The sequence below is a fragment of the Equus asinus genome, chromosome 11, assembly GCF_041296235.1.
Source record: "Equus asinus isolate D_3611 breed Donkey chromosome 11, EquAss-T2T_v2, whole genome shotgun sequence".
In the NCBI taxonomy this organism is placed as follows: domain Eukaryota; kingdom Metazoa; phylum Chordata; class Mammalia; order Perissodactyla; family Equidae; genus Equus; species Equus asinus.
Genome location: NC_091800.1, coordinates 9,539,270 through 9,600,217, shown reverse-complemented (window position 1 = coordinate 9,600,217; position 60,948 = coordinate 9,539,270). Strand labels below are relative to the sequence as shown.

At 45.5% G+C, this 60,948-nt stretch overlaps 2 protein-coding genes and 1 long non-coding RNA gene across 7 annotated transcripts; 1 reads left to right on the top strand and 2 right to left on the bottom strand.

Annotated features, from left to right (window-relative positions):
- Positions 1-11,341: 11,341 nt before the first annotated feature.
- Positions 11,342-14,412, bottom strand: LOC106832901 (uncharacterized). Its single transcript, XR_001398511.3, has 3 exons — positions 14,274-14,412; positions 13,764-13,921; positions 11,342-13,524 (listed from the first exon to the last, which is right to left on the bottom strand). It is a non-coding gene; the product is annotated as an uncharacterized lncRNA (long non-coding RNA).
- Positions 13,838-29,018, top strand: MTIF3 (mitochondrial translational initiation factor 3). 5 transcript variants are annotated; one of them, XM_014843819.3, is made up of 7 exons: positions 14,387-14,807; positions 18,336-18,626; positions 18,800-18,901; positions 20,344-20,411; positions 24,360-24,823; positions 27,333-27,490; positions 28,762-29,018. In XM_014843819.3, exons 5-7 carry the CDS (start codon positions 24,361-24,363, stop codon positions 28,957-28,959), a joined length of 819 nt encoding a protein of 272 aa, XP_014699305.1. In that variant the 5' UTR covers positions 14,387-14,807; positions 18,336-18,626; positions 18,800-18,901; positions 20,344-20,411; position 24,360; the 3' UTR covers positions 28,960-29,018. The 5 variants fall into 5 exon arrangements, with proteins under 5 accessions (XP_014699304.1, XP_014699306.1, XP_014699305.1 ...); XM_044777384.2 differs by lacking the exon at positions 14,387-14,807 and adding an exon at positions 15,174-15,594; XM_014843818.3 differs by lacking the exon at positions 18,336-18,626 and having other exon boundaries at positions 13,838-14,807.
- Positions 28,963-44,229, bottom strand: GTF3A (general transcription factor IIIA). The gene is made up of 10 exons (XM_014843809.3): positions 44,131-44,229; positions 41,031-41,456; positions 38,716-38,816; positions 34,547-34,643; positions 34,112-34,200; positions 32,980-33,053; positions 31,432-31,512; positions 30,620-30,849; positions 29,478-29,537; positions 28,963-29,229 (listed from the first exon to the last, which is right to left on the bottom strand). The coding sequence occupies exons 1-10, from the start codon at positions 44,227-44,229 to the stop codon at positions 29,044-29,046; spliced, it is 1,443 nt and encodes a 480-aa protein (XP_014699295.3). The 3' UTR covers positions 28,963-29,043.
- Positions 44,230-60,948: the final 16,719 nt, after the last annotated feature.

Genomic DNA, 60,948 nt, shown 5'->3' with positions numbered 1-60,948 from the left:
ACAGCCCTTTCTGCCGAGGCGCAGACAGGGACCACTGGATGTGAAGGCACCTCCTCTCAGCCTCGGCCTCCCCCTCCTTGGCTGCGGCTTTTTTTTTCGGGGGGGCAATGGGGAAGACTGTCCTTGAGCTAACATCTGTGCCAATCTTCCTCTATTTTTTGCACGTGGGACATAGCCATAGCATGGCTTGATGAGCTACACGTGGGTCCCCAACCACAATCTGAACCAGCGAACCCCAGGCCACCCAAGCAGAGGGCACAAACTCTTAGAGGTTACCTGCCCCAATGGGCTATCCCCTGAAGGCTTTCTTATTGGGCAGACCCAAGGTTAATGGTTCTTTAGGAGTGATTATGTCATTGCCAGTTTATGGAAACCCTGAACCTGCCCATCCCATAGCACTTCATCTAATATTTGATCATAAAACAATAATAGCAATAATATTGTTGTATCTAATATTTATGAGACACTCCAACTACATATTAAAATTATCCTCATTCAACAGTAGAGTAAGCAAAGACAGAGAAGTTCAACGATCTGCCCAAGGTCACAGCTAACAAATGGCAAGGTCAGGGCCTAGGCCACATTTCCCCCAATAGCAAAGCCCACAGTCTGTTGCTCGCTGCCAGGCGGCCTCTGGTTGGGAAGCATGCCAATCCACGGGAGGCCAATCAAGGAGAACTGCTCGATGTGCCCCTTCTGAGACAGCCACAGTCGTACCCTCTTGTTTGAGTGTGTCCATGTTCCCAGGGGACAGCACAGACACTGCAGCCACTTGGTAGTGCAATAGGTGTCGCACTGAGCCCATGGTCAACACTGAGCTCTCCTGGAGCAATACTCTGAAAGGAATGCAGTTTACCTCATTCTCCTGACTCTGCGCCCCAGATTCTGGACTGCAGCCACCAGAGTCGGGACATCAGTTCAGCTAATGCCCACTGCCAACGCTCAGCAGGGCCCTTAGCCCTGGCCCTCACTAGGACAACAGTGGAAGCGCTGGTCGGAGCACTCGTGAATCTGCAGGAGACTCGGACGTTTACACCGTCCACTTCACAGTCTGCTCAGACAACTGTGGGCAGCAAACAACAGGGCTGGGAGCTTTGACATTCATTTTTATTTCTCTTCCCAGGAGGGCTGGGTAGAAACCCTCCACAGCCTGAACTTGGGGAGCGGCCCCTCTTTGGGGCTCTCCCTTTCCTTCACCACCCAAGTTCTGGGCCACTGCTCTCCCTGCCCCTGCCCATCTGTTGCGCTGTGTCCTTTTGGAATCTTGCCACCTTGGTAAAGCAACAGTCACCATGGCGCAGTCAGAGTGGCTGGGAGCTCATCTCTCTGTAGATCAGGAGTTGCCCAAAGGTGGGACGGAGTCGCATTGGGTCCTCGAGGAGGCATTGGAACAGAATCTTGAAGACTGAAAAGGAGCTCATTAAGAAGGATATACTCTCCTTGAGGATGGCAGCTGTGTCTTATCCTCCCAGCACAGCGCCTGGCCCCTTCTAGAGACATTCCATAAATATTTATTGAATGAATGAATGAAGAAACCGTCCACATGAGTGCTTCTCAACCTTCAGCATGCATCAAAATCCCCTGGAGAGCTTGTTGGGCTCCATGCCCACACTTTTCGAATCTGCTGAGATCTGAGAATGGACCCATGAAACTACATTTCTAAGAAGCTTCCAGATGCTGCTGATGCTGCTGGCCCACAGACCATACATGGAGTACTACTGGTTTACATAGCATATCTCCTCTTTAGTTTATGCATAGAAGTCAGAAAATTACTCAGAGATAAGTATTTCAGGGGACCTGTGATTAGGAGATTAATAACATCTTACATTTGTTTTATAGTTTCCAAAATATTTTAATTTATCTTATTTGATCCATGCCATTCCGTGGCACTCTCACCCCGTTTTACAGATAAAGAGGCAAGGGTCCAGAGAATCAAAATTCATTGCTCAAAGAACCATAGGAGGGAAACTACGGAGTTAGGAAATAAATCCAGGCCCTCCAACTCTCACTACGGAGCTCTGTCCTCCACACTGAACAGAAAGAATTTTGAGGATAAAGTATATTCTAATACAAATATTCCTTCATAGTAGGTGATTTTCAGTATCGCCTTCCTAGCAGTGCTTTTGAGAAGTGAAGGAATTTCTGGGGTTATAATTCACTTTAAGTAAGACCTAGCTATATGTTAGGTTTGATAATAACAATATATCACTATTATTGTTATTATAGAAATAACAAACCACAATATTATTGTAACTCTCATTTATAGAACAGTAGCTAAAAACATGAACTCTAGAGACGGATGTCCTAGGTTCTAATCCCAGCTCTGCCATCTAGTAGCTGTGTGACCTTGGACAACTCTCTTGCCTCAGTTTCCTTATCTATGCAAGGATATATAAGAAGAACAATTAACAGTACTTGATCATTGAGTTTTTACAAGAACTGAATGAGTCAATATATGTAAAGTACTTAGAAGAGTGCTTGACACACATAGTAAACGGTATAGGTATATACGCGTGTGTAGCATATCATTATTATTAATATGTACCCTGAAGCCATTTAGCCTTCATGCTGGGGCCACGTGGGATCTGTAGGAGCCTTAATTCAGACCAGGACTCATGGGGGTTGAGGCTCAGTTTTCTGACCCAGAATTCTCTTTCTCAAAAACAAGATAGAACCCTTCATAAATAAGACCAGAGAGGAGGCATCCTCAGAAAGGAACATCAGGGAAGAATTCGCAGAGATCTCACACCCAGTCCTTATCTTGGAGGCAGGAAAAGCCCCAGGGCGCCTGGGGGAAGCAGACCTGGGACAGACAGAAGGAACGGGATGGGAAATGCCAGGCACTTCTTGCTGGCTGAGCACCACAATTTGCTGCCACTCACACTACTTCCCTATATGGACACGTGGCTGGGTCGTCCAGGTTCGTGGCTAAGCTACAGTATCAGTTCCAAGAAGGAACTGATGCTGAAAATTAGACTGCTGGCAACTACAGCACAGAGTCCAGCGCTGCCGCCAAGGGCATCCACTGTCTGAGCTGGGCTGCGGCACTAATTCTAGGGCGCTGGGCGCTGGGCTCTGGGAAGTGACTTCCCGGGGTTATTTGACCCCCATGTACTCACTTTGTCCTGGAGCCTTTTCTAACTGTTGGTGCCTGGCTGACAAATCCTTTCCGTTGTCAATGCCCTTCCTACACAGACTTCTGTGTAGCTTTCCTAACGGTTGTGTGTGCTGCCCCCCTCAGGAAAGCCAAGGGTCACCAGCCGTGGAATCAGAGACAAAATTCACCAAATCATCGGGTTCCTTTCCTTGCAAGCCTGACTCCCGCACAAAACAGTATCTTCAGGGCATGTAAGAATTATTCCACAGTCAGACTGCGACAGAAACCCTTAAACCAGCAGGCCAAGGCTTTCACGGAAGGGTCTAAGGACAGGATAGAAATTCTTGTGGGATCCGTGGGACTAATTTCTAGATCCAGCTTCCACAGCACACCGTGGACACTCCGACACTTTGAATAGGAAAGGTCAGCTCTCGTGCAGCCTCCTCTCATGAGAAAGTTTTAGACAATTGTGGGTAAAAACAAGATATCTGTATTCTTGTGGAATAATAAGCTTTACTGTTTATACAGGTTAATTTATAAAAGAAATTCCATCTATACAGGCTGAATTTATAAAATCTCTCTCCCTAAAACTGACTCATATATAACCTAATCGAATTTTACCTGCGTTTTAATTTTCATTTTACATAATATTCTATCGACAGTAACCAAAATATTTTAAAGTTATGACACTTTTTAAACAAACTTCATGAAAATACTGCTATATTTTTAAGTTGCTAAGCCAAAAGTATAAAATCTGAGTGCCCTCAATTCCATGAAATACCAGCTCACTGGGGAAAATAAATATATTCCTAACACCTCATAAATTGAAATAAATACAAACTGCTTTTTTACATAATAATTTTAGGAAAATAAAAATGCTGTTCATATTTGACATCCCAATGAGCATTTTACAGGTCATTAAGATAAAACAGATGCAACGCTAAGAACAGAAATTTGGTAAAATGGCAATCTTGTTATATAATAGCATTTTCCTAGAAGTGTTTTAATTATGTTATTATTAAAATAATGTTTCCTTTGGTTTTTTATTTATTTTTTAAATAGCCGTATTGATATATAACATCAATACACACCATAAAATTTACATACCATAAAATCAATCCATTTTAAGTGTACAATTCAATGAATTCAGTAAACTTATAAAGCTAAGCCACCATCACCACAATCTAATTTTAGAACACTTCCATCACTCTAAAAAAAGAGTCTTTTCTATTCATAATCATTTTCCATTTCCACCCCCTGCTCTAGGCAACCATTATTCTATTTTGTCTCTCTATATTTGCCATTTTGGGATATTTCACATAACTGGAAAAACAGTGTGTTCTTCTGTGACTGGCTTCTTTCACTGACCACAATGTTTCTGAGGTTCATCCATGTTGCAGCACGTGTTAGTATTTTCATTCCTCCAAACGGCCAAAGAGTATTCTATTGTATGGACATGCCACATTTTGTTTATCCATTCATCAGCTGATGGACATCTGGGTTATTTCGACTTCTGGCTATTGTGAATAATGCTGCTATGAACATTCATGTACAAGTTTTTGTGTGGACATGTGTTTTCATTTCTCTTGGCTAGATACCTAGGAATACAATTTTGGGGTCATATCGTAAGTCTATGTTTAACTTTTTAAAGAAAGTTCCAGAGTGTTTTCCAAAATAGTTGCACCATTTTACATTTCCACCAGCAATTTATGAGGGTACAATTTCTCCACATCCTTGGCAACACTTGGCATTGTTTTTCTTTTTGATTCTAGCCATTCCAGTAGATGTGAAGTGGTATCTCATTGTGGTTTTGATTTGAATTTCTCCTTCAATTTTTAAATCCTTAAATTCATTCACTGTCAAGATTTAAAACTCTTTTTTTAAATAAATATGTTTTTTTTTAAAGATTTTTTTTCTTTTTCTCCCCAAAGTCCCCCGGTACATAATTGTGTATTTTTAATTGTGGGTCCCTCTAGTTGTGGCATGTGGGACGCCGCCTCAGCATGGCTTGTTGAGCGGTGCCATGTCCGCACCCAGGATCTGAACTGGTGAAGTCCTGGGCCGCCAAAGTGGAGCATACAAACTTCACCACGCGGCCATGGGGCCGGCCCCTTAAAACGTTATTTTAATGCTTTTTTTTTTGTCATCACCATTCCATTTTAAATTCAACTATTCAGTTTCCTTGAAAAGGCAGTAACTAAAAAATGTACACAAATTCATAGGCTCCTTGTAAACAAAAGATTCACTCAATCAAAGAAGCCTAGGAAAGTTAAGCCATGCTATAACATGCTTACCAGGTATTACAATAACAGGGCATTAAGAAAAATGAATTAAAACAAGAGAAAATGAGGAAGATTGCTTTTATAACCCAGCTTTAAACCAGATTACAAATAAGGAAATTAAAAGGTGATAGAAAAAGATTGGTTTGGGATCAGGGAAAATTCAGCCAACACAATTGAATCTGCTGTTGTTCCTAAAAGGCTTATCCAAGTCTCTTCTTTGAATGACACACTTTTACTTTTCATGAGCATGTTTTCTGTTGGTTACTTTAATAGCTAACATTTGTTGAACACCCGCATGCGCCAGGGACTGCATGTGTTTGTATGAGTGTCTGTGTGTGTTTTTTAAATGGAAGATAATTTTGTCATCCCCGTGTAACAGATGATGACACAGGTTTACAGAGAGTGAGTAACTGGACCAGAGACACACAGCCACAGAATCAGCTGACCTAAAGCCCCTGGCTCCTGGTCTGCACTCCCAGTTGCTCAGCCTTATTGGCAACCAGCAGTTGGCCACGTGACTCTCCAGACCTCTCTACACTGGGAGAATTCTTCCTTGTCCTGTGTTTTCTTCTCTGACTTTGTTACGTTGTTACATTAACATTAAGGTGTTTCTCAGCGTGGTTTTGACCTTTCATCCATGCTGTCACCTCTGCCTGGGAAAGCAATTATCTCCCTTTGGGGCAGCCCCACACGGGTGTGACGGAGCTCCCATGCAAGCCTTCTGGCCACCCTCTGGGTGTCCAGGAAGCATGTGCCAGCCTGGTCTAACCAGGTTTGGGATAAGACGCAGCTCCTCCTGTAACTCAGCGGCTCTCTCTCCCCCATTCAAGGAGGCAAGTGAGCTAGAGGCCAAGTGTAGAGAGAATAACTTCAAATCCATTCTAATTTGTAAAAAATAAAACTAAATAACTAAAATCCGTGGCAACTTTTATGACTTAAATGATTATTAATATTAAAAACTTAGGCACACCAGTGAGTCATGACACGATGGTTGAGTGTGAAGGGGCTGCTATAAATTGTCTAAGGCTGTCCACTACAGCCTATAAATGATGCATCGTAGATGTGAGCCACCCACACCTTTTCCTTCACTAGTCCCCATTATTGTCACATGCTCTTACAGTAATAAAGTTGCAATTATACTTACACATGGATCCATTTTAGGATGTGTTTTTTACTGTGAACGTTAAAACCAAAACATTTGACCAAATCAGTCATAAAAATCCATCAATTATGTACAGAAAATTAATGAAGTAGTTAGACTGAATTTTCTACTGCTTTGTGAACTTCCTGTCTTAGAGGCAGCAAGGTCAGCCCAAGGTTACACATGCGATCATTTAATAATCTTGTTGACAATGATGATGATGATTACATGGAGTGTAGGTTGCAATTACAGAGTCTATAATGTAATAACTCATACAGGGAAATCCAAAGACCCAGTTACTCCTTTATGAGACACAGACTTTCTCTGGGATTTTTTTCAATTGTTTAGACTTTCTAATTCAATAAGTGTAAATTACTACAGTAGTAAGCATGCTTAGCCAAGGAGTTTGTTTCTATCAAAGATGCCTATCTCAGCAGAGCTTCCCATAGGGGCTTAGAAAGGTTCCTCCTAAAACTGTGATAAAATACCTCATGGTCTCTTGTTAAGTCCTCTCAACTCAAAGCCAGAAAGGAGAAGGAAGCCTCTACAAGACACGAGACCTGCACGGAGCTCGCACACCTATTCACAGAGAGTCGCTTTCTCTCAAATGGTCAGAGACCATTTGAATAGGCTAGCTGTGTGTTTTACTGCCCACAACATCAACAAATACTCAGTGTACATTAGAGATACGTGGGCCTCAGGCGACATAAAACTACAGATGACGTAAGAGCTAGCAAAGATGCAGGCCCTGCCTTTAAGGAGCTGACAATGTGGAGGGCAGGAGATGCCGAGTAACTCTATTAGGAGACAAAGAAAAATAAATGCCACAGAAGAAGCAAAAATAAAATGACAGTGGTCCAAGAAAGGGAGAAATTCATTCAGTCAGGCTAAGGGAAGCTTCAGGGAAGAGGTGGTACCTGGGCTAGGGCTTGAAAGATGGCTCCGTATTCCGGGCAGTAGGTAGAGCATGGACAGGCATATGGTTAGGGAACACAAGTTAGTCATTTAGCTGCTCGGCAGTGGGGGGTGAAGAGGGAGTCACAGCTGTGAAGATGCTGTCTGGCTGCAATGAACAAAAAGTTACGACGAGAAAATCCACCGAAGAGTTATCGAAAGACAGGGCATGAAGACCGGGGGACCCCACGGGGACTGGCATTAGAAAGGCAGAAATGAAGTCTCCTGCCCCCATTTCTCACAGGGCCCCCACAGGCCCTTGTCTTTCCATGTAGTTCTGTCTAGAGGTCTATTCCATTTTCCTACTTCTCTCTGCAAACCAACTCATCTGCTTGAAGAACTCCAGCCTGCACGTGGCATGGGCTTGTACTGTGAAATAAACAACTCTATAAGCCTTTTTAGCTCAGGCACTGTGTCGGTTAGGAGTAGGTTCAGCTGCAATATAAAAGCTTGTTTCTCACAGTCAAGAAATCCAGAGGCATGGTGTGCCATGGTGTCAGGACTCCGGCTCCTTCTATCTCATTGCTCTACCACGCATGGTTTCCATTCCATGAGCCCCTCATGCTCCAGGATGCTGACCAAGCTCCAGCTATCATGTCTACCTTTCAGCCAGCAGAAAAAAGGAAGGGGAGAAGAGCACACTCTCTTTCTGAGAGAACTTTCTGGAAGTTGCACATATCTGCTTATTTAGAGTGACTGTGTAATAAGCCATCTAAACTGGAACCATCATGAGAGAAGTCTTCACTATTAATAATTATACCAGGATAACAGGCATAAATGAGGACCTTCCCAGAACTTACTGTTATCCCACTTCATATACTCCACTGGCCAGAACTTGGTCATACGGCCAGCCCTATCTGTAAGGGAGTGCACATACTGTCTTTATTCTGGGCAGCTATGTCCCAGCTAAAACCTGGGAAAGAGGAGGATGGACATCCAGTTGGTATCCCTGCCACAAGTACTCTTTGACACCTAACAAATCTCCCAGTTTGAATCTGGAAGTTGTCACAGTCAGTGGACTGGTTTCCTGCAGGTCAGGCCTCTCCCCTGGTCCAGTCAGCTGTGAACAGAAAGAGGGCATGGGGGCAGGACTTCCGGACGGTAAGGCTCCCCTTCTGGGGGCCATGTGCAGGAGCGGAGACTGAGAAAGGGGCTGGGCAGAGCAGACAAACTGACTGACTTGTCAGCTACAATAGGCTATAGACATGCCGCAGAGGGCCATAAACACCAGAGCGCCACAGCACAACCCAATCCAGCAGGCAGGCCGCAGGAAAAGCTCCAGAAGTGTTTTCAGCAAGAAAATGATGTGAATGGAGCTTTACTCAAACCAGGTTACCCTGGCTGTGGCATGTGGGCTGATCTAGGATAAGATGAGACAGAGAGCCAGAAGGGCCCTTAAGCAACACCTGCGTTTGGCCAGGTGAGATCAAATTTGACGCTAAGCAGAATTTTGGGGGAAGAACTATCAAACTTAGGTAAGCAATTACAGCAACAAGAAAGGGTAGCTAACAGTATAACGGCAAGAGAGGAGTAACACAACCTATGAAAAGTAGAATTACCAATTCAAAAACTATGACAGTTTGGGCCACACAGTGCAGCGGCATTTAATACAGGTGTGACGGTATTATATACCACCATATAATATGGATAGTCATAATGATATCCCATTCTTCAAAAAAACATTCATTATACCACGTTTCAGAAAGCAATAAAGCTTGTGATACATCATATAAAATACTCTTATTCAAAATGGTAAGAAGTTTGGTGTTCATTTGAGAGGTAAGCTTAGGTATCCAGAAGATTCTCATCTACAAATCATCTCATTTCCCAAATAACAATTGAGTCCTCACCCTACCTAAAACAAACATGCTGTCAAATGCAAATTACAGTACAGCACTCAGATGTGTACCTTCCGCTTACCCTGCTCGCCATCGGATAGAAAACAAGGCTTGGAAATCCAAGCCCAGCATTCTAAAACCTCAGCTAAATGAACGCATACAGTCCCTCCAAAAAAGTCAAGCCTCTTATTTATCGTAGAAATGAAGCTAAATAATACATGAGGCCTTCCTATGAGGCAAGACACACAACATCGGTCAGTCCTGGGTAAGCACACCTTTTGAAAGGTGTGAGTTTCCAATCGAAAGGCTCGAGTTTACACGACTCCCTTTTGAAAGACCAATTTCCATAACAATTCAGTCCTTGAACAGAAAATGTGGAGTAACAGAATGACAAGAGTATAAATGACATACACAGAAATCTGTGGCCATCTTTTTTGCTTACATAGAAATACAATAAGCAACTAGTTCTGTCCAATATTACGCTCTAAATTTAAAGAAATGCACATATGGAAACTTAAGAGGCCTCTTTGGTAATTGTGAATAACAACTGGGAAAACTATACTAGAATGGTTGAAAATAAGATACACACAAAGAAGCTTCTAGAAAACTGAGCCTCTGCATTTGACTGCTGAAACATTCCTCCATTTCTAATGGGGATTTTTTTCAACATCCCTCACAAATTATTTTTGACTTAGACAAGCAGGGAGTCTATTTTAAAGCTCCCAATTTGAAAATCATGGAAGCTTTATAATAAGGTTCTCCACCTGCATCTCTTTTTAGGAACACAGTCCTTTATTCCCTAAAGGACGAAAACCTCTAGCATATAAAAACTTTGTTAAGCCGTCACGATCAATAGGGTAAAAAAAAAAGAAAAGTTGACAAAGAAGAACCAAATTGCATCTTCGAATAAGTTTTCTTGAAGTTCTTGTTAAAAGCTATAACCTCTGATGTTAACTAAATTTAACCCACTCTGACCCTCACAGTGGCCCTTACTCTTTTCTTTCTTCTGCTTCCTGTGGCTGCTGGAGAAAACCAGCCCAGTCCTTGCAAAAGCGTTCTCTGTGGCACACAAAAGCCCAGCCTTCCTGCTACCCCGTCAGGAGGCCCTGCATCGACCGAGGGGTCAGCACCTGTGCGGAAGAGCAGGTGACAGTGGGCTGCCCGCATCCTTCCAGAACAAGTTGGGAGCGAGTCTACCCTTCAGCGATCACACTGCAGTTCCAGGCATTCAAGCCCCTGAAGTTTGGGTTTTCTTTGTGAACGCAGACTTCACACAAATTAACCTATTGTTGTGCAACTGACTGTAAAATTAGTAGATTTACTGTTGCAAAAAAAAAAAAAGAAAGAAAGAAGGAAAACTGAGAGCTTTCACTTCCACTTTGGTGAGGGCACGGATGCATCCCAGGCTGCCAACAAAGCAGCCTTTACAATCTTTGCAGAGGACCCTAGCAACTTTCGGGGGAGAGCAGCCGAACAATGACGGAAACGTACAGTGGAGAGTCTCCCTGTACAGTCAACGTGCAAACTCCACGTCGGAGGAACCCTCCAAAATGGGATAATTTGCCTTTAATTCCATTTCCCTCAAAGATATGAAACTGTAAGAATACGAACTTGTTTTATCACTAACATTACATTTGCTGTCAGTACTGCCTTCCTTATACAGCCTCGTAACTAGAAGATCTCATTTGGGTGTTTGAAAACATTACTGAGTTTTATTTAAAATGTAAAACACTAATAACTTGGTCCTGTTTTGCTCTGATTTACACAGTAGTAAACACTGTGTAATGTTTTGTAAGGTTTCTTGTATTAGCTCTTTATATTTGGGCATGATGTCCTATGAGGGTAATGGGAATTATTTTCATTAAGGGTTTCAAAATGACCAAAGTTAACTGAATCACCCCAAAACTCAATCCCTTTGAAATGGAAACACATGGCTCTGTTGTTTTACCAAAGGAGACTTTTGAACCTATTTTCTGCTTCATTCAGTTGCAAAAGAGACTTTTCACAGAAGATAAATGGACCTTCTATATATAAATATTCTTTTATTTTGCAGACATGAAAGCTTTTTAAAAAATTCATTACGTCATTCTAGATAAATTTATTTTGCTCATTCACAACCACCATCATGTTTTAATAATCGGGGCCATCATTTTTTGACAAGAGAAATGATTAATTTGGAGTCTAATGTTATGGGAAATCTTACACATGATAATGAAATTTATTCTGAATCAAATAATAGTTTGAGAGCACATAAAGGGTTTAACACAGATGTGGTCACCCGATGTTCTCCAGCTCCTCTGGGGAACTGGCAGAAGTAGCCACACGAGGGATTTTGGTTACTTAAAGGAAAAGACCCCTAAGTCCTTTAAAACACTGACAGGAGCTCCTGAGGGAGGGCTAAATCTCCTCTCCTGGAGTTTTTTGTTTTTGTTTTTGTTTCTGGATGTTTACGTGTTTGGAATGGATTAATCACAGTTCTGCCTGAGGATAAATGGCAGACACTCGGTGAGGCCACCAGCTTTCTGATGTGATGCTAACAGACACAGGATTGGACTGAGAGCATCTCCAGGAGGTTTGTCCTGAGCGACCTCATGCTCAGCCAGAGCTGCCTGCGCACCTTGCTTTCCGTGTCCTTTTTGACAAGTCTGTCAACAAAAACTCAGGAGAGCATGGACCCTCTCAGCTATTCAAACTGGCTCTGTGATGAGAGGTTGCTGCCATTCAAGACAGCTGCTCTCAGCCAGATTTAGTTTGCACTGCATAGATCTGACACATAAGACTTCTTCGGCTCCCCCATTTTAGCAAAACTGCCCTGATAAGAACTTACAACCTAATGGAGGAAGATGTAGATTAACTACCTATGATCCATTCACAACTATTTGTTGGAGAATATGCTGAATATCTGAACCCACCCAGGCTTTGCCACAGCTACTTAACTTCAAAATAAACCTAGGATTTCGATTAGTTTAACATTAGCTTCTTAAAGTAATTGTTGCTGTCATTGTGGCATCATAAAGTCACAGCCTAGTGTTAGTAACTTCTTAACGGAATCACTCATAGGATAATTACTTTGTGGAACAGATATATTGAACCTCAACGACCTCGGGCTAAGTAACTGCCTCTTACGAGTCTCCTTGTTCGGAAGGTTCCCTCCATGCCAGTGGAGAGAGAGGTGACTCTGAAAGATGACAGGCAAGGACAGGGACAAAATATCTCCTTTAATCCTTCATCAGAGCAAAACACCACAATAGGCGTTGTGTGAGAAAATGTGTCATTCAGGGACCAACCATGGAATCTCATCGTGGAAGAAAAGGTAGACGTTTTAGAGCCCCCAGGATTTGAATCTTACTGAGTTACACTTTGGTATTTTTCGGTTCTTTTTTTTTGTAAATTATGGGTAGAAACAATAATAATTGGGAAAGCTCTATAGACCTCCGAGAGTCCTCCTCTATGCACATACTGAACCAGATAGTTTACGGCACAGTAACATGACCTCCCTAAACCAAGAAGGATGCCTCCACAAGTAGAGGCCATAAATATAGGGAAGGGTCCTAGGAGGGCCAGTTGCCTGCTTTACCGTCTTTATTCAAGAGTCTGCAAAGTCTGCCGGGACAGAGCTGAGCCCAAGGCAGGCTCTTTAAAAGCTGCCGTGTCCCACTGAGCTGGAGGGCAAAGCAGAGTTCAAGGGAGCAGATGAAAAAAACAGCTTCTGTCTGAGGGCAGGTCTCTAACGCCCACCCCTTTTCTGTTCCTCTCCTTCCAGGAATACTAAAGCATCTCCTTCTTGTTGAGACATCTGACAACGGCAGTCTAGAAAATCTCCCAAAGCATCTACTCTGGACACTTAGAGATGGGGCTTCAAAGAGGGGCTACAAACTGGATGCTGGCAGGAGCTTGGGCTACGCACGATCACTGGGTGTGAATTTAATTCACATCCGCATCTTACCAAATTTCAAGTCTTTCGTTTAGCTATTCAAGTCTTCCATCAATTTTACACATTACGCTCAGTATCCTCCCGGACTTGGAACTTGGCTTCGCTCTTCTTTATTCAGCAGCAGAAGGAACATCCGGCATTCAGAGCACCAACTCTGGCACCAGGCTGCCTGGGTCTTTTTATTCTTGATTCTCTACTAGTTGTGTGTCCTTGGGCAAATTACTTAACTTCTTTATGCTTCAGTTCCTTCCTCCGTGAAATGGGGTAACAAGGGTGTCCTGAGGATTCAATGACTCCTATTAGTAAAGCCCTTACCACAGAGCCTGGCAGGCCCGTAGGTAAACGCTATAAACGGCGCACTTAGAAATGCTGCGCACCTACCATTTGCCAAGGTACCGTGCTGGTCACTCTGTCCCCACATCTACACTACACAAACTTGCATCGTGGTATCGAGGAAGAATAAAACGAATCTCTAGTTCTTGTTTAGCTTGGAAAGGATCAACATGCAAACGCTAACCTCGGACTTCGGGTCACACACACGAGCTGCGTCTGGGTTCACTTCACTATTTCAGCCAACATCAGCGCCTCCGTGCCAGACGCCGTGGACGTGATGAGGAAACGGAGCCTCGGTCCTTGCTCCCAAGCAGCTACTTCAGGCTGAACTAGTTTCCCCATCTGTAATAAGGAAGGTAACACCTGATTCGAGCAGTTATTTAATGAGAATAGACAAAGCAGTGTGTTCCGCTGGACTCCAGTGTATAAACGTATTTCCTCCCATGGGATAAACGCAAGTCTTCTCCACTCGGGCGGCTTCGCTGTCACGACTGCAGATCCCCACTCCGCCACCGAGGACCCTCCCACCGGAGAGGAGGTGAGCGCGGCAGGAGGCTGGCACCTGAGGGCCCCGGACCACGGACCACAACGGGGCGTCGGCCCTGCCCCAGCGGGTCTGCGCGACCCCCGCAACCCCACGGACAACGGATGAGCGGTTCCCAGCCCCCCAAGCACAACTCCGCTCGAATCTTACCCGCCGGCCCCCTCCGTCTGTCCCGGCGGCCCCGCGCGGTCACCGAGCGCAGTCACCGACGCCGCCGGGGCAACCTCTTAGCGCCCGGCTCCGTCTGCTCACCTGCAAACAGGGGGCAGGGCTCCCCGACGCACAATAATTATAAGACGCTTATGAAACAGTTTATTAAACATGAAATTAAAACAGCATTTTACTAAACAAAAGACGTTTACGAAACAAGCCTCTGTAAGCCCCAGTGGGCACGTAGAAGCACGGAGGCTGGCGTCAACGTAACGTAACGAGAAGAGCCGCTGACGGTCGCAAGCGCGGCACGGAGTCCGCGACGCCCCTCTAAGCAGCAGGAACTTGCGCGCCCCCCGCACTTTCTGTCGGAGGTATTTATCCCGCCAGCTGGAAAGGCGCTCCTCCCACGTCACCTTTCCTTTAAAAGACGCCGGGCGAAGCCCCGCCCACTACGGAAAGCGAAGGGGTCTCACGGCGGAGCCCGTTTACCGGCTCCTTCTGCCAGACTTTGCTCATCGCCGGCCGGTACAGGTAAAGCTACGGGCGAGGGGCGCTGAGCACGCAGCGGGGGAACCTGCGGCGTGAGGACGTAGTCTTGGGGACGTGCCTGTGAAGGAAGCGACATTGCCCTCGGCCGTGTCCCTGGAAGGTCACTGCCACCCATCCCGTCGAGCGGGACGCAGAGAGGCCCCGCAGGCCCTGCCGCGGGTCGGGGACTCAGCCAGGCGCTAAAGCTGACTTCGGGCGCAAGCCGCTGTCCCGGTAGCCCGGAGCCGCTCCTTCAGTCCCCTGGCCCTTCCGCCTCGCCATCCCGGCGCACGTACGCACGCACGCCTTACGTCGCTGGGGCCCTTCTCCAGCCGAGGCGCGCCGCAGGTCCCCTTCCGGGGTGGGCGTGGCCGCCGCCGGTGCACGTGACCGGGTGTGCATTCTCGGAGCGCTCCTGGCCGCTTGGTCCTGGTTTCTGCCCCAGAGCGGGAAGGGCAGACGGGACTGTTGCCTTGCTCCTTGCAGCCCCCGGAGGAAGCTTTGTTGGGGAAGGTCGCTAAGGGATTGTGGGATTTTTCCTTTTCCCCCATTTGTCATTTAGTAGGCTTCATGTATGTATAAGACTCCTGAGAAGTTTTCTCCCTGAAAAGCCGCAGTTCCAAGTCCATGTCACGAGAGGCCTCAGTCTAAGAAAGTAGATAGAGTGGAGAGGGTTCTGGAAAATGAACTATTGTTTATTGTGCCAGGCACAATACAATAAAGGATAAATGAGATTCATTCCCTGCTTCATAGAAATTACCATCTAGTGAAGGAGAGAGACGGTCATAAGGTAATCACAAAATTGTAATTGTAGTAAGTGCCATAAAGGAAAGAAACCCTACTGTGGAAGCATTTAATGTTGAGCTCAACAATCAGATGGGGGCGGGAGACAGGGAGGAGGGAGGTGTGGCTTAGCTAGGGAGGTAATTAGAAGAATGATAGCAGCAGGCAAGCATCTGGTGTTTCCTAAACCAAGGGGAAGAGCATTTCCAGAATCTGAAAGGCGTTGTGCCTTCGGCAGGGAAGGAAGTTTGGTATATAACGAGGCTGGAGAGGTGGGAACAGCCTTTTGGCCTCATGGAAGATGTTGGTCGTCGCAGGGCAATTTAAGGTGGGGAGAGCACTGGGGGTGGTGACCGCAGTGCAGAGGCGGGAATTGATTACAGGGTTCAAGTGCGGTGTAGGAGCCTAGGAAGGAGACTAATGGGAATGCAAACAAGAGATGAAAATGTCTTATCCTAGGGCGGTGGCAGTGGGTGTGGAGAGAGGTGGATGGAGTGGAGTGGTATTAGGAAGTAAAATTGATGAGACTTGGTGTTGGATTAGCTGTGAGAGTGAGGGAGGGCAGAAGCAGAAAAGACGACTTGTGGCTCGGGATGGACCATCATGCTGGCCGCTGAGATAGGGCGTTCTGGAAGAGCAGATGACCGTTTAGAAGATTAACGTACAAAAATAAGTCCAACTTTTAATATTGAGTCTAGCTCTGGATGTAAAAGCTTTTTAAAAAATGTTTTCTGGATAGTTATTTCAATAAATAACTGAAAAAGTAAAATAAATGAAAAATTTTATGGCTAAAGAAGTGTGGTTAAGAAATTGGCCAAAGATATATCTTGGCTTTTTCTAGTGTTACAAATCAGTGTTTTCTCTCTTAAAGAGCGAGCCTCAGTATAGAGAGTACTTTGTGCTGGTCCTGGAAGAGCAAAGCCAGAGCCAAGGGAGAGTGTCATGATGCAGTCCCCTGGGATCAAGGCTGCACAACTCCAGCTGCAATCGGGCAGGTGGGGCAGTTTGCAGGTCTGCAGGCAGAAGCAAGGACTTTGTGAAGCTCCTTTGGAAGGTGTCAGAGAGGATTCTTAAAGTCCTAGGCATTGGCAAAATTAATTTCACAAGTATTTATTTCACTAGGATCTATGTAACTTTGATCCAGCCTCCCTGGAAAGAATCGGTATCGATAAGAGCTTGTGAATATCAGATGTATAGGAAAGACAGGCGGTACGTGAACACTTTCACGTAAGAGAAGTTATTTTCATCTTTTCAGTCTATGTAATTTCAAAATGCATGCAAGCAGTTTACTTTCGTACAAGATAGGGCCCTCTCATAACCACACATTTAAATCATGTTCCAGGAAGTTGCCTTACAAATACCTTATCAGTACCTCCTAAAGAGGTAATGTGGAATAATGTATCATAAGGGCTACCTGTGAAGAGGTAATGCAGAATACTATATTAGAAAGGGAATGCAGCTGTCCTTTGGAGAATAATCGTTTGGTCTTTTTTGTACAGTAATGTTCACAGCAGCTTTATTTGTAATAGCCAAAAACTAGGAATAGCGTAAGTGTTCATCAACTGGACACTGGATATAAAAATTGCAGTATATGGGGCCACCCTAGTGGTGTAGTGGTCAAATCTGCGCACTCCGCTTTGGCGGCCCCGAGTTTGCAGGTTTGGCTCCCCAGCACGGACCTACACACCACTTATCAAGCCACGCTGTGGCAGGCGTCCCACATATAAAGTAGAGGAAGATGGGCACGGATGTTAGCTCAGGGCTAGTCTTCCTCAGCAAAAAGAGGAGGATTGGCAGTGAATGTTAGCTCAGGACTAATCTTCCTCAAAAAATGAAATAAAAAATAAAAATAAAAATTATGGTATAGTCATATACTGGGACAATTCTCAGAAATAAAAAGGAGCAAACTAATGATACGTGCAACAACATGGATGAATCTCAAAAACATGCTGAGAGGCCTTACAACAGAGAGTACATACTGTTGGATTCCATTTGTATGAAATCATGGAATAGACCCAGATGAAGAAAAACCAGAACAGTCCCTGCTTCTGGATGGGCATGGGGATTGACTTGGAAGAGGCATGAGGGAACTTTCTGGGGTGACGGTAATATTCTGCAGGTTGATAGGAGTTTTATTTACAGAGATGTTTGTACTTGTCAAAAGTAATGAATCAAATGATATGCTTAAGATTTGTACATTTCCTTGTATGTAAATTTTTCCTCAAAAGAAAACGACAAGAATTGTAAACAAATATTGAACTCTGGTTAATGATATTCATGCTGAAGTTTTTGAGGATGAAGTTTCCCAATATCTGCAGCTTACTTTGAAGTGTATCAAAACATAAATAAAATGGATGGAAAGAGGAGTAAATGGATGGATAGATAAAGCAGGGAGAGCAACATGTAGAATCTGGGTGAATGGGTATTGGGGTGTCCACTCTACAGTCTTTCATCTTTTCTGTATGTTTAAACATTCTCATAATAGTTGGGGAAAATTGTCCTCAAAGAATATTGTTCATTTTAGACAACCAAAGACTAATGTGAAAATGTAGAGAACACATCTCTAAGCTCACCTGAAATACACAACATGTGGAAGTAGCCACATATTTACTTCATGATTTCCCACTTTATGGCTTAAAATTTAAATCATTTCAATTCCTTATGGAATGCGTGGGTCAAACATTAAAATTCCTCTGTGTTGTGTGCATTGGAATAATGCGATTGATATTTTTTCGTACATTGTCCTAGGAAAGTAAGTGATGATACTGAAGAGGTCCAAGAAGAGAGATGAGACTGAAAGTAGCAGGAGTTGCTAAAAGAGAGAAAATAGAGCACAGAGTCGTCAAGGGGCTTTGGGACATTTGTCAGTTCAGCCTCCAGTCCTTGGAAGATAACGGGATTTTTCAGTGACCCAATCTCAAGGAAATAAGGAACAACAACACAGAAATTACGTGTTTCTTTCCAGAATGTGGAGTCAGCTGCTGAGTTTGAAACTGCTAATAGATGCAGACTCATGCAGCACAGCATGATTTCAAAAAGGTCTGAGTAATCATGGAATCAGAAATGAATATCTCATACTATAAAATTATGCATTTTAAGTAACTGACTTAATTGGCTTTTAAAATATTTTTGGACGTCTCAGAAAGGATAGTCGTGGGAGTATGAGTGATTAAATGTGTGATAAGAACATGAGCATTTTTATTTTAATTTAGACTCCTGGTTCATCCAGCCTATTATTTATTTGACTGAAGTATCAAAGACATTTCATCAGAGAACATGGCTTCCTGTTCTGCATCAACCTCGAAAGGCTAAAGGTAATCCCAGATATCCTAGCTTAAACTGCTTGACCCCACTTATAGTATAATGTTTTCTTACTCACTTTCTCATGTCATCTTTTTCTGGGGGTCCTGATACAGTGGTTCTTAACAGGAGAGGGGCAAGGAAACACCTTATGTTTTGAAAAAGCATCCTCAGATGACGTTGCTAGGCCTCCGGTTTCTAAGAACCACTAGTCTAAAAGAGACGTGTTAACTTCTAACTGTTAGCAAAAAATTGTACAAGTTCTGCTTCAAACCGAAACCACCACCATTTATGGTGGTGTGACACTTTTAGACTTTGGTTTGATGAAAACTAGATGGAGAAATAAAGGTGATTTGCATTACAAAAAAATCAGAATTTTAAATTTGTAAAGTTCCTTAGACATAGGCTTCACTTAGACATAGGCTTGAAACTAATGAAGAGGATATTTTTTAAAGATATGTAAAGCCACAATGCCAATTTATTAAATTATGGTGAAGTATATAACTTATACAGACTGGAATAATACTGGCATGGCCATTGAACTTTTTCCTTCCTGTAGGCTGTGGAGTCTTTTTTAAAAAAACTTTTTAATTATTAAAAAAATTTAAACATACAGAGAAGTTGAAAGACTAATAACTAACCACCCATATACCTGGATTCAGCAAATCTTGCCGTAACTGCATTTGTATTTTCTGCCAAACCGTTTCAAAGTAAGTGGCAGATGTCATGACACTCTGCCCTAGATACTTCAGCATTCCTTTCCTAAGAATGCCATTTTCACACCTAAGAAAATTAATCACACTTCTCTGATAGTATCTAATCCACCAAGAATCTAATCCACATTTACATTTCCTCCTTTATCTCAACATGTCTTTTTAGTTGCTTTTTTCAAACATACTGCATTTTATAATTCTGTCTCGTTAGTCTTTTATTCAAGAATAGCTTCCCTCCCCTGTCTTTTTATTCCCAGTGGCACTGAGTTTTTTTAAGACGCCAAGCCGCTTGTCACGTCCCGCAGTCTGTATTTGTCAGATTGTTTCCTGTTGGTGTCATCTGATTTGTTCCTCTCTAAGTCTGGTGCTTGTGTTCCTTGACACCGGAAGCTAAGTCTGGAGGTGGAGCAGGTTCAGGTTAAACCTTTTAGGCAGGACTGCTTCACAGAAGGCACCGGACACCTGCCACAGCGCAGGAGGCGGCGCGCTGCGGTGTCAGCTTGTCCTGCTGAGATGCTGGGTCTCACCTCTGCTTACGAGGGTGACGCCCAGAGTGTGTTTTTCTTGTTTCCATTTGGAAGTGATCTTTGGGTCACCCTTTGGCACCACATGAGTACCTTGGTTCATCTTCAGCGTTTTACCTCATGATATTTGCATCCATCCTTGCCTGAATCCATGATTTGATTTGCGGTGGCAAAATGGTGGTTTTTAAATTGCTTTTACTTTTCTTCTCCATTTATTAGCTGGCATTCTCCTCTAAAGAAGAGGTTTTCTTCATCAACTCGGGACGATTACATGTCTTCTTAAAAAGGTAGGGTAAATGCTTTATTCTTTTTCTTTAATTACTCATTTTCACAGTAAAGAGTCGGGGTAATAGTCACATCCAGTTGTAGCAAATGATCTTTCCTTTTTATAGATTTTTGCATATTCAGAGTGTTGAAATGAATTTCAGTCATTATCCCTTACTGTTTAACTTATCACACGTTTGGCCAGTGGGAGTGTCTTCATGCTACCAAATGATAAATGAAACATCAGCAAACAAAATTACACTACAGGAAAATCTTCCAACTGGATGTTTGATGCTAGAAAGGAGTGATTATTAGTTGGGATAATGTTACTGTGGTTATTAAAAAGATAAAAGAGATCTCCCCTCTTAGAGATGACATACAGAAGTCTTTACTGATAAGATCAGATTTATGTTGAAATAGTTCATGGATGGTTGGGAGGCGGGGGGCATCAACACGAAACAGGTTTGGCCATGTGATGTTAATGAGGAAGCTGAGTGATGGGCGCTTAGGGCTTTCTTACACTAGTCTTTCTGTACATATTTGAGAATTTTCCTAATAAAAAGTTTTTTAATTACTTGAATTTATGTTGATATTTGCAATTCAAATTTAATAGCCACAGGATTTTTCTTAACTTTGGGTTTATATTTTTATCTGTGGAATGCTTTATTTTAAAGAAACATATATATCTTCTACTTTGTTCATCTAAAGCCAAAATTTAGCTTCTGTTGAAGCTTGGTTTCTGTATAAGTCAAGAAAGTGTAAAGCTTTTTAAAATTTGCATAATGGTAAATAACTTTTTTAAAAAACATAGTTATAGTATTTTTCTACCCTTTACCTTTTCTTCTTCTTGGAAAGTGTTTTTAAAGCTTTGAAAAAACTCCACATCATTTTTCTGAAATAGTCTTTATTTTGTAAATAAATACAGTTTTTTATTATTATAAAAAATACTTCCTCCTTATGAAAAACTTGAGAAATAATAAGTAGGAAGAATAGGAAAAGAAATCACTTGTCTTCAACCTCAAATAACCAGAGTTTTCATAAATTTCTTTTCATTTTTTTCTATGCCTACTTTGTTTGCTTACTTTTAAAAAAAAAATCCTAGCTTTTGAATTATATTTTCCATGTTAATGTGTTGATAATTCGTTGCACGGGGCACGTTAGCTGCCATCCGTAACTGTTCATTTCGCCCTAACTCAGAGGGAAATTTGAGATTTGGTGCTGCTATTTTCCAGTGATAAATGGGAAAAAGGCTTCTCTGGTCTCTTCAGACTTTACTCCTTTTTTTAGTTTGGGGACTTTCTCCACCAACACATATCTGACTGTTTTTTATTAAACAGTAAGTATCTCAGCTATTTAAAATCCAGTTCGCTCCAGGCTTAGAGCCTTTACAGCATCTGCAGCTGGAGTCCCCAGCCAGTGAATGACTGGAAAGTAACTCATCTCATTCACTATGGATGAAACATCTGGCCCTAGATCTCACTGAGGTCCGTGGGCATTTGAAATATCAGCTAGAAATGTGAAGAACGTGGCTTTCCGCATTTGTGTGTCTTGGTGGGGAATGCCGCATCTGAAGACCCAGAGGTTAAATGCCAGCTGACACCGACGTCCTTCCTAGCTGTTTCCTTTGGCTCGTGCATTCATTCACTGCGTACATACTGAGCCAGGCTCTCAGCCCAAGTGTTTGGAACCCAGCAGTGAACAAAACGGACAGTTGCATTTTCTCATGAAGCTTATGTTCTTGTGAGGAGAGATTGTGAAGATATGTGTAAACAAACATGTAATATGTCAGGCTGGGGTTTTCTTTAAAAGGCAGGTTAATGGGTTTGAAGGTGATGGGGTGTGCTGTTCGAGTGCACAAGGAAGGCCTTGTCCAGCGGTCCCATCTGAGCAGAGACCTGCAGTGAGTGAACCATGCAGCTGTGTGAGGGAAGGGAACTTGTGGGTGCAAGGACCCTGGGGAAGGGTGTTTTCTGTGTTTACAAGGAGCAGCAAGGAGCCCAGTGAGGTTGGAACAGAGTGAGCTGGAGAAAGCTGGGAAGATGCTGTGGGCAGAGGTGGGTGGGGCTGGGTCACAGAGGGCCCTGGAGGCCCTTGTCTGGGCTTGCCTTCTACCCTGAGTGAGATGGGAGCCAGTGGGGGTTGTCAGCAGTGGAGGGACGTGACCTCCCTTACACATTTAAAAAGGCTCACGGTGTGCCAGGTGGTAATAAATGACAGGGGGCACGGGCAGGAGCAGGGAGGGCAGTCCGGAGGCCAGTACCGTCATCCAGGAGGGAGGATGGTGTTTCTGGAGCAGGGCGATAGCAGGGGGGAAGGTGAGAAGTGGGTGGATCCTGGATGTTTTTAGAGGTTGAACAATAGGATCTGCTGAGGAACTGCTAAGAGAAGAGTCAAGGATAACTTTGCTTATTTTTGGTCTGAGCAACTGGAAGGACGTGTTGTCATTCTATGAGACAGGGAAGACTGAGGGAGGAGGAAGTGTAGGGTGGGAGGTCGAGAATTCAGTTTGGACGTGTTAACCTTCGGGGACTGTCAGATATCTAAGAGGAGAGGCTGGGTAGGCGTTTAACTCTACAAGTTTGGGATTCACAGGAGAGGTTGGAGCCAGAGCAATAAATGTGGGTATTAGCAAGCTGGGTAAGGGGGGATGTGAGAAGACACACATTCTATCACTTTCTATTCAATTTACTGTGCCTTTTTTCCCTTCACATCAATCATCAACAAGGGCATGAGGGGTGGTGACAGGGGCAGGATCAGTGGGTTGTACAGCTGGATGGGATCAAAGCTAGGGACAGTAGGGAATTTCCAGTTTTAACAAACACCCCAGGTGATTCTCCTGCAGGTGGCCCCGGGACCGTTGTTTGGGGAGTGCTACTTAAGGCACCTCATCCTACCCTCTTTCATCTTTGACAAGGCACACCTCTCTGAGTTCTTCATTTGCCGGTGTTTCTCAGCAAACCCTAGATGAGATGACTGCGTCCTCTTGTCCCTCCTTCAGCCTGCATTTCTAAGCTTTACCTAACGTGTGAACGGAAGGAGAGAGACACTCGTTATGGTAGAGAAGCGACTAAAACATCAAAATGCCACTTACAGTGCAGCATTCTAACCATGAAGTAAAACCAGCATCGTGGTGTGTGCCTAACGCTCAGTTAACATTTGGTGGTGACGCCTTCCTTACCTTGTGAGTGGTCTACACGGTCTGAGGTCAGCACTCTGAGTACTGTCAGGGCATCTCCTTCCTGAGTCTCAGCTGGTTCTTCCAGTGGGTCAGCTTCCTTCATGCAGAGTCCCCTTTCCCGTAATAGTGCTCCATCGATAGATTGATAAATTGTTAGCAGTTAATTATATTAAAAGTTTATGAATTGGTGTTTATAAATCACCAAGGATTTTATATACTGCATTGTCCTACATAAACCCTCAGGATGTTACTTACTTTTTTTTTCCCTGCTTTTTCTCCCCAAATCCCTCCAGTACACAGTTGTATATTTTAGTTGTGGGTCCTTCTAGTTGTTGCCTGTGGGATGCCGCCTCAGCATGGCCTGATGAGCGGTGCTGTGTCCGCGCCCAGGATCCGAACCAGCAAAACCCCATGCTGCCAAAGCAGAGTACGCAAACTTAACCACTTAGCCACAGGGCCAGCCCCTGATGCTTACTTTTGAAGCTGGCACTACAAGATCTGTGGGAAATAGAGTCAAATAAGATAATATTGGGCGAAGAAAAAATTGGAAAATGAAAGCACCATGCAAATATGGTTTATTCTAACAATAACTTGTACTGGGCACGGTGTTACCATGAGTTAGTGTGACTGTGGTCACTTGATAGTCTGTGTTATTGGTATAAATTTCCTATGCATGGATCCGTAACATTCACAGATGACGTAGTACCCACAGCCTCACACATACACTCCATGTACCACTATATCAAACCACAGGAATAAATGAGTTTAATCAACTTTTCTCCCTACTTTTTAGGATGGCTGCTGTTTTCCTAAAGAGGTTAACATTACAAATCATAAAGACTGAAAAGAATTACACTAGAAGATGTTTTGGTAAATACATCATGCAAAAGACAGTACCTGCACCATTGTCCCTTATTGCTTCTGCCCCAAGACTGTCCTACCTAATTCGTGCAAAAGCTTTTAGTACTGTTGAAGACACCCAGGATGAAAGAAAAAAGAAAAAAAAGAACGAAACAGCTTTTAGTAATATTGGGAGGAAAATTAATGAGCGAATTATTCATGTACTTGACGAGAAGGGCAATGATTTGGGGAACATGCACCGAGCAAACGTGATTCGACTCATGGACGAGCGAGACCTGAGGCTCGTCAGAAGGAACCCTGGCGCAGATCCTCCGCAGTACCAGCTCATGACGGGAATCCAGATCCACGAAGAACGGCTGCGGCTGAGAGAGAGCGGAAAGGCTAGACCTACGCCTGGTGGGTATTTTGCTGTTTGTTCCCTTAGGACTGCACGTCCACAGCTAAATCCGGCATTTGCCAAGGTGCCTGGGGACAGTGGAGAAGTGAAAAAATGGAAAATTCATGGTTTCATTTCTGTTTCCAGTGTCTTTTTTTCATCTCTCACTTATTTCCATTCCTTTTTTCTTTTTTCCTTGATACCCTGTGTCCGTCATCTCTTCCTTTAAACCTTTGTTAAATGAGGGAATAAGAAGGTAAACACCATCAAAATGAGGGGAACTCTTCTCCCCTTGTCCTTAGCTTTGTCTCCTCGGGCCAGGGCAGGCAGAGTAACTGACGGGTGTAATGAAGTGAGGCTCGGAAGAGAGGGATTCAAGTTCTTGTTCCTGTCCTGGGCCACTCATTTATCCTCCTCAATTTTTTTCATCTTTACAGTGGAGATGTTACAGTGGAGGTGTTTGGTTAATTACGTGGAAGCACTTTCTAAACTCTGAAGTGATTCATAGAGCATCTCCGTGCCCAAGTATTTGTTACAGTATTCGTACTAACACTCATTTACATGTTTTGCCAAGCAGCTTACAAAGGACTTGTCATTTAAACTATAGCCATGAATTGGATATTAAGTGTAGATGTTTGTTTTTCATGATTCCTAATAAGAGCTGATCATTATGAAAGTGTTTTAAGGAAAATGCAATGGGACAGGGGCCAGAAGACTGGTCCCAGAGCTGTCACAATGAGGTTGTGTGTCTTGAGAAAATCACACATTATCTGTGTCTCAGTTTTGTAACACTGAATTTAACAATGAGGATGTTGACTGGAAAACAAAAAATATTCAGAAGAGGCCAACTAGGGTGATAAGGACATCAAACTACGTCACAGAAAAAAACGTTGAACAGCCTGGAGAAGCCACATTGCCGTGTTCAGAGAGTTGAAGGGCTCGCGTGTTAAAGGTATTATTTTGTTCTGATACAGAAGTAGGACCAACTAGTAGGAGCTGTAAGGAAGCAAGGAGTTGTTAATAAAAGAACTCTTTTTTTAGAAAAATTACATTTATTTTGGAAATTAAAAAGCCTCCAGAAAATATAATAGTAAACACCTGTTACCCACCATCCAAAATGGACAAGTGTTATTGTCATATTTCAGACTTTTTAAATAAAACAAAACATTACAGAAAAGTTGAAGTTCCCTGTGCCCCCTTCTCCTGCTCCATCCTCCCTGCCCTGCTCACTCTGATGCACGCAGGGTATCAATCCAGTCCATGTGTTAAACTCCAGTTACATAGAGAAATATTCATAAACAGTATTTAGGATGATTTTGTATGCATGAAAATCATAAATGGCACACTGTTGTTTTCAAGAACTGTGTTTATATAATAGCTATAGCTATTATAATTACTAAATGACATTTCATCATAGGAATATGCCATAGTTTTGTTAGTCCATTTCCATGGACATTGGGCTTGTTTCCAGTTTGTCATGATTATGAACAGTGAGCATATCTGTCAGTGTCTCCTTGTGCGTTCTCCAGATTCTATCGGGCGAATGTCAGTAGCATGTAAAATTTCTTTCCCTGTGTGCTCACCCACACTTGGTACTGTCAGACTGTGATCTTTGTCATGCCAATGGGTAAGAAACCATATCTTACTGTTCTAACTGGTATTTCCTGTCACCGTTTGAGTTTCCTCTCCCTTGAGTGGCCTATCCATATGCCCTTTTTCTCTACTTTCATGGCTTTTCTTCCTCATTTATAGAGTTCTCTGTTCTGTATGATGCAAAACCTTATCCCAGTTAGATTTCTCACTTTTTGGCCCTTTTTTTTAATTACCTAGTAGTGTTTTTGATATAGGAAATTATCAACTTTTTGTTAAGAAAATCATTCCCCTAGCCTGAGGTCACAAACATATCCTTTTTCCTCTGTTTTAAAGTTGTATTTTTTCACGTTTAGTCAGTTGGTCTGTCTTGGGAGACTTTTCTATGGGTTTCCCACATATGAAAACTCTCAATTGTCCCAGTGCCTTTAATGAGTAGTCTGTCCCTTCCCTTTAAGATAACTGCCTGACAGTCAGGCTTTCCAGAGGCAGAGTGAGTGAATGCAGGACCTGGCGAGCTCCCCCTTGTCTGCCGCAGTCTGATGACCCCACTGTAGCTAGGAGGGCACCGCAAAAGGAGTCAGATGAAGAGCACTTCCCAGATGCTGATGCACGTCCGAAAGAAAAATAGGGACAATTAAGTTTATCAGAAAGCTAAATCTGCTCCTTTTATAAAGGACTATTCTTTTGTTGTTCTTTCCTCAAATGACAGTAACATTAAGTGGAAGCATTTCATGTTTAAAGACTTGTCAGGTAAAAAATTAGTACCTTTATGTCTGTCTCTCCTGTTTAAAAAAGTGTTTACTCGTCTGTGAAACTAAAATCAGATGAAAAGACCATTAGGGCGTCGGTGGCAAGCTAAGATTTTATGAAGTGTGGGTGATCAAGTTCAGTGGATAGTAAATAGTCCTGGCACCAAGTCTAACTGTTTCAAACTAGGACCGACCCTGACAAAGGAACTAACGTTTTCTTCAAACATTGGACAACATGATTTGGACACAAAGAGTAAACAGATTCAGCAATGGATTGAGAAAAAATACAAAGTTCAAATTACTATAAAGAAAGGGAAGAATGCAGAAGAGCCAGAAAATAAAATAGTAAGTAAAAGCAGGTATGAGTAACTGCTTGTGTTTTTTGTTTTCTGACCTAAAAATATAATTGTAGAAAATCTGGAAAATGTAAAGGCAAAGAAAATCATCTGGTAATTCCACCCAGTGGTGCTGGTAGCCTTCCAGTTTGTTTTCAAAAGGCAAGCTTACTGTATCTACATTGCTTTTTCCATTGTAGCATAAATATTTTGCCATGTGAAATATTCTACTTCATAATTTAAGGGCTATATACCATTCTATTTTACAAATTGTAGAATATCTAACATTTAAATAGGAAAACTATAAACTGTATAGATTCATTTTTTAAAGTTTGTTTCGTTTTCTTAAATGCCTCTGAGGAGCACTGTGTGTGTGTTAGTCAAGTTGTCTTCTGGAAAGTGTGTATTAGTTTATAATCCCAGGATAAGTTTAGGGAACATGTATTATGCATTTAGACTTCAATAACTTACCAGCAACTGAAAGGCAGCTTTAGTCTAAGTGGCTTCAAGCCTGGTTCCACGTTCGAATCACGTAGGCCTAGGTCTCAGCGCAGCCGACCCAGCGTCTCTAGAACCAGGTGTCTGCAGTTTTCCCATCGCCCCAGGTGATTCTGTGTGAGTGAGTGGTGGGAACTGCACTGGGCTAACAAATTTTGGGGATGAGGAGAAGTACTCTGCCAGGGCCCAAACCCACTGCTTTGTAGTACTTTTTTGAGGGGGTAGTCTGGGCCCAAACATAGCCCCTCAGTGCCATGAGAGTGGAGATTTAAAACTACCACGCCTTTACTGCGTTAGTTTAGTTACATGGAATTTGTGTAACTGCCTGATTATTGTATAGGTTTCAATCAGCTTAACCACATACGTATGATTTGATAAGCTAATCACTTAAGTAGCAGCAATTCAAGAATGATTGTTGTATGGATATTAGAGCATTAACACCAGAAAGAGTCAAAGACATTGGTTTTTTGTTTTTTGGGGGTTTTTTCTGGCTTGAGCAACAGAAATTTATTGTCTCACAGTCTGAAGGCTGGAAGTTGAAGATCTAAGTGTCCCAGGTTTGATTTCTCTGGTGGCAGATGGCCGCCTTCTCCCTGTTCCCTCCTGGGGCCTTTTCTCTGTGGGTACACATCCCTGGTGTCTCGCCCTCTTCTTATAAGGACACTAGTCATATTAAATTAGGGCCCCAGCCTTATGACTTCATTTAACCTTACTTGCCTCCTTAAAGGCCCTGTTCAAAGACATTGGTTTTAAATTAATCTTTGGCTCTTTTCTCTTTTTTAGGAGGAGATATTTAATCACATACTCCAGACTATGCCTGGAATAGCTACCTTCTCATCCAGGCCACAGTCTGTTAAAGGAGGAAAAGCTGTAATGTGTGTGCTTCGTCATTTGAGCAAAAAGGAAGAGGATGCATATAGAGAAACTCAAGGGACCCAGAAAGGAGACACTCTGAACAGAGAAAATAGAATAGAGAATTAGATGTTCTGTTCTGCATCAGTAATTTTAATAAAGAAAAATGTGCTGCCAAGAAAAAATAACTGAGCTGGCTGATGTGTAGTCCTTTTAAACAAAGCAAGCTGCTCTCTGGCTGAGGGCGAGCACTGCGGCGGTCAGGGGCGCCTGGTCTGGAGGGCAGCGCAGTGACTCTCCGTTTGTCGGCAGAGAGACGCCTTGTTCTTGTTTCTTTTTAGGAGGGATATATCCACTGAGACGAGAGGCCAAACTCCGCTTTTCACGAGAAGGTTTTACCTTTGGAAACAGGAAAACAGATGGTTAGAATTCAAAATCAAACCTGTGTGAACTGACTTTCCAATAGGTGTGCGCCCTGACAGGTACCCAGCATCCCTTTATGAGGAAGTGAAGTGCATACGGCCACTGTCAGTAGTAGCGCAGACGCACACAGTAATACGCAGTTGAAAATATACTAAGTAGACTGCATCTGGCTTAAGCAATCTATGTTTTTAAGTTAACAGAAAGCCTAAGTTGTCTCAACTTACTTTGAGCTTCATTTTCTTCTTGTCAGGGTCATGCACAACGGCATGCCTAGTGAGACTTTGCTACAATGAAGGAAAGACAAAAAGTTATAAAGACATTGCCATTTGGTGTCTATTAAAATGAAACTCCGTGAGTTACTTAAACTGTCAGACTTCTGTTATGTTCTGTTGAGGGATCTGACCTCTACCTAAAAAGATTCCCCCACCAGAGTAGAATTCCTCAAATCGTGGACCTCGATCCCCACCTCTCCCAGGACCCAGCTTAGGAATTCATCCAGTCTCAACTACCCACGGCTTCTTAGTTCTGGCATAAGAAAGGGGGCATGGGGAGCGAGTTCTGAATAACTATTCCAAGCTAAAGGAGGTTCTTTTAACTGAATGTTATCAACAGCATTCCCCAAAACCAGTGGAAATTCTGACAAAGTCTTGCTGTGCTTGATGATAATGCTGAAGTTATTTTCCAACGGTTTGGACCTCTGCTGAGCCAGCATCTCTCTCCTCAGCCTTTATTATAATCCATGGTAAGCGCTTGTAGGAGCACCAACTCGAGTGAGAGTCTGCGAAACTGCACGGGTCCCTCCACTTAGCGTCATGTTCTTACCAATTCGAATCACACCAAGATCTAGACCAAATCCCCGGAGTTGTATGGTCCCTCGTGTCCTTGCTGCCCCCTTCCCTTCTCAGTCCTTAATGATGGCAGTCTAAAAGGACATCCAAAATATCAGCAGACTCTAATAAAAAGCATGTGGTACCACAGGCCACTGGTTCTCAAATTAGCCTATAGAAGAATCACCTGGAGGGTTTGTTAAAACAAATTACTGGGCCCCACCCCCATAGTGTCTGACTCAGCAGGTCTAGAGTGGGGCCTGCGGATATGCTCTCTAGCAAGTTCCTAGGTGATGCTGATGCTCCTGGTGCAGGGCCACGCTTTGAGAACCACTGGCATAGGTCAATCTGGTGGTTTTGCAGGCTTGAGCTAAGAACCACTCCTGCTAAAGCAGAGTGGACGACCGGTCGAGAGCCATGCTCCCCCAGCCTTCCCCATGTGCAGGCCCTGGGCCACCATCCTGGAATCCAGGGCTCCTAGACACCCAGCTGGAAAGCCACAGACCTAAAGGACGGCACCTGTGAGGGTGAGTGCTCACCTTCATTGCAAACGTCTTGCCACAGCCAGCATGTTCACATGTAAACGGGCGCCTTTCCTCATGAAAAGAGAGAATATGGCTCTGGAGATTAAACACAGTTGTGTAGGTTCTATCACAGCCTTCTCTTGGACATCGACACACATCCCTCTCTGGGGCATGAGTTTTCATATGTTGCTTCAGATAATCTTTGCGTTTAAATGTTTTCTGGCATACTTCACATCTTATCTCCTCTGGTGGAGTAGAAAAACAAATTTAGCCACTCTCTCCAGGTATTACCATATAGAAAAAATTAATATTGAGTGTATAAGTAATGTATTTGGTGCCAAAAACCTTGTGATTATCATAAATCAGAAATTTCAGAGCAAACTAACTCCAGTTTTTATTGCTTGACAGTTGGTCTCAATTTTCACAAGTTCTTATATTACATAAAGTCACTGTTCCATTGCTAAGGAGCAGGTGGCTGTGGACAAGGAGAGAGAATTAAACAGACCCGCCTCGCTCCTTGTGGTCCAGTCCACAGGCACTTTTCCCAGACTGTCCCTCAGAACACCAGCACCGACTGAGACTCCTCACTTGCCAGAGCCTTTAAGAACGCCTGGTGTCCACAGCAGATGGGACCCGGCACGGCTCTTCTGACCCTGGGACCACAGATCTCTGCTCACGTGTCAGACAGCTGAGGTACCCAGCATTTCACAAGACATACTATAGCAACAATTATTTTAGAGCACATTTTTAATATTTCACTCTTTAAAAGCATGACCTCAGTTCTCTAGGGACAAATAGTGACACCATCCCATTCACAACTGCCTTACCTTGATGGGCTTCTCTCACATGTTTCAGAAGGTCTGTCCATGTTTTTGCCACAAAGGAACATTCTTTTTGACATATATAACCTATTAAAAAAAATTGTTGCATTGCCTTTTGTGAATATTCAGTGTAAACATCAATGGTTATTAGAAAGGAAACTTACATGCCTCTATAATTTTTCACCTACTTCCCAAGAGTATTCTGTTAGTCTCAAGAGGTGGGAATAAAATCTCAGAAAAGCTTACTTTACAGTAAAACCAAACACTTGCATGAAGGTACTTCCTACAGGCTTTTACTTTCACAGACTGCACAGGAAGGTGCCCTCCCCTTCTGGCTCTTCTGTCAGGGGGCATCCTGCACACGCACCCCCAGCTGCTCTGACGCCCCGCTCCATGGCTCATGCTCACAGCCCCTCTCCCTGCTCTGCTTTCTGCTTGCTCTTTCTTTCCTCAGAAAAAGAGTTACATGGTCCTTTGTCCCTGGCAAACCACCAACACTCTATCTCAGTAGTTATGTGCCCACCCCCTGGCTCCCTCAAGTCCTACCATCCAGTAAGAGTCCTGCTGCAAAAAAGCAGCAGGGTACAGCTTATGAAGAAAAAACCAGAAGAACCCAGGAAAAAACACTCCACACAAACAGGCACTGTGCAAAGCACCAGAGTTGGATTAATCAGTGTGACAGCCAACCTGAGTTTCACCTAACTAAATACCAGTTAGAAACTAAAAAGAGTGAGGCTGCTCCTCACTCTCAGCTACTAATCTCTTGTTAAATAATAATAAAAAAATCTCAGAAATCCTAGGGATTTGGAAATTGGAATTATCAAAAATCCCTCATGGAAACAGATAATAGATTCAAGTAGTTAGTTTAATGAAGTCTTTTTGAAAAAAGTTGCAATCTGATTACTGTGAAAACCTCAAACTCTTATCCAAGCCCTTCGAAGGCCAACAAGGAAAAGAACGGCCCAGGTGGTAAAGAGAAGAGGTTAGAAACAAGTGTGAAAAAGCAAAACCTTGGCTGGAGAACCAACACATTCCTAAGTATAAAGCACAGCCAGGCACTCGCTGTAAACAACAGAACGTTAACTCTGAACGACAACAACAGATAGGGGAAGAAGCGACAGCAAACAGTGCCTGTCTGCTCAAGAGTGTAAACCCGGGGCCGGCCCCATGGCCGAGTGGTTAAGTTTGCGCGCTCCACTGCAGGCGGCCCAGTGTTCCGTTGGTTTGGATCCTGGGTGCGGACATGGCACTGCTCATCGAACCACGCTGAGGCAGCGTCCCACGTGCCACAACTAGAAGGACACACAACGAAGAATATACAACTATGTACCAGGGGGGCTTTGGGGAGAAAAAGGGAAAAAAATAAAATCTTTGAAAAAAAAAAAAAAGAGTATAAACCCGAATAAGCAGAGCGGTGCCCCTGCCTGCATAGTTCCGAGTTTCTCAGTATGACCACGGACTAGGGCAGAAGGCACCGAGCGGGTCGAAGAACCAAATACACCCCATGCTGGTGTCTCGCTGAGAGTGAGCGTCACAAAGCAGGTCCATACGTACCCTCATGGACCTTCCCGTGCCGTTTGAGCCCGCTGGGAGAAGCGAAGTGCTTTCCACATCCTTCACGGGTACACCTGGGTTAAGAACAGGTGGAGAATTAGCCCGTCCACTGTCACGGGGAACTCCACTCGCGATAAACATTACTCTGTCCTTTTCTCCCACAAGCAAACCAGTCAAAAAAAGGAGATTTAAAATTTAGACCTGATCAGACGTGAAATTCAACTTACTTGACCAACCTTGGGGCAAAACAAGCTGAGAGAAAAAGGTCATTACTTTTTTTGCTTATGTGATCAAATTAACATAAGCAATTTATGTTAATAAATAACTTATTAACATAAGTGATAACCATGTTTTCATCTTTAGACTTCTAAAAATAGACTGTTTTCATGGCTAAAAATAGATGGCTTAGCTAAACCACTAAGCCACCCTGAATCGTCTGTGTCTAGTTTTTCTAATGCTGCTGCTCTGGGACAGCATGAAAAGCACAGCAGCAGGTGCAGCCGCCTCTGTGAGCAATAGAGAGCACACGCCACTGCTGTGTTAGGCGTCAGCAGACAAGCAGAAGTGGCAGACCTGCAAGCAAGGCCAGGCGCAGGCCCTGCAGCAACTCCCAGGGCGAGGCGTCCTGTGTAGCAGGAGGCGGCCCTGGCCAGCCACCCAGCACTCTTCAAGACGACCTTCGAGCAGGCAGTCAGGCTCCTCGATGCCCTTGGCAAGTCTGTTCCAGCATGTCCAGTTGCCCTTTCATGTTCCCCACGAAACCCTCTCTAATGCAGGCTAAGCTCACTCACTTTTGTTCTGTAGGAAAGGAATACTCAGTGTCTTCATAATGACATTTCCTATCATTGAACATGCTCTAAACAGTCAAGTCACTTCTTAGCCCTCCCTTCAAGCTTAACCACAATTATACTAATCTCACAAATTATTCTGAAACATTAAATATTTCTTTTAGAGAAACAAAAGCAAAATTAAACTTTTAAAATGCCCCAATATGTAAATGGGTATATACTGTACATGTTAAAAGAAAAATGTTGATTAAGAAACTGCTTCAGAACATTTGTATCCAACCTTTGCTTTTCGATCTGATTCTCACCTGAAATGTAAGCGATTTTCCCCCACGTAAAATACCTACTTAAACAGCGGTTCGTTGGTGTGCTGGCACTGATGGATTTTCAGCTGCTGATGCTTCCTAAAGGTCTTCTCACAACCTTCAAAACTGCACTGTTTGGTAGAGGTGTGTTAGTCTTGAGAAAAATCAAAGACAGTTCCTAACAGAATCCTTTCAGGATAAAAATATTGTGGATGTTACATAGTTGCTACTTTCACCGTTTAGTTACTATAAAACTCTGTCAGGAAGCTTTAAAGAGAAACACATTTGAAAGAGCAAAAATGTTTCATTGGAGGTAGCCTGCCGATAACGTACCTGAGTTAGCAAAAAAAATGGTTTCAAAATAAACCATTATTATGATACCTAGTGTCACTGACAAAATTTGGATGATGAAAATCTTAGAAACATAGGCGATAGCATACAAATAGAATTTAAGCATATAAAATCATTCATACTTACTACATACTGCTTCTGCTGATTTTCATGTTTGCGTTCAAAATGTTTCCTCAAGTTTGACTTTGTGTTGAATTTTTGATCACAGCCACTAGCTGCACAACTGTAAGAAAGTATATAAAATCAAAGCAGTAAACCAAGGGAAGAAGCGTTTTAAGATGTGTATATCCTCCTACTTTATGAAAGCTAATTATTTCAAAGTACAGTATAAAATAGTCTTTAACACATTCCAAAGTGTGAAGCCATACCATGGAGGCCTCTTAACTCTGATGTGGTTATCACGTGACGAGGTGCATTTTCACGTTAGGCTTCTGAAATCAAGCACACTGCGGCAGACCTCCCCTCCACACCGGGCAGGGGGAAGAGGAGAAACGCCAGGGCCCAAAAACCAAAGCTTGCTTAAGCTTCAAGCGTATTTAAGTAAGTTCTCAGTTTGGAATCTGATAACCTTAATTTTGCTTGAAATGTCACTATAACCTGCATTTCCAAAAGACCTCAAAAAAACTAGTTTCAGCTCATCATTAGAGGTAACAACAGATATTGAGAACAGAACCATAAACCATGATGCCTCTGGCACGTCACCAAGCCATTCTAGTTCCCCTTAAGGAGCGTTTCTGTATCTTGGCCTCAAAAAATTATGTAAATTCTTTGTGACACTGTGTTTTTATTTTTTTAATTTTTATTTATTTATTTTTTTCTGCTTTATCTCCCCAAATCCCCTCGGCACATAGCTGTATATCTTAGTTGTAGGTCCTTCTAGTTGTAGCATATGGGATGCCGCCTCAATGTGGCCTGATGAGTGGTGCCATGTCCATGCCAGGATCCGGACTGGCGAAACCCTGGGCCGCTGCAGCGGAGCACACGAACTTAACCACTCGGCCACAGGGCCAGCCCTGTGTTTTTTTTAAATATGTGCTCTTTTTGTGATGAGTTTTCATAAGCCTGATGGATGAAGCAGGACTTCCTTACAAGCCCTGATCTCAGCTGCCATTCACTGAATACTCCTATTAGGCACTGTGCTATCCTCAGGGACAGGCAGAAGGACAGAGCTGCACAGTGACAGTGAGAGACCTGCCAGAGGCCCCTGGAAGCCCACGAGAGGAGCACTGTGGCAGAGATCGCTACAAGTGCCAGCAGGTGTTGTTTTTGACCTCAGGAACAGAACTCAGAGTTTTAGCTGGATACACAGCCAACAGAAATAGAGCTTTTTCCAATTAGGGGTGGCCACAAGGCTAAGTTTCTGGTTCATCCTGATCACCACCCCCCCAGTGTCTAAAAAGGGGGCATACTTCTTTTGCCCCCTTCCTCCATTCTGGTGGCTGGAATGCTTATGCAACAACCAGAGCTCCACCAGGCATCCCGGACCACGATGCTAAAGCCCCAAGATGAGGATGGCAGAGACGGGTTAGAAGGAGCCCGGGGCCTGAGGACTGTGCAGCACCCCTTGACCATCTACCTCTCACTTCTGCGTTTCACGTACGCAAGAGAAAGAGACTCTCTTGTTTAAGCCTCCATCGTGCTGGGTTTTCTGTCACTCTTGACTTTAATCCTGACACAGCCATCTAACCCAAGCGTGGGGCAGGAGGACAGGGCCAGGAAAAGTCCTGACAGGAACCAAACAGCAGGCACAGGACATGAAAGACCCTGGCAAAGTCGGGGGTGCGGGGGGCTGCTGCTCAGTTAAGCATGGCTGGACCACAATTCCATGTGTGAGTGTCAAGCAAATGGGGCAAGAGCACAGAAAGCTCAAATCACAAAGGTCATCTCTGTGACGTCCTAAGAACCCGGACTTTGTTGTGTAAGCGGTGCTTACAAGCACTGCGGGGTTTTAGGGACGGAAGCCCCCTGGAGGGTACTGAGGGAGAGCGCCAGTCGGGGGGGCAGAGAAAACACTTCCATTCCTCACGGAGGAGGGCAGCGCCTGACTGAGACAGTGGCAGCTGGAGCAGGGGAGAGGGATCTGAGGGGTAAGTAGCAACACCTGGTGACCTGTTTGCTGTAGAGGGTGGGAAAGAAGAATGAGGCATCCACGGGAGCTGCTCTTCTTCACTGTGGGTCACTGGATGACAGCAACGCCACCTGACAAGAACAAGGGAGGAGAGGACCACAGGGAAAGCGGAGCCCAGGTTGGACGGTGAGGGGTTTCGGCCACGTGGAATTTAAGAAGCCAGAGAGGCAACCATGTGATACTGTCCAGCAAGCAGCTGGACAACGGAGATCCAGAGCTAAAGGGAGAGGTCTGGGCGAGCGAGCGAGCCGGAGGAGATTACCACACGCTTGTCCGGTTCCAGCGCGAATAACCATCGCCTTTCTAATCCATCCAGTGCATCTGCACCCAGACCCATGCTTTCTTTGAGATTCTGTTTTTTAAATAGCGTACAGCTACTCAGCTCAGAAACCAAAAAGCATAAAAAGGGACACAGCCACGTCTCCTTCCACATCTGCCCCGTCCCACCCAGCCCTCCCCACCACTCCCAAGACAGGTGACAACATTTTCAGTTCTGTTATGTAACTTTCAGGGTTTCTTTACACAAATAGAAGAAAATATAAATACAGGTTCATCCTGTCTCCCCCTCCCCTCCTTTTCACACACAAAAAGGTAGCCCTCTTCTACTTCTACAGGTCGTGGTGCACAGAACCTGGTACAGACATTTAATTCAGGCACAAGTCTAGCTGTAGAATAAACTCCCCAAAGCGAAACCTCCAGCCCTATTTTCCAGACCACGCTTACTCCTTGCTAATCTAGTTGAACTGAATTTTGAAATAAATGAAGCTTCCCTCAGGGTCATTTATTTTGACAACACACTGGGTGCTTGAACTGGGACTGAAGTGAAGACACGGCCATCCTCGGGACTCTGCCCCACTCCCGCGGGCCACACGTGCTCAGCCAGAGAGGAGATGGCTCTCCATGCGGCAAACCACAGTGAAGGCAATCCTGTGTCGAGAACCCACCTTCCTCACACTGCCTGGACCTTAGGGAGACAGGAGACACTTCACATCCATCATCCTCTTAAAACTAAAAGAAATCAACTCAGGCCGTTAAAAAGCTTACTGCTCAAGGAATTGTCTCATGGAACAAAACTATGCTACCAAATTCCAGCATCTGCAAAACCTGCCACACAGCTGTTTTCTGACACAGTCTCCCGCATACAGCTCTGGACAGCTATTACATTTATTTTGTTTTTTTCAGTGAAAACTAACTGTTTTCATGGAACATTTTCACCAGCACCTGGGAATGTGCTAGAAATGCAAATTCTCAGGCCCCACCCCAGACCTCCTGAACCAGAAACTCTGTGGTGGGCCAGCACTGTTCTAAGAAGCTTTCCAGGTGATTCTGATGCCCCCTAAATTTGAAGCCACTGCTTTTTTTTTCTTTTTTTTAAGACTGGCACTTGTGCTAACATTTGTTGCCAACCTTTTTTCTTTCTTCTCTTCTTCTCCCCAAAGCCCCCCAGTACATAGTTGTGCTCTATGTACTGTGTATTCGAGTTGTAGGTCCTTCTGGTTGTGCTATGTGGGACGCCGCCTCAGCATGGCTTGATGAGCGGTGCTAGGTCCGTGCCCAGGATCTGAACTGATGAAACCCTGGGCTGCTGAAGCGGAGCGCATGGACTTAACCACTCGGCCAGGGGGCTGGCCCCCTGAAATCCATAGCTTTAAAAGAAAAGCTATACCTCTATCCTCTCAGAAATACTCAGTAACTCCAAGAAGAATAAAATTAAAACTGGTATGACAGAGGTACAGAGGCCTAATTTGAAGAAATACAAGATAAACCATTAAAAGCTCTACTTCATGCTTCTCTCTTATCCCAGCACCTGTCAGTTTACGAAGACCCTGACAACGCGGAGCCAAGAATACGCCAGGGAACCATTTTCCATCTAGTCTGAACTATGTGTTTTTCAGGGCTGCTTTCCCATCTAGTATACATTTTGCAGGGAGATGAGAGGATGGGAACTCAAGAGAACTTCAGATTTACTCACTCCTGAAATTATCACACACATGACCCACAAAACCCCTCTCTTCCACACATTCAAAACTTAGTCTCCTCTTACATCAGCAGATGCAAAGCAAAGAAGCTTAACGTTCTTGACCTCGTGGGTGAACAATCAACATTCTCACCAGGTCTATTTGCCAAACACAACCGCTTCGAAGGCCTTAAACAGTTGACTACTTACACAAATGGCTTTTCTCCAGTGTGAATCAGGATGTGGCGGCTCAGATGGTAGTCCCTGACAAAGGCTTTGCCACACCCTTCATGGTCACAGACAAATGGTCTCTAGCAGGCAGGAAAGAAAGAAAAAAAGCACATCAATTCTGCCCTAGTTAGTAGCTCTGGTATTATTTTCAGGCCTAAAATGTCTAGTAGGCAAAGCCACAGACTGTCTCCAAAGACGGTTTCTACTCACGAAGCATGCAGCACCTGCTACACCATGCCCAGGCAACACTTTCCTGCGTGAAGTTACACAACACAAATGCCACAACTTCTCACAAAGCCACCGCAGCAGATTTTGTTCTATGAATAGCATATGAAATAAGCAGACAGCCTTCACAGTGACCGTACAGCACTGTTCACCTGCTCCTGACCTGAGACTGCAGCAGCAACTCCCTTAAAGATGGCTTGTCTGCCACTAGCATGACCTGTCTGCACAGATCTCCACCGCGGCCTGTTTTCATCTATTCAAAGGCTAGAGCAGAGGAACGTGCAAGTTCTGTCTCATCCTGGACAAGCCCAGCATCTGTGCTAAAAGAATGCCTGGCACAGCTACACGACAATGTTTCACATCTGAAAGAGCTCACAGGTGCCTGGGAAAACAGCTCACAGCCCTAATCACAACCACACCTGGGAGCCAGGAGTCGGCAGCAGGGGACTCCATTCTGAACCTATAGGAAAAGCCAAAACACACCCCTCAAATAAGCAGTTGTGTTTATTTAACTATGGAAAACATACCACCACAACAGTCCAGGAGGGAGGTACCAAGGCCTCAGATGCAAGTACTAGTAGCCAAGCAAGTGGACAGGAAGACAGACGAGGTGCATGACCAGAGCAGATCCACAGAACTTTTCACAGCTCGCCATGGAGTAGGCTCAATAAATATTTGTCAAATTAACGTGTGAGATTTGGGACAACAAAGATGACTCCACGTTTTCCAGCCTGTATGAAGGAAGCTGGTAATGCCAATATCCAAAATACAGCACACAAGTCTAAAAGGAAAGGTGAGCTCTAATTTGAACACTGGTTACAGAGCCCAAAGTGTGGAGGAGAGAATGGGCAAGAGGAAGGACACGGAGGCAGAGCATGATGGATGTTACGAGTGAAGCCAGGCCCCGGGGTAGACCACCAAGAGAGGACCGGGCGGGGTGGACAAAGCAGAGGGCAGAAGAGAAGCCAACGAAAAGGGTGGAAGAGAAAGAGGAAAAGGTCCCAAGGAGTAAATGGTCAGCCTTGAAAGGCTGCAGAGGGCAAGGAGGATGGGAACCATGAAGACACAGGGAGGAGTGGCCTGAAAGTGAGGCAGGTGCGAGAAGCAAAGGCAGGGACTGCGGGGCCCTGGTTTAAGAACTAAGGCCTTCAGCCGAGGCGGCACAAAGCCAGGCTCTGCCAAATCTGGGAAACTGGGCAGATTCCTCAGCCTCCATGAGCCTCCCTTTCCTCACCTGCCATCTTCCAAAGGCTTCCTATTGCCCTCAAAATGAAACCCAAACTCTTGTGTACCCTGGCCTACAAATGACCCCTCTAGGCCTGCTTCTCAGGCCTCCTGCCCTGTGGTCCCCCAGCCCATGACACGGGCCTGCCCTCCACCCCAGGACCACAGGCTCCATCCGCAGCTCTCTCCGCCCAGACTGTTTGTCCCTCAAATGTTGCATGGCTGGATCCTTCCCTTGTCATTCCAGTCAAGAAACGCCGTTCCTGACCAGTCGCCACAGCCCTCGCCTTACTGCGACTCAGTCCTACTTATTCGTTCGTTTGTTCCCCTTAAAGCGAGAGGCTGGAGACAGCAGAAGCCTTCCCTGTTCACTGCTCGCTCTCTCCAGTGCTGGGATGGTACTGAATTAGGAAAGAATAAACGCACGCTGCTTGCAAAACCTCCAGTACTTAGGAGTCATCTCCCATTCCAGTTCCCGGAGGCCGGTGCTTAAGACAGGTGTCTGTTGTGGGGGCGGTTTCCAACCATGCACGTATTTACAGATGATGGGGAGGTGGTGACTGGCCAAGACTCAAGATCAAAGGGGGTGGGGGGTTCTTAATAAGCCCACAGCGCGGAGAGCTCGGTCCTAGAACTTCTGGTCTACCTGTTCATGTTCCTTCCCTAACCTAAGGCACAGCTGGTTCGCTTCCGCGGGCCAAGGTGCCAAAGCTGAACACATTCTGCACAGCCGGCCCTGCGCACCCACGCGCTGTCGCCAGGCCGCTTGGGCAGCGCCCACCGGGCCGGCCACAGCGTCCCTCGTCCCTGGGCCTGGCCGCCACGCCCCTCTGCGGCCTCGTTACCTCCCCCGTGTGTTTGCACAGGTGCGCGTCGAGCTTCCAGGCCTTGTTGTAACTGGCGCTGCAGTCGGGGAAGGAGCAGATGAACCTCCTGGGGAACGCGGGGGCCGCCGCCGCGGAGCTCTCGCCGGCCGCGGTGAACGCGTCGACGATGGTCAGGGATGACACCGCCTCGGCAACCGAGGCCGGCGGCTCCAGGGCGCTGGGGGCCTGGTGCGCAGCCACGTGCGCCAAGCGGCTGCGCGCGGCCGACGCCCAGCCCGGCGCCAACCCCCCGGGCTGACCGCGCGCGTGACTCCGCCGCACTTCCGGGGGCGCGGGCCTGCGGGCGGGAGTGGTGCGCCTGCGCGCGGACAGCAGGCCCCGCCCACGCCGGCGGCGCGTTCGCGCATGCTCCAGGAAGGCCTGCGCCGGCCCGCGCCCCGCCCGCTACGGGTGAGGAGTGGGTGCTGTGAACGAGAGGGAGCCGAGGGCTTCGTCTTCCCAGCAACAGGCGCTCGTGCCTCAGAGGCACGACAGATTCCTAGGCGCTGCTTGAGTGTGACGTGTTTCCCAACTGCCACTACCCTCTTCAAAGTACTGACCTTGCATAGTTTAAGCTATTGTATTCTTACCGCATTATCGGTTCGTCATCTTTATCGATTCATTTCCTTGCATGCTTTCTACAGGCTGCCTCTGCAAGCCTCAGGAGGACAGTGCTCCTAAACTTGCCTGCACTTTACATCACATGGGGATCTTCTAAAAATTCCAAGCCCAGAGCATACCCCAGGCCAATTAAATCACAATTCCCTAGCGGTGGGAAACAGGTATCAGTAGTTTTGGAAACTCTCCAGGTGATTCCAATGTGCAGAAAAGTTTGGGAACCACTGCCCTAAGGCCTTGCTGCTCAAAGTGTGGACTGTGGACCAGCAGCATCACTAGAAATCAGAACCTCTAACTACTTGAATCAGAGATCTCTGGGTGATTTGACACACATTAAGATTTGGGAAGCACTGTTTAGAGGCCTGAATGGATATGGGTATCTTGATTTATGAGGACCACGTGTTTAAAGGATGTCCTTGGATGAGGATAACAACGACAGGATGGATTGTGTGACCTTCCACCAGGTATGTAATTTTCATGTCTTGCGTTATTCCAAGTCATTAAGCAAGGCCTTGTTTGAAGGTGATGAACAGGTCCCTGCAGAAGAGTGCAGTTTTGAAAAGAAGCCTGGCCTTCATCGTCCTGAACTGGAATCCTCACGTGGTACTCACTCCTGAGCCTCACCTGTCAAGTGGAAATGATGATAATAGCGCCTGTCTCATAGGGTCTCATGAGGACTGTGAGAGGGTGTCTGGGACGCATGTCTAGGACACGCATCCACCTGTTGCTTTTCTCCTTCGCCACTCTAGGCCCTCTCCAGGGGACGAGTCCGCACACATCCCTCCTACAACTCCAAAAGTCTTAAATGGTTTCCCTTGTGTTGTCTCTGGCTTTCTCCTCCCCACGCCCACTGCACCGTGGACATGGCGAGGGTACATGGTGAATCTCTTCAAGATCCTCCCTTCTCTTGGCCTCCTGACCCCATGTGGTACACCCATGGCTTTCCTCCTGCCTTCCTGACTTTGCCCGTCTCCTTGGCCAATTGTTCTTCCCACCTCCTTAGCTTGGTGCCCAGGTTTCCGTGTTCAGCCCTCTGCTATGATGTACTGTAGTGGGAGAGCTGGTCTTTGAGCCTCAGTCACCTGACTTTGGATCCTAACTCTAAATTTACTAACTGTAGGACTTTGGATAACGTTCTTTGAATCTCTTTTCTCACCTTTAAACTCGACTGTTAATCCCCACCTGTTAGAGTCATTTTTGGAGGGAATGAGATTATATTAACTGATAGTTCCATTTATTATGTGCCACCCCCTGTGTGAGGGACGTTTCCCACCAACTTTCAGTTCTCCCAACAACTCTGCATGGAAAGCAGCTAATAGGATCCAGGCTGTGCCTTTCTTCTTCTTTCTCTTTCTTTCCTTTGAACAGATCCATTGTTCCACCTCTTTCCTCTCTGCAGTTTACTCCCCAATTTGTTCTTCCAATGACCCACATTTCTAAATGACAAGTGGATTTTTTTTTTACATTAACATCAAGCAGTCACCTCAAACTCAACATCGTAAGTCAAACAATCTCACTATCTCTATCTGGCTATACCTCCTTCCCACTTTCTTCTTGTCTACAGGGGTATAATTCTGTCTCCCACTCATGAAAACGCAGAACAATGGTTCCCAGCCCTGGCTGCACATTAGAGTCACCCAGAAGGTTTTGAAAATGATGACACCTAAGGCCCCCACTCACACCAGTGAAATCAGAGTCCCTGATCCTCTTCCTTCCTCTGCTCATCATGGGCCTGGCCGACTTTTGCACCTGTGCTGTCCGTCTCTGTCTAGCTTTTCTTTGCTCTGGGCCCAGACTTCTGCAACAGCCTCTCAACGAGTTTTCCTACCTTTACGTTCGCCAGCCTCATCTCCCTAAACCTCTGAGACTTCCTAGGTTTGAGTTTGCAAGACTGGTAATTGCAGAGCATTATTATTCCTCTTGCTATTATTCCTGCAATTCAGGTAATAGCACTGAGGTAGGCAGTGGGGTCCCTGGGCTCAGGCCCCTCCATACCGCTTCCTCCCCTGGGCACAATTCTCAGCCCAGATCAAGTCTGACTGCCTCTAGATGAGCCTTCCCTGACTGCTGCCACCCCCATGCGTCTCTCCTGCCTTTGAACTTTTGTAGCCCTTTCTCTCTGTAGCACTGAGTAGACAGTCCTTGACTGTGTTGGGTTACTTTTAACCATTCAGACATACAATTTCCTGTTTCCCCAATCTTGATTTAATCTTCATAAGGGCAGAGACTGGATCATAATCTTTGGACCCTCAGTAGTGAGGTGACTTGCATATACTAGGAGCCATCTTAGTATTAATATAGTCAGTTAAATGAACATAACCATGAAAGCACTGTGTGAAACCTTAAAAGTTTGACATGAATGTCTTCATCAAGGAATCTTTCGTGTGCAAGGACCATAATCCCACTCAGACTAATCCACGTGCGACGCGAGGGACTCTCACTGCACCGGCTGCGGACAGACCGCATAGGGTGGCAGTTGCCTGCACACGGTCTGTTTCTCAGTCTGCCGCTCTTCGGCTCGGCTGTCTTCCTTAGCCTCACTCCTTTGCTCTCCAAGCATCTCTTAGGCTACTCCATTCATTTCCTGTGCACGTGTGTCCCTGTCTGTGCATGCGTCTTGCTAGCTCACTCACTTGCTCGTGCGTGTGTTCTCTCTCCCTCCCTCCCTCCCCTCCTCAGGCTTCCTCCCCTCACAGTCCTGGGTCTCGGATCATCCCTGCCTGTCTCTACTCTTTTCTCAGCTTCTTCTGTGACACTGAGTTTCTGCCCCTGTGACTGTGGTTTTCCAAGAGCTTTGGCTCAACTCAAACAGCCCTGCCTGACCTTACATAATCTGGCCTCAACTCCCCATGGCTAGTGACTCCTGAAGGAGAATCTTTGGCCCACCTGGGGTTCAGGCTCTTCCTCAGGCCCAAACAGCTTCAGCCTGAAAGAGCTAAGGCTGTGAGTCTTGTAGATCAAGCCAAAAGGTTAACACAAACAGAACTCTGGTATGCCTGTTCTAGCTACAGAATTGCATTTACTACCCTCAGCTTTTTACCCACCCTTTGTTCCTCCGATGTAGGAGACTGGAGATATTTTCTGTCTCTTTGACTCTGTATCAACTGTGTGACTTGCTTTGGCCCTATAAGTTAGAAGTGACAGTGTGTTGGTTCCAAGCCTAGGCCGCAAGAGAACTTGGGTGTTGCTAGAGTATTTTAAAGCAGTCTCATACATCATCTCATTTTGCTGTATTATCTCATTTTGTTAATTAGCTCTAAGAGGTTATAGATATTATACATAGTATTATCTTCAATTCTATTATCAGATCCAGCAAGATGAACAGTACTTCCTTAAAGTCGTCTAATATCCACAGACCCTTAAATTCAGCATATTCAAAACTGCTTTCCTCTCTCCCTTTGCACCCTCCCGGGTCTTCTTGTCTCAGTGAGCGGGGCCATCATCCACCCAGCTCACTGAACCCATGGCTTCTTCCATCTCTCACCCCTGCATTTATTAAAAGGCCCATCATGGTTGGTTTTACCTCCCCATCTTCACTTGGACCCAAGGAAGGCCCTGGTCCTTCTAGTTCCCCTGAGTGTCTGTGATCTCATCAGCAAATGGGTGTTCAGGGATCAAATCGGTCCACTCCCCAACCATGTGGAGAGAATTCTGTTTAGAGGCTATCCTCCCCAAAACTGCTCCTGACCTCTCAAGTTCGCTTCCTTCCCGGCAGGCCTTAGACCTTCTCACACTAACAAATATGGCACTAAAGAAAAAGAGGATATCTAGTAGGATTAAAAGGGCGAGTCCTGGAGTCGGGAAGGCACACTCAGAGGTCATTATTGTCAGCAGAGTGTGAGGTCTGGGCTCGCAGTGCTGGCCATGGCACCAGAAAGAAGGCGGCAGGTGCACAGGTGAAAAGGCAGCCCAGTTATGGTGGTGGTTAGAAGCGGGCTTTGAAGTTTGGCAGACCTAACTTTGAATCCTAGCTCCACCGTTTACTATTTGACCTTAAGCTAGTTATTTAATCTCTCTGAACTCCGTGTTATCTGTACAATGGGGCTAATAATATCTATGCCACAGGATTGTTGTGAGAATTATATGAAACAATTAATTCATGTGAGGTGCTTAGCACAGGGCTCAGCACATAATAAGTGATCAAACAATAGTAGCCTTTCTTTTTTCCCCCGACTTGCTGCTGACTTATGCCTTCCGTTCTTAAACCAGAGTAGAGTTTGGCAGACTTCTATGATAGCCCCCAATAATCACTGCTTCCTGGTATTCATGTCCCTCTGTGATTACCCTTCTCCTTGAGTGTGGACTGGACGTTATGAATTGCTTCTAACTAATAGAATAAGGCAAAGGTGATGGTATGTGATTAGGTTACAAAATATTGGGACTTGCATCTTCCTAGCACACTCTCCTCCATTACCTTCTTGGCTTGTTTGGTACATTGATGAAATAAGCTACCATGTTGGAGAAGCCCACAGGGCAAAGAATTGAGGGTGGCTTCTGGCCAACAGCCACCTAGGAACTGAGGCCCTCAGTCCTGTAGCCCTCAAGGAGCTGAATCCTGCCAACAGCCATGTGGGATTAGAAGCAGGTACTTCCCCAGTCGAACTTTCAGATGAGACCCTAACCCTGGCTGACTCCTTCATTGCAGCCTGGAAGAGGCCCTGAAGCAGAGAACCCAGTTAAGCCGTGCCCAGATTCCTGATCTGTGGAAATTGTGGGATAATAAATGTGTGTTGGTTTAAGCCACTAAATTTGGGGGTAATTTGTTACGCAGCATAACTAATACATAAAGTCAGTCTTTCATGACACAAAATAACTCTAGACCTAGTAGACACCCTAAGGAGAGAGCATCTGCACAAGGAGTATTCTGACAGGAGAGGGCACGCTGACCCAGCATCCATCCATTACACAAATTTCTTCCTATCCAAAAATCAGTTACATAGTGTGACAAGAGTGAGTACAATTATGGTGATAACTGGACAAAATAGCTTGAATGTGGACTGTCCTAGAAGATCTTCAGTGTGTGGTCCCTTTTATCCCAATTTTATTCTTATCTTCCAATGTTGACTTCTCCCAGACTAGTCCCACGCAGCTAACATGGTTAGCTAGGGCCACTGTCCTTGTGGATCAGGCAAGGCACCAGGACACCATCCCTGAAACACACCTTTAACTTGAAGAAGCAGAACGACAGCTCTGCTGCTGCTTTTGTAGGCATGTGGTAGAAAGACTTTTGGATGGGCCACGAATGGCCACTGACTACCTGGGCCCGACTTTGGGCAACTCTTCCCAACCTGCTTTGATCATCCATAAAATAGAGGAGACCCTGACCTACCTCCCTTCCAGAGTCATTATGGGCGTCACGTAAGAACTTGGCAAGTTATTTCACCTCTCTGTACTTTGGTTTCTTCATCAGTCAATTGAGGACAATAGTGCCTACCTCACAGGTTGTGAGGATTAAACGAGAAAACACATTTAAAGCACGTAGCAAAAGGCATGGCTCAGAGGAATTGCTCTGTGCTCAGAGGAATTAGCTCTCATCGCCATGATTACTGTGATCTGTGCGAACACCTTTGTCAGCCATGAAGTGCGATGCATCTGCAAACTGTTACCAACACTAGCTTCTGAAATTCTGGCTCAAACAAAAAGGAAATGAGTGGATGAGCACTATTGCATTGGCCAAGGTCAGCCCAAAGTGAGCTGGAAGACAGCAATTAAGAAAAGTTCCCTCCACTTTGCCTGGAGATTGAGCAAGAGAGATTCCACCTCTGGGCCACATCCTCAATATAATTCCCCCCATCTCCCAGGGAGCCTGCAGGAGTCACTGATTGTCTAATGGCCCAGTTAGGAGAGGTCCCCCAGGCTGTCATCTGTATTTTTGTGCTCACTCCCAGCGGCACGCTGTCAGCAGGTTTCTCGCCCTCTCTCAGCGTCTGTTCTTTGGAACAGACTTCTCTTGGAATCATCGGCGGACAGTGCTCAGGCCTAGCACCATTTCTCTTCTTGATTATCTGCTCATCTTGCAGTTCCAGCCTGGCCTCTCTAATTAGCGCTCCTCTTGCTTCAGTCTGATCATTGCATTTTCCCGCAGCTGTAATTGCACCGCCACAGGCCTGTGCGTAATCACTCCCACCCACTTCAAATCCATTTTAGTCTGGAGGAGCCAGATTCCATCTAGTGAGTGAGGCCTAATTGCTCTCTGATTACCCACAGGGTCAGGCACTTGCATGTACACAGTTTCTATCTGTGGCCATGCAAGATTTTTGTGTTCGATAATTTCCTCTGCCAGCTTTTTCACTGAGCCACCAGAGTCACCCCTGGCAGAGGGAAGCTGGCATCTGGAGGGAGTCCTCGCCCTATTTACGGATGGCTTCTTGGTTTACTTTAGGGGTAGAATCCATTCATCTCTCTTCACCTCCGGTGCCACCATCTCGGTCCAGTCTGCCATTGTCCCACCTGATCTCGAGATGCATCCTGCCACCAGGCTCAGTCTCTTCAATCTTCTCCACACGACTGCTGAGGGATCCTTCTCAGATGCCAGAGATTCAGTGATGTCCCGCAGCCTGTAGGATAAAGCTCCCCCTCCTTACTAGTGCCCTGGCAAGGCCTCAGAGAAGCCGCGTTATCTCCAGGCCTCCTTTCTCACCACTTGCACGCTGTCCAAGCACAGGGAGCTTCCTTCATCACTCATGCCTGCCCATCTCTCACTTCCCTCCGACCTCCCATATGCTCTTCTCTTGGTTTGTGTCACTCTCCCCTTCTTGCTCCTGCTGTCCCTCAAAACTAGCAAATGTCAACTTATCCGTTAGGTGGCAGCTTAGGGGTCAGTTCCTCCAGAGAGCTTGCCAGACTGCTCCGGTTGGCCAAGTGGCCCTGCTCCATACTCTGCCATCCCCTGGGCTTCCCTCCTCACAGCGCTTACCACATGTTACTGCCGTTACCACAATTCTTTAATTAATCTTCCCCGGCAGTGTGCAAGCGCTGAGGGCATGCTCCATGGATCTCATCCACCACCGTATCCACAGCACCCAGCGCAGTGCCCAGCACAAGGCGGGTGCCAATAAATCTTTCTTGACTGAATCAGTAAATTTCCCACCACTGCTATGAAGCCGCAGAAATAGTAGTGGAAGTTGCTATGGCATTTCCCTGGGTCAGACGTTTATTGGTCCTGATAACATTTCACATATGAAACGTAAATTTTTGACTTGAACAAAAGACTTATTGCTTTCTAGCATGCCAATATGTTTTTATTTTTATTTCTCTCACACCTTTCACAGCTTCCCTGTATCCTATGAATTGGCTTTGAAATACTGCCTCCCCCCTTTCTTCTCAATCATTCTAGGTCAGTTTTGGGCCAATTTCTATACTATGTGCTTTAAATACATCATCTCATTTCATCCTCCCCCAAGTTTGTGAGGCAGACCTTCTGACTCCTTCTCACAGATGAGGAGGCCCCGTGCCCATGGGCAGGGAGGTCTGCATCAGTGGATGGTCTAATAGCCACAGCCCTGTGTACTCAGGCCTAAGGCTCCCACCCTCCGTGACCTCTTCTTGTCCCCACAACTGTGGGCTCCATATGGTCCTGTTCAGTAGGCCCTTTGCTAATAAGTGGCAGCATTTATTTATCAACTACATTTTAGAGTGAAACCTGCACCCTTCTTGGAACTGCAGAGTCGTCTGTCCTGCTTACCTCGCAGCACAGAGCAGGGACATGGCAACTTTTTAAATATTCTTTGTGACATCCGTTCACTCAAAAAGTGTTTATTAATTCTCCTTAGAAAGCGCAGTCCCAGAGGCTAGAGTGCCCCGTTATGGAGATGGGGAACAGCCTAGACAGGGAAGCACACCTCGGGGCACCATGCTCCCTCCGGGGCCGGTGCTCCAGACTCCCTCTCTTGTTTCCGAACTCAGGATTCTGTGCTTTTATTTCCTCCACTGTGTGGTCATGACTGTCACCTTCCTGGGACTCTCTGGGGTACACGAACAGTGACTCCCAGCCTATCCAACCTTTCACAAATGCCACCGCCTCTTCACCCTGGCCACATGATTCGCATGCGCCTCCAGTGGTCTCTCTTCTCTTTACATTACTAAGCCTTTCTTCTGAGTCAGAGACTGGAAGAGAGAAATTCCGTAATCCAGTTCCTGGAAATGCCAAGCAGGGCCTATTATATAACCCTCTCTAAGTAGCTGCTAAATTACTGGGTTAATTAATGAGGGGAGAGGGATGGAGGAGAGATGGACAAAGGAAGTCGGCTGACGGGATGCAGGTGCTGTACCTGGAAGTGCGCTAAGTTATAAAACCCCCAATTCTGCAGACACAAGGCATCTCCAAGGTTCCATTGGGAACAGAAAGGTGATATGCCAAGAGTCTCTTTTCAAGTCAGCCCTGCCAGAGAGAATGGGGCAGCCTAGGCTCCCAGCCTAGACCACCAGGACGCTGGTAGCCTCCAGCCCCTGGGAGATAGGGTTTTAAACTTAAAGCAGGTTCTCTCCCTGTTGGAGCTCTCAAACTACTGAGTTTATCTTACTCCAAAGTCCAAAAGGGGATTCCCAGCCTCTCTGTTGACTGACCAGCAGTGCAAGACAAAAAGGAGATGATGAAAGCATGGAGTCAGCCTCATCCAATCCTTTCTTGCTGGTCTCTGGACTGAGCTTCAGAGACAGGAACCATCTCTCTTCAGGTGGAGGGTCACATGGAGAGGCCGTGGGAAGGGGAGGGGTCTCCGTGGTCCTTTGGATGTCTGGGGCCTTGTATGAGAACTTGCAGGATGTACCCTGGAAAACCACTGTTCTAATGTCTGCGATGCCGCAAACTTTCCCCAGAATCTTAAAACGACCTCTAGTAATATTCACCCACCTACGAGAAGAGAAAATAGCTGGTCTCAAATGTTAATCTTCTAAAAATTGGAATTGGAGCACCTGTGGGAACAGTTGCTCCCTCTCCTGTCTAGGTCCCTGCTCCTATATGAAAGAGAAAGTGCCTTCGTCTATCTGCAGCTGGATGGAATGAGATGGTTGTCTTTGCCTTTTCTCTTTTCCAGGCCTTTTCCCCAGTGGAAATAGGGTCAAAGAAATAATAGGTTTATATGGGTATTTCCTCTACCAAATGTAGAAAAAATACTCCATTGCACACCAAAAGCTCTCCCTTTGTCATCTCGCTGCCCATCACTACAACTGGGGGGTCATCCTCAAGGTCCTCTCCCCAGAAAATACCTATACACATCTAAGCAAAAAATAATTGCACATAATTTCGCATCATTTGGACCCCAAGCTAAGAATTTCTGCTCCAGAGGATGAGTAGAAAAAAAATTTTCAAAAGTAACACTCAGCAATTTGGTTTGGAATTAAATCTTTTGGTTGTTTTTTGTGGTCACAATTTTAAGTCCTGGAGTTAGCGACTGTTTCCAGTGGGGCTTGTCTCCAGCTGAGTGGTGTTCTCCAGCATTCCAAAGGGTGGGCTGCCCAGGAGAGCCAGCACTGTCATCCAGAAGGGAGCCTGTTCTCCTGTGGGATGGTCTGTGACAGTAATCTTGTCCATGAACAAGTGGCTGATTTATTCTTCTCCCACAGAGGCTTACAATCTATGATACTCCCGTGACTGCCACAGAGCCACCTGTGTTTAAAGTACCAGTGATAATGAGAGTGAACCTGCATATAATGGCTTAAGTTTGGTTCCTGTAGATATTTACCGGGACCTCTGTGTGAGATGCGGTGCCAGCCCCACGTGATGCTCAGGGGGTGCACCCCGGAGCCTTCCAGCCGACAACTGGGGCACCTGGACCAGTGCCATTTTAGTGATAAAAAGTGTTAAAAACATTAGAGTGTGATCACCTCTTGTTTACGGGAGGGGTGATGATGAAGAAAGACTTTCTGTGAGTTCTAATCACGTCATCACAGACTTTTTATTAAATGTCTATTGAGCAATAAGTGAAAGTATGCCAATCTGGGAGAAAAGTAGGCCAATGTCCTCTGGAGGATATTGAAGCCCTGGTTTTTCTCTTTCAAAGTTGTTTTGAGCAATAAAGAATCTTTTGTTGCTGGTTGTATTTGCAAAAAGTGCTGTTTGAATATTGTAATTGCACTAACATTTACTTAAGCACTATTGTTTTACTTAAATTGCATGGAGGGGGGACAAAAAATAACGAGGATAAGTTTCTTGAGCAGCAGCCCCCTCAGCATTAAGACGATGCAGAAGGAGTGCCTCTCTCTGTTGAGCGATTTCAGGGGTTCAAGAAAGAACTCCACCCCACAGTGCTTCCTCTACTTTCTGCTTGAAAGTACACATGAGGTGTTTGGGTACCTGAAAAAAAAACAGTGGCGGATATTCCCAGGAAGGCCACATTAGCACCCTCCAGCCATAGGCCTCCAGAGCCCCCTTTGGTGGAACAAGCTTGGTTTATTGCCCATCCCATTTGACGTACAAGCCTGGGAGAGTCTGGCTAGAGATGCAAATTGGAGAGTTTAAACTGTATTTTAGGACCTTTAGCAATTTAAAGGCCGCCATACAGATCTTTTAGCATTTCTGAGATCTGTCACCAGCCTTCCAGGGCGCCAGCACCCAGGCCTTTCCCGAGGTGTGCCCTGGGGCTGCAGGGGCCTCCTTCTCTGTGGCTGGCCCTTAGTCAGAGGTGTGGGAGAGGCCGGCCCAGCAACCTCGCCTGCAGCAGGGTCACCCTGAGTCTGGGCCTGGCCTCCTCCTCCCCTGTCCGGCTCCCCCTTGTCCTCTACTGTTTCCCCTGGGAGTACTCCGTGAGTCCTGCACCCGAGTTCTCCTCTCAGGGTCTGCTTCTGGGGAACTGAGAGTCGAGTCACTTTCTGAGGTTTGTTAAGGAAAACCACATGCCCCCACCCGCCCCGACCCGGCCCAGACGCCCTCCACCTTCGTGTTCTCCAGAAACAACCATTTCACGTTCATCTTAGCTCTATTTCCTTCCTTCCTTTCTTTCTTCCTTTTTGGTATGCTCATTTACGTCTCTAAATAACATTCTGACAGTGCTGCTGCCTGATTTTTCAGTTTTAGGCATTTTCTATTGATTTTCCCCTATAGAATATGAAGATTAAGACACACACACACACCCCCCATCCCCCCTCTTCCATTCTCCTAAATGGTTATAAAATAACAATACTAGGTTCTTCTTACACAGAACTTGTTACACACCAGGGGTTGTTCTAAGCATTTCACACGTATTAATTCAATACTCCCCCCAAACCCTGGGGTCTGTTATAATCCCCATTTTACAGATCAGGAGACTGAGTCAGAGTAGTTAAGCAAGTGGCCCAACCACCGCCAGTAAACAGTGGATGCAGATTTGAACACAGGCAGCCTGGCCTGAGTCCATGCTCTTAAGCACCGCGTTAGCTGCTGGGATCAGGCCATGATCTTAGTCAGATCAGTCTTCAGTGTTCTTCTGATACGATTCGATCAGTGCTGTGAACAGCTGATCCCTGTGGTAAACTGTGATTTCTCTCTCCTTCTTGCAAAACTTTTTATTTTATCCAGAGTCAAAAACTGTCTGGTTTTTTGTTTCCCTGGTCTTTTGTATCTTACATATTTATCTCTAATTCAACCTAAATTCGCCCCCAGTTATCTAGATCTCCTCTCATTATACTCAGACACATCTGGTATTCCATCAGTTTTACCCTCTTGGAGAAATTTTTCCTGGAGCACTTCTGACCTGTTCCAGTCTGGCCTGGCGGCTCCCGGGACCTGCTCAAAGCCACCGTCCTGGACGCCTTCTCTGTGTCATCCCTCGGTTCCCTTCACCCCTCCTGTTCCCAGACTCCAGTCTTCTTCCCTCTTGGTCCTCTTTTTATCATGGTGGAGCTCTCTGTAGTTTCCTCAGAAAGAATACGTAGGAAGTAAAATGTGGGGGACCTTGTACATCTAAAAATATCTTTTGTCTACCCTCATGATTGATTGTTTGGCTGCGTATAGAATTTTAAGTTTGAAATGTTTTTTCCCTCAGTGTTTTGAAGACATTGCTTCATGGCCTTCTAGCTTCCAGCATTGTGCTGAAAACTCTGACGACGTTTTGATTCCTGATCTTTACATATGCCTCTATTGATTTTGTTTTTCCTCCAGGGTTCTGGAAATTCACAGAATCCTCCCCTTCTCCTTAGTGTTCTGAAATTTCACAGGGATATGCTGTGACATGTCTTGGTGCAGCCTATTTTTACCACTGGGCTGGCCACAAAGCGGGCTCTTGGGCCTAGAAACCCATCTGCTGCATCCCGGGAGATTTTCTTGCATCGCTTCTTAAATGATGCTCCCTAATTCTCTAATATTCTCATCTTTTTATTCCTATTTTTCATTTATTTTTCTCTTTTGCTCTATTTTCTGGAAGATTTCCCCAGCTTTATCTTCTAACCCTTCTATTGAATGTTAAAAATATTCTATACTATTTTTATGTTTTATATTTTCTCCTATCATGTTTTAAAATTTTTTTAATTTGCCCTCCTTTTTTTTTTTAAATAGCATCCTATTCTTGTTTCATGCATGTGGTATCTTCTCTGATTGGTCTGAGGATATTAATGGTAGTAGATTTGGATTTTCGCCTCCCTGCGTGGTTTCTGTTTCCTCCACCGTGCCTTCTTCCCTTCGTGTTGACCCATGTCTTATATTAGAGATTTTCCACAGCTATGTGGTTATCCTTAGCTGCTTTCTCATATTTAATTAAAAACCAATCAAATTCCTGTACACGTGGGTGATGACTGAAAGCTGGGCCAGTCCTCAGGGAACCCCAGTGTTTTTAGGGCTTTCCTCTCGGGCTGGTCATGTTCCCCAGGTTTCTGCAGACCATACGCTTCTGGCTGCTAGAATCTCAGAAGCTTTGTGGAGGAGGAGACTGGGAGTCTCCCTGTTCATTGGATAAACTTTCCCTCCATCTCTCCCGCCCTCCACTGTGCTAGATTCCCATCAATCCAGAGACCCTATGTTTTATCCTCTTCATTGGGTGTAACTCCAAGCTTCTGTTGGGAAGAAGAAAGGGAAAACTGGCCATAGCAAGGAGTGTGTGTGTGTGCATGTTGTAAGACCTAAAATTTCATGTGCTGCTCTGACATCTTAGAGCACAGGGCCCCAAAGGTCTAACTGTGATCTCCCCGACTCTGGCCAGGTATGTCCCCCACCAAGCAGGAAAAGCTCCCCACTGGCTAGTTCCCTGTCAGCCGGACCTAATGCACTCCACTGAATCGGTTTCACCTCCTTGCCTGCCTGTGAAATTAAACAAACCAATCACATCCTCTTGTGGGAACCCAGGGGTACTCCACCCTGTTGTTACTACAAACCCTGCCTCCTCCAGCCCGTAGAGGTTCGCTCTGCTCCTGAGAACAACCACTATGCGCCCCTGCATGGTTCAGTGTGTCCTCCTCCCCCAAGCTGTGAGTATGTGGCTGATAAACGGCTGTCATCTCGTCTTTCCAGTGTCAGGTGCCATGTGTTCAGCTACCTCGTACTGTTTGGGGTGGCGGATCCCTCCCTCACCAACGGCATGACTAGGAGGTGGTCACTACAGTGTGTGTGTGTTTGTGCACATGCACAGTGTACCTAGGGCTTTAATTGCTTCTTAAGCAGACTTTCCATCATTTCTTCTATTGCCAGCACCTCCTCTCTTCTAGAGGAAAGGCATGATAAATGCTGGAGTCTGACCACGTGGAATTGGATTCTGGCTCCACCCCTACTCCAAGCTGTGTGGACTTGGGCAAGTGATTCAATTCTTTTGAACCTCAGTTTCCTCATCTGAACAATGAGGATAATAACAGTATAGGGTTATTGTGTTGAGTAAATGAGGTACTAAATGCAGAGGGCTCACTTCTCATTAAAAATGGCAGAGTGAACATGAGCATTTACTGCTTCCTCCTGAAGCCCTAATAAAATACAGGAAGGATTTTTTCAAGCAAGCGTATTATCCCAGGAGGGCAAAAGAACAAGAGATAAGATTGTGGCGACAAAATTTTGGATGCTGGAAAGCAGAAGTTTGGATGGCAACTGATTCGGCAGAGTCAAGAAGCCAAAGAAAGAATTAAATACGTTCATCCATGGTCAGCACTCAGAAGGGTCAAAGGCAGTGACACAGTTTTGGAGGCTTGGAGGCTGGTAGAAAAAGAAAACACTTTGGAGATCATGAGATTGCTCCACAGACTTCCAAAAAAGGCGGACTGGTAGCAGCTGGCACGGCCTGGGAACGATCAGTGAGGGACTGTGAACGAGGCCAGCATTCCTACCTGAGAGGCAGTTTGGAATTACACAAGTTCAGGGAGTTGGAAAAGGGATTATCTTAATATCAGTAGCCAAAGGGGATACGTCATACATTAAAAACGTCACACTCGCCCACCGTTCCATGTGGGGGAGAACTTCAGGCAGGGCACCCTCGTGTGGAGGCTGATCAACATGGACTCGACACTGACTCAGCACGTGGTTTTCGGTGACATCCCTGGCTGCGGTGGCCTCCCCCAGCACATGAGGAAGCAGGCGCAGAATTTCCAAGCACCACCTCAGGCCCTGCTGCGAGCACTGGGAAGACATCAATGAACACAGCAGGCCGAGGCCCCGCCAGGCTGCAGGCTCCAGGCGCTGCTTCCACCTGGCACAGAGGGAAGCCAAGGGCACGGGATGCTTGAGGGAGACGGGAGTAAGGAGAGGGTTCCACTCGCCAAGGAAGGGAGGCCGAAGACACAGCTTCAAGCTGACCATCCAGTTTTGACGATATCGTTGCCCAGGGCTTGGGCTGCTTCACAAACACCAATTTGCCATGGAGTCCATGTTGCTTCTGAGAAGAAACCATACAGAGCCATCTTGTGGTGGGAAAAGGACGCACAGGTTTCAGCCTGAAAACTTTATGGGGTTTTACACAGGTGTAAATACATCTGCATACTCTTGCACCCGTGTTTCCTCCCGGTTGGCCGGGCAGCATTTTAAAGTGGTCAGCAAACGTTTACAGCAATCTATAGTTGTTCCGCTAACACATTTACCACAGGTAATTAACTTAACTACCTGATAAAAATGTAATTGGTGTGTTGTAATGCTAGCTATTGTCTGAAAAGGGTTTGACTGACAGTTGCGTTGGCTCCTTGGTTATCTTTATAGGTACATAATCAAATCCAAATTTGATCATTAGTTTGTAATTTGATTAAAGTAAACAATCAAATTGGGTAATCATGATCCTGAAAGATTTACTATTTGCCTCAATTAAATATTTGGATTTTTCTATTGTTAGAAAATAATAAGAAATTAGTCAGATTGCTCTCCGACGCTGCCAAATGCTGTGCAGCTGCACTCTCTCTGTCAAGGATAAACCTAATTCATCAGAGATGATACGGGACTTAGAGGATCGATTTGTAGGTGTCAGGGATTCATATTGCCTCTCTGGAAGCATCCGTCATGTCGTGCGAGCCTTTTCTCACGGTGCAGACCCCAGCAATGCACGCTGCATTCTGAGACGGCAGAGTGCAGTCCCCAGGCGTGGGGGACAGACTTTCAGAGTGTGGCCTGCACAGCAGCTGGGCCTGCGCCTAGGCCGTCGGCTACTCCAAGCCCCAGTGTCACCTGCGTCTACGGGACTGTTCCAAACAGCTTGGACGGTGATGGAGAGCTTCGCCCAGCTGCATCAGCTGTGCCTAGTGAGGTGCGTGTGGTTTTCTGCACACAAACTTCCATCCTCAAATAAGCAAACAGCCTCCTCTCTAAGCTCAGGAGGCGCTCCCTTCTTGAACACTCATTACAAGAGACGTTTTTAAAATGGGATGACCGATAAGGGTTTTTCTCGCTCAGCTTATAGAGTGAGGATCCTTCAGATGCTTCCACTGGGGCACCTTCTCAGCAGCCTCCCAGCATGGGAAGAGGAGGCCTTCTGGGCTGGGTTTAGGAAAGCCACGTCTCATACCACAGACAACAGAACTGTAAGAGCCTCAGCATGGTGTGCACGTTGGCAGCCTCAAATCCAGATTGGGGATAATCTGCTACAAATGGCTTTGGCCTTGCTCTTGAAGTCAGCTAAGACAGAATTCAGTTAAATTTTGGGGATAAGTAGTTTTCCCTATGTCCTCAGTGCAACCTGGAATGTGCTTCCTTCTCCTCTGTGCTGGACCAGCCCCCACCCCGTGCCAACCTGATCTTTGCCCAGCAGACGCCGAGGCGCCTGCCCAGGCTCAGCCCTTGGCCCACTGGGCCCGCTGACTTCCTGCTGAGGTGTGCCGGCCTTGCCCACAGTTTAGCTCCTACCTCTGCTGGTCTTACCCTGTCATCTCATTGTTTCACATGTGCCACATAGCACCCACGTCTCCCCAGGGAGATGGTAAGTGCCACGAAGGCAATGGGCAACATGTGTAGAACAGTCATAGGATTCGTTTGTTCGAGTAACAAATACTGCCTGAGTGCCCACTGTGTGCCAGGTACTGCTGTAAGCCCCAGGCAGATGGCGATGAACAGAACCGGGGCCAAGGCCCTGCTCTCATGGAGCTTCTATTCTAGTGGGAAGACAGACAAGAACAAAAAAATACATCACATTATAGATGGCAAATCGAAAGGATGGTCCAAGGGCACCCAGGAGTCTAGGGACCAGAGACAGGAATAAAATCAGAGACTGCAGTGAGGAAAGTCAATCAGACTCCCCAGCTGTCAATTTTACTGTGCATCACTGTGCACTGTGTACCTGCATTAGATAGCATGTCTGTGGATGAGGTACCGGCTCTGGGAAGTCTGTGTGACTCCTAACATCTTGGGTCCTCCAGTCTCTAATTCAGTGGGTCTCCTAAGGTATGCAGCATTTGTCCCACTGGAGGGACTCAATTAAGTGTGGGTCTTGGGCATGACAAGGCTGTTTTCAGCTGCCTGAAAACGCCTTGCAACGCTCACCTCGACACAGCAGCCCAGCAGCAGGAGGAAATCAAGGAGGTCAGCTGCGCTGCCAATTTCAAATTACCCTTAGCAAATACAGTTCACTTTATAGAGCAAACAGGATCACCCAGTTAACTCACGGGGCAGGAGAGAAAGAACTTTACCCATCATTAATGTTTTACTACCTTTCTCAAAAAGTGTAACCTTTAACCCCCAAATCAGCTCTAAACCAGAGCTGAGGAGGTCCAGCTGCTAGATCAGTTCCGGGTGCCGGTCTGTCACTGGGCCAACGCTGTTTCGATCAGGAGAAACAAATAAACAGGAAGATAAGCTCTTTCAAGCACACCCCAGAGCAGACCCAGAATTTCCCCAGCGGAGATAACCAGTCACTTGGCTCTCATTGGATGATCGGGGGCTGTCTGCCCAAGTGCCCTCTCGGCCTGGAATGGAGCTGGGCCTTCCTGGTGACCAGCGGCCGGGGAAGCCCTTCCATCCCCCTGGAGAAGAGTGTGGCCTATGGCTGGGACTAGGTTGGCCCCAGCACTGACTAATCAATGACTGAAGGATCTGATGCTCCTACAAAAATACCACACTTAATTGTCAGTGACTATCAGCAAGGACTTTATTTAGCACAAGGACTCCAAAGTCTGAGTCAAGTCTGATGGAGAGAGCATTTACGTGCGAGACCACCGAATTCCCCAGAACCTGTGAGGCCCGGGCTCACGGTGACGCACAGCCCACTTGTGCTGAGCAGGGAACTGAGGCAAGGGTTCAGGTCCTTGCCTCCTTTCTCATGTGTAAATGACAGGTGGTTCCACACTCTCTCGTTTTTATAGACGACTAATGCCTAATTATTTGTCACCTAAGAAGTGAATCATTAGGCGTTAGTAAAATTTATTATTCACAAACAAAAATTAACACAGGGCTGGAACATCCCGACGGTCCCTTCCCAGAGGGCTGGCTGCGAGCAAGCTTGGCTCCGTGGCACCCGCGGCATAGCTGGGATTCCTCAAGTCTGGGGGCGGAACACACCTTAACAGCGCCGTCTTGAGCTGGTCGTGCTTTGCAATTGCTGCTTTTCTTGCTTTTAAATTATACCTTACTGTTGTTTTAGCTTCTTTCCTGTCCGTTTGGTTTGTCAGGCTTGTTTGATTAACCCTGAAGTGTGTGGTGGTGTATTTCAGCTTCTGCCTATACTTTCCCAGTCACTACATGTTAATACACAAATGCCCTGAGGTTGGAACGTGAGCCACGCAGGCCCCTATTGCTAAGTCAAAAGTATGCATAATTCTGCCGAATGTGTTTGAGGAGCTCTTTTTCTATGCTGTCTGGAAACTGACCGAGGTAGGTAGGCCCTAAGGTTTTTAGCTTGTCAAAGTGGGCTGCTGTCAAAAAAGTTTTGCAAGCTGCTGTCCTAGAAGTCTAGAACGCATCACACCCATGTAGGCAGTGAAATGCTAGCAGGTACTTAGCACCCAGCTCTCAGGGGTAAAAATGTGCACGTGTGGGTGCGTAATGTGTTTAATATATAGGTTTATTATAAATTTTACTGATATTAGAAGATGTGTGATACACAACTTACAAATAAAAAATATACAGTACTCTTGATTATAAATTCCATATAGCCGACTGATTCTCACAGAAGGCATTCGGTTGATTTTTGTTGAACTCTTGTATTCACGGCGAAACTATGGTTATGGCTGATGAACAAATGTAGTTTCAACATAATGTTAGTGGATATTTCAGTTTAAGAGTAAGATACAAGGAAAACAACAAAGACTATGTCAATCCTCAGTCATTCATCAATGATGTGTGTGACTTCTTTGCTAAATCAGATAATATTTTCACACACTGAAGGAATGTATTTTCAGTTTTCCTGCTATTCACAGTTTAACAGCTATACACATTTTTAAGTTTAATCTGTCTTATTAATATTTTCTCCATCACTTTTTTAAGTTTGCGCTAGCAACAAAACAATAAACCAAACTCTGATGTGTAGCATTTTGCCAATTTCTAGGCTGTGAACACTCCCACCGTGGCTGATTTCCATCTACTGACATGGAATTGAGAAGAGACGCCCGGTAACACATCCTGATAGGGTATTTCTATCACTCTGCTACAGTACCCCAAACAGCCTCAAGAACATGAATAATAGTAAAATGTGGTAAAAAGTGAATTAGGAAGTGACCATCCTTGAGTTTTCTTAGCTCTGTATTTTACATAATTATTAATAATGGCTGTGTTTAATAACTGCCTTGGAAGACCCCTGCTTGCCTGTGCCGGCCAGTCCGCTCACAGTCAAGTGTGTGGCAGCGAGGGTGGGTGTGATTTAAGAAGGCTCCTTATTCTTTCAGACAGAGCAAGTGTGCTTCCCCGGCCGACTGCCCTCAGTTTGTAATTTGTCCAGCGTCTAAGTCCAGGCTCACTCCCTTCGTGTCAGCCCCGGCCCTG

What these genes read in the sequence shown, in the direction of transcription:
- MTIF3 (XM_014843820.3), top strand. Translation starts at nt 24,361, where the DNA reads ATGGCTGCTGTTTTCCTAAAGAGGTTAACATTACAAATCATAAAGACT. An exon ending in AAAGGCTAGACCTACGCCTG is followed by an intron (nt 24,824 to 27,332) that starts GTGGGTATTTTG and finishes GTTTCAAACTAG; the next exon opens with GACCGACCCTGACAAAGGAA. An exon ending in AAGAGCCAGAAAATAAAATA is followed by an intron (nt 27,491 to 28,761) that starts GTAAGTAAAAGC and finishes TCTCTTTTTTAG; the next exon opens with GAGGAGATATTTAATCACAT.
- GTF3A (XM_014843809.3), bottom strand. Translation starts at nt 44,229, where the DNA reads ATGCTTGGAGAGCAAAGGAGTGAGGCTAAGGAAGACAGCCGAGCCGAA. An exon ending in TGTGCAAACACACGGGGGAG is followed by an intron (nt 38,817 to 41,030) that starts GTAACGAGGCCG and finishes CCTGCCTGCTAG; the next exon opens with AGACCATTTGTCTGTGACCA. An exon ending in ACCAACGAACCGCTGTTTAA is followed by an intron (nt 33,054 to 34,111) that starts GTAGGTATTTTA and finishes TTCTTAACCCAG; the next exon opens with GTGTACCCGTGAAGGATGTG.